Raw genomic sequence first — 72,089 nt, 5'->3', positions numbered from 1 at the left:
TTCTAGCTACTGTGAACAGAACGCTACGGAGCATGTCACGTGACTGTCTGGATCACGCGATTCGCGCATGGGCAGAACGGTGGCAGATGCGCATTAAAATCGGTAAGGACTACTTTAAAAACTAATAAACACCGAAACCTAATTTTATTACTTATATGGAAGTAATTCAATTAGTTCGCGAACTTAATTTTTGATCACCCTCGTATAGTGAAACATAATTTAAAATTTAAGATAGAATCAAAATACAAAATGAAGCAAAATTGTCAAAATAAAAAAAAATTGTTGGAAAATATAAATAAGAAGTTAGAATTAAAATAAGAAATAAAAAGATAAATAATCTATTTCATTTGGAAAACAAGAAGTTAGAACAAAAAAAAAAAAAAAGAAAAAGAAAGAAAATAAGAACACTTAAAAAGAATTACGTGTACACTTAACATTTGTAGACTTGTGAATTGTCTTTGAATGTTTTTTATTCAGATCTAGAGTATTCAGAGAGGCAATATATATTCCGAGGCAAAGTTTACAACATAAAAAATAAACACATTCATAGTAATAGATACATATAGGATCTCCCATGATTTGCGGTTGGATATGATTTTTATGCAACGATTTGTGTGTGTGTGTTTTATCCCCGAACCTTGGCGAGGGGATAAAAACACAACGAATTGGATAAAAATCATAATTATCCAACCACAAATCATGGGAGATTCTTTTAATCACGTTTTATACATTGATATCAATGTTTTACACTGTTTTTATATACGAATCCACATTATTTTCACGCAAAATCCAATTGTGACGTCACGGCAGTGGGATATGAAAAAAAATATCCGATGAGTGATATTCACGGGATAAAGGGGTAAACATGTGATAAACTCAAAGTGAACACAGTTGTATTTTTAAAACTACATGCTAGGATGTCGCAATTACCTACTTACATATGTAACATATATATGGAACTGATACGATTGCAAGTTTGGATTTACAAACTTAGAAGTCTGGATTTTTGAACACGATTACCCAGCATATATTTCTCATGAAAACAACTTCTTTTCATCAAACCGTCACGATAGCTCAGTCGGTAGAGCGCTCGCTCCGTGATCGGAAGGTCGTGTGTTCGAATCACGGCCGCGACTGACCTAAGTCTGTAAAAAATAGGTAGCAACTGTTCCTTCGCCAAGCGCTCGGCACTTTGAAGTGAAAGTTGCAGGTCCTTCGGATGAGACCTTAAAAACCGAGGTCCCGTGTCACGGTAGGCGTTGGCACGATAAAGATCCCTCACTGCTCAATGGCCCTGAGTGCCGAGTAAAGGTCTAAATTTGAAGCCCTTCACCGGTATATGGTGACGTCTCTATATGAGTGAAAAATTCTCGAACGGGACATAAAACAACATACAATCAATCAATCTTTTCATCAATCGGTATACAGGTTTTTCAAACTACCTGTATAAACCTTACGCAGTGTGCTCTCAAATCCCTTACGCGGGCTTTGTATTTTTCTGCAACAGCTGCAACATGAATTCCCGTACTAACAACCAAATAAAGCATTTTATTGTTTAAATGATATAATACGTACTTAAACCTACTTTATATGACTATTTATACAGACATAAATATTTAAAGAGAGATTTTGTATCCTAGAACAAAATTTCAAATTTTGAACAAAATTGAATTTGAGCATAGGGAGAAATGGTGTTCATTCTGCTGATTTGCATATCGGCCATTTTGGAACTATAATGGCGGCCGAATTTATAAAGGTTTATATAGAGAAAATACAAAAAATCGCGAATTTTTATATTCTAACTATTTCGGATAAAGTTCTTCCGCCGATGGTTTGATTCTTATTAATATCTTCTACCGGAAATGACAAGATTGTTGATACCAAAGTGAAAGTTGCGACCGCCTTTTTGATTTGAAAATTTGAAGCGAGAGTATATTGTTTTAATGAAGGAAAGAGCACAGAATTGGTGTTTTTATCATTTTTTATGAGGAAATGTAAGTGTTTATTACAAGTTGACAGAGTTCTTCCGCCGATTAAGAGGTGCAGGAGAGAGCCTATTTTTATAAAATACATATGTTTAACCATTCCATGAGGAGTTACGACCGCCTTTTTAATTTGAAAACGGCAATTTTTTGCATTAGTGTGACCTACTTTATATCGTGAAAACGGTGTCCTGAGTCGTCAGCTGTTATTCACAAAATTTTCTACCCAAATAACTATGACGGAGCCTTGAAGAAAAAACAAAACGAAACAGGCTTGCAGGTTTTAACATAAAAATTTAAAGAAATGGAATTTCGACTTTATTCAGTATGTTATGAATATTAATGAGAAATAAATTACGTGGAAGCAATCTCATGAATAAATTGCACACAATTTCTCCATTTGGGGAAAATTAGGCTTATCTATTGTGTACTACCTTAAACCAATCACCACTAATGTAACAATTGCGAATTGAATACATTCACTAGGAAGGAATATGACTAGTAGACCAATAAGAAAGGATTTTAAAGTCAAAGCAACGTCACTAAAATATTGATAAGATACACGTATGAAGACCTATTCAGATCTGATCTTAATCCCGCAGATCTATAGCCCGCTGGTTTAAAAAAATATAAACTTTTTACCTGCAAAAATAAGATGAAAATGTCTAATTCAAAATATGAAATTTGTATAAATTATATTTGTTTTTTTTTCTTTTGGGAGGGAGAATTTGTATCATAAATTATTACTTCTTTCTTTGCTTTTATTTTAAAAGACGTTTCCCTATGTCTTTTAGAAATAATCTAGAAATCTTTCAGAAATAATTAAAGGTAGGAATCTTATCAAACATGATCTTGTAAAACACGGTATATTACGACATTCAAAAATAATCTTAAGGAAAATTATTCCTTAAAGATTAAATAATCAAAATATAAATACTTCTGTCAGACTTAGTAAAAAAAATATTGTCCTGCTTTTGATAAACAAAATGGTCAACAGGGGATGCTTACTCCTCCAAGGCACCTGATCCCATCTGGGGACTGTGTTTTACCGTAGCGGGTTATTTTAGCGGGGTGCTAGTTTTGGCTTATTTTGGCATTTTGGTAGTAGCCCTCTAAAATTTTAATCGCTAATATATTCAGTACTCTTTTTAGTGTTCATCTGAATTCAAAAGAATTGAAACCCTGTGTCCGCTAAAATAAATTACGCCAATCGGAAAATTATTGGCATACGTTTGAGCAGGCAAAGCGCCAAATTTTACACCCGACAAGAAAACCCGCTATACGGTATGTCCTGTAAAGAGATTTTGTAAGTATTGTTTGTAGACTTAAATTGAGATCAATCACTGCTCGTTATCTTCACCTAAAACATCTTCCAGATCTAACTTAATAATTTATAAAGTATAATGATCACAGAAGATGTTTTGGTTTGTCACAAGTTTTGGTTTTATTCTCACTTCTAGGAACATAATGGTACTACTGTGTATCCGATACGTCTGTAAGAAAAGTTTTGTATCCTCAGTCCCATGTGGATCCAAATCGCTAAAATACGACAGAAGGTAGCAGACATTATGTTGAGCCATTCCGAAGGCATCCATTTTGTGTGCCGTTCGCAAGATATAGTTATACGTCGTGTTTTATTTTTGCTTCAGGAAGGTCGACCCTCTACTCACCAAAATGTTTTGTTTTTGTTTTTGTTTTTTTTTTTTGGTTTGGGTTTTTTTGGTTTTGTTTTGTTTTTTTTGTTTTTTTGTTCTTTTGTTTTTATTTTGTTTTGTTTTGTTAATTTTGAAATGATGACAATTTTATAGTAGGAGAAGATGAAAATGAAATTCAAGCAAATAAAGTTTTCACAAAAAAGGTTAGAAAAATCAGTATTGCAGATAAGATTTTTATTACAGAAACGTGACGATTTATCAGTATAGTCATGGTTCTAAACAGTTATTCTTCTTTAAACATAGATCACATTAAAGATGATACAGGTAAAACTAGTGCTATCCTGATGAGATACGAGATGATAAAGGTAAAACTAGGACTCTATGTTGATACAGGCAATACTAGTACTGTGCTGAAGTGGATTATTTTGTTAGATTGGAGATGATACAGATACATTGATGAAAATAATTTTATAACATTTGAGATGATACAGATACATTGATGAGAATAATTTTATTACATTTGAGATGATACAGGTAAATCTAGAACTATCCTGATGAGAATGTTTTAGGTGGATTACTTTGCCATGGTGTGTTGTCCTCAATGAACAATAACCTGGACACTTTCATCTCTTTTTCCTCACCACAGGCGGGACAATATGTAAGTGAGTTACCGAAAAACAAATAATAAATAAAGTTTAAAAAAGATAATATAAAAAAATAGATTGATGCATAATCAATTTTCTTATTTTCTTTCTCAAAATTTGTTTGTTCCATCTTAAAAACACAGTACCAGATCCATGGAAGAAATACATGTATATCGATTCTCTGAAACAAAAAGCCTACAGGTTAGTATAAAGAACTGTAGCATTTATGCTGAGATAAAAGTAAAACAATCCATCAGAAATTTTCTCTTTTTTTATTGATTTTACATATGTTGGTATATGTCTGTGAATTAAAAAAGCTTCGTTTACATACAGACTTCGTACTCGAAATTCTTACAAGAAAGACTCTCCATTGCAAAATACTGGAATGGTACGTATATTTCTATTATATGTACATGTATTTAGACACTTTAAAACGTTAATTTAAATCATTATACCAACTCTAAACAGAATATCTATAGATTGTAACATTTTAATTTTTAAGAATTTTTTTTAAGATCCACACCAATATCAGGATCTTTTCCGGAAATATTCCGTGTTTCTGGTACCTCTAGATGGTACGACACCAACAGCTAACTTAAAAGGTATCACATTCAGTATCAATATTTCTCAAGCTTTTATTGTGTTTTATATATAATTATACAAATGAATAATTAATCTGTTTTCCAAAAAAAAAAAAAGATTCCATCATGATTTTCTTTTCCCTTTGAAAGAATATAGAAATAATTTTCTGAAACTTCGGAAACTAGTTTTGATTTGCGGGCCACAGGATGACGTCATCAGACCTTGGCAATCCGGGTAATATTAAATAGATATTACAAATTGAATTCTGTCGACTTCTGTAAAAGACTCATGGAGATTTTTTTCAAACTAAGAATTTTAATTTAATGATGACAAAATGATGATGACTACTGGTTTCTTTTAATTTTAATTTAATTTAAATTTTAATTTAATGATGACAAAATGATGATGACTAACAAATACTGGTTTTCTTTCAGTCATTTTGGTTTTTATGACGACAAAGAAATTGTAGCAGAAATGAAAAAGCAGCAGGTGACACTCCCTTAATTGTTTTTTAATTTTTTTTATTTTGGATCGAAAACACTTTACATGAAGGGAAGGGTTAGGACCTTCACTTTCCCAGGAATTCGTCACTCACAATGGTACACTAATCGAACAGTATTCAACAATGCAATTATATTATACTGCCATTCTTAACATAGGATGAGGATCATATGCACCAAAAGTGTAAGTGGCCATGTGGCGAAAATATTTCTTTCATCAATGAAAAAATACAGCTTACTGTTTACTTATTGAAATTAAAGCTTTTACCGTCAGATTTTGTTTCCAGTGCGATGACCGTCACGGTAGCTCAGTCGGTAGAGCGCTAGCTCCGTGATCGGTAGGTCGTGGGTTCGAACCCCGGCCGTGACTGACCTAAGTCGATAAAAGATATGTAGCAACTGTTCCTTCGCCAAGCGCTCGGCACTTTGAAGTGAAAGTTGCGGGTCCTTTAGATGAGGCCCCCTGTCACGGCAGGCGTTGGCACGATAAAGATCCCTCACTGCTCAATGGTCCTGAGTGCCAGGTAAAGATCTTAATTTGAAGTCCTTCACCGGTATATGGTGATGTCTCTATATGAGTGAAAATTTTTTGAATGAGACGTAATACAACATACAATCAATCAATCAATCAATCAGTCAATCAATCTTTCCAGTGCTCACTCTAAGAATCTATACTAGATGGAAGTTCTTGGTGAGAATGAGTTACAAAACTGACGCGTCCAGATTTAACGCTAAGATGGGATCATTTATAAGTCTGATGAAATTAAACCCACCAACGTCAAGGGTCCTGTGTCAATCGATCACATTAATCCTTTGGTGATAAACAATGTGTAACACGTGCATTTTAGGTGTCAACTGATTCCTTTCTGTTTATAGTATCTGTCTACTTCACTTTGATTGGTGCTTCTTCATGAGAAAAGCAAGCCCAAAGATATCGAATGAAATTTGTCAGGGGTCCAACGGCAAGGAGTTGACACAGGACTTCTAACGTTGTGAGGATGTAAACCCACTTAATCAAAAATGTAAACCCACTTAATCAAAAAATTGTGTGTTTGTAACAGAAATTCAGATTAGGATTATTTAAGACGTTGTACGCCTCATAACAAAGAAAAACTTATCACTAATATAAAGTTTAAGAGCCGTTGCCGTAATGAGATAAATACTTCAGTAGTTCAAATCCCTTTTGCTCCAAGGGTCATAATAGAAATTCCAAAACTTTTTTGCACTTATTCCGTCTACTAACATGAAGAATTTTATTCATAAAAAATGGACACCTTCACAAATGTAAGAGAATTTGTGACATGCGACTGACGGACTGACAGGGAATGAGGGACAACAACAGAATGCCCACAATTCCTCAAGAAAAATAACTCAGTTCACATGAACCTGAATTGAAGCACACTTACAGCTCTGTTTCTGATGTTTGTAAATAATTGGAGTTTGTTTGTGAATAGGGTATTAAATGAATGAAAAATGTCATATTATGTATTTACTGTTTAAATAAAATTTCACTATGCAGCTGATTAAGGTGGGACCCAAAATTATCCCAAAACTTACACAACAGAAGACTATTACACAACAAAGAAAAAAGTGTTCACACAATTATTTCTAATAGTATGGAGGATTGAAAGGGTGTGTGTGAAAACAACACCTACCTTTTTGGAGCCAAAAGTCAAAGAAGATGGGAGAACAAGGCATGCAAAAAGCCTATAGCTTCAAATGTACATGTCATATTTAATTTATGAATTTAGTATTTGAAGTAAAGTTTTTATCATTGAAAGATGTGAAAATATGACAAAAACATAACTTTTTTACGGAAAATTCTTTCGGCCAAAGTCATTCTATGATTTTAAAAAAAAATAGTGGCATTCTTGGGTTCGAACCCAAGCAATAAATATTGTCAATTTTTCCTTCGAGACTAACGCGTTAACCACTACGCTATACTGCTCATACCAAACATCGGCATTTAAATCATGTTTGTGATATGACCCTTGACTAAATGGACTATTTCTCGAAAAGATACGAAAGTTGTGCCCTAAAAGTCTATTTTTAAGTTGTAGTGGGTATTTGCTCCACATATTTCTAATATGCATATTTTTACGCATACTTTGCGAATAATCTTTCAAAACAATGAAGCGAAGACCCTCTAATGGAAAAAATCTGTTTTAGTATGAAGAATTGATCATTTTTTACCTCTTTGGTGTATATGTATGCTATTCCATACATGAACAACTTCAATCTTTGTGAGATTGTTGCGATATGTGGAGATTTTATATAAAGTTTACCTTAATGTTAAATGAATAAAATATCAAAGAAAATTTGTCATAATTGAGATTTAATTTTTCACTTTTTTTATTTCTCACACAATAGGCATTTTGCTCCCCTCGTTCGCCCTTCTTCTTTGATCGGGGTTAGGCTAATACCCGCATTAGATGGTGCTCAGACAGTAAACCCCGGAAAAACCCCCTCATGAACCATACAATCTTATAAGATATATAATGAACACAAATATAAAACTCTATAGGTATTTATAACACAAAAAACATTCATATACATAAAAACACTTAAACTATTTAGTGAGTAAATAAAAGATTCCTTCTATCCATCCCACGCAGACCATTAACATTAAATCAAAATCGGTTAAAGGTGTTTTGAAATATCAAACAGGATATATTGTTGATTATAATGCGAGGATTGCTACATAATGATTTTAAATGTTAGGAAAAAAATACAATAAATTGAAACAGGTGTTAATAAAGTATTTATTCTCATTGATATTGGACAGTGTAACCTTTCCTAAGATTATTATAGTTATACATACATTAATTGTTAAGTAGAAGTATAATAAATTAGCAAAAGGATACTGTATGTGTCAATGTAAGAATTTATTAGTTTCATTCTAATGAATATGCATGCAACTGCAGACAAGTTATAGTTGTCTCCATGCAAACTGTAAAAGAAAAAGAATACATTTATATTAGAATTTGTTTATGTATGTATATTTAAAAAAAATATTTTATGCGTTACACATCATACCCAGTAAGTAAGTAAGTAAATTTTATTCATAGTCGGACTATATACATTTAACAAAAAAAAAAAAAACCCAAAACATGAGCTTTAAAGCTCTTTTATCGACTAGTAACATAGAAACACATTTAGCACAAATAAAATGTACATATACATATAAGAGAAAACATATTTAAATTTCACGTAGACAGAAGCACATAAAAACACAACAATGGAAGAAAACACATCGGTAAACACACATAAAAGAAGACATAAAAAAACACATATTGTACAACAAAGATCATGCACACATAAAAAGGGGGGGTTAAGACAGCACTTATATAGTAAAATCATAACTTAAAACAAGCAAACAGTTAGCAACAAAGAGGGAGACATTAGGTAGGAGGCATAAAAGTATGTAGTCTGCAGGAACTACATTAATTTACAATTTAGTTGAAATGTAGTTTGAAAATTGATTGTAAGAGAGAATTTCCTAACTTCATTTGGCAGAGAGTTCCAGAGCTTTGATGCCTCATACCTGAATGATTTCATTCCATACCTTGTTGTTCTTGGTCTTGGGACCTCTGCAGTATTTGTATATCTAAAGTTGTATGAATTTATTTAAAAAAAAAACAACTAGGTCTTGCAAAAAGACAGGACTTAAACCTTGGATAATTTTAAAAGTTTCTAGAACAATGGCACGCATTCTTCTAGTTTTCAGGGATGGTAGTTTAGATTTATATAATAGACTTTCATATGAGCTTTTATAATCTTCATAGATAAATCTTAAAGCCCTTTCTTGATTTTTTTCAATTTTACGAATGTTCTGCTCTGTACAGAAGTGTCATGTTAAAGGGCAACAACTGAAGTTTGTCATCATAAAAGAATGATATATTGTAAGTTTTCCTATCTTAGTTAAATGCTTTCCTATTCGTTTAAGAACATTTAATTGCCTTGCTGCCTTTTTTACACATATTTGTAATATGTGTATCGAACGGCAACCTGAAGTCAATGGTGATGCCTAGAAGCTTAACCTCATAGACAGAAAATTTTGATTCGATCTAAATCAAACACAATGTTTTTACTCTGTGTTTTGTTACCAATAGAAATTGCCTGAAAATTTTCAGGGTTGGCCTGTATTTTATTTGAAGAAATTCATCTAATGAGAGATCTGCTGTCATATTGTAGAGCTGCTCCCACCTGTTTTATCTTAGTAGATGTTGCCAAAAAATATCTTAAAAATTCTCTAGGTTAATTTTCAAAATACAATTTTAAAAACTCTTTAATTAAATCCACCTGGTTAATGAATTTTTCATGCAAATAATATACATTTTCCCTTAAGAGCACAATATTTTAGTGATCCCAATATTTTTATTTAATTTTAGCTCTTAATTAATTCATTTTGGCGTGAGAAGAGATACCATACAGATAAAAAAAAAAAAAAAGAATCCAGTCATGTGAGATATTACATTTATTTTAATCGACACTTTCAACCTAATGAAATACACAGGTATCTTTGTGGAGAATGTGTCTCCATTGTAAGCCATTGATTGTCTACGAATCGTGACAATACGCTGGCAGATTCGATAGAATTAAAGTCTTTCATTTTTAATATATAATCCTCCGTCTAAATAACTCCCGCTCTTCTGACAAAATCTATTGATAGTACTGCTTAAATATTTAACTGACATTTAGATAAATTTCAAACAAACTGCACTACTTCTTGAAAGTATATGTGCAAATCACTTGTGAAGCAAAAAAGAATTTTTTTTTAATGTTTCAAGATGGTGACACTAAATATTCTTTTCACATTGTTAAGTGCTGGACTATTCTGTGGTAAGTACATTTTACTGGTTGTTCGTCCCAGTAGGGTTATTCTTATAAACAACATTCTTCCGATAAATTTTAAGACAAATTAAAATTTCGTAGATGTCGTTCAATTGTAGCCCAAGAAGAAGTTGGTATTACGACGGTTCATGGACTTTAATTATCTTAATTTGTTTAATTTGTTTTGTTTTCAAATGTTCAAATGTTTGATTCCAAACCAATGTCTTATTCAGGCTAGAAGTCAAGAACAAAACAGGAGAGATATTGTTTTGATGTCTGTTATTTAAAATACTTTTTTTTAATTACTAACAAGTTAAAGGCACTTTAAACATGTATATTCTGATGATAAAAACAGAAAATGCTTGATTTAGGAGAGAGAGGGGGGAATCGCATGTGAACTATTTCACAAGGCTTGTTTATAAATTGATGGATTTGAATTTACAATTCGAATCTTTATTTTCACACTTATAATGATAGAATTTCATTGATATAATGTTTCCGCATCGGTATCTGTGGCGCGCTGTAAAATGTAAGAAAATGTCAGTAAAATGTAAGCTACAAATTTTTTTTATAGCGCTCAGAAAATATTACTTTAATCATGGCAAGCATGTGTGTGTATTTTATATGCTGTGTTATAAATTTCTAGTTTTAAATCATTGTCTTGTAAGATAAGTTTTTTTCCTAGATCAAAGTTTTGCTGCTTTTTCGACCACACACGCTACCAACATCCACAGTGCAATTTTCACCTCTTCCTACAATTATCTAGTAAGGCCCTCCGATCTCACCAGTGTAAACATGGAATTCGTCATCTTTGCCATTAACCAAGTGGTCTGTATTTTTGAAATTAATGTTACTTTTATGTACATGTACCTATATGTTCCTACCCTTTTTAAGCTCTACTGGTTAAGACAAGAAGTGAGACAAGAAGTGATCAGTCTGTCTGTCTGTTTGACACTATTTTTCTGTAAACTATTTTCCAAAATGCAGTTTTGAACCAACTTTAATAAGACTTGGTACACAGGTAGAATACACTATAATTATACATTGTTCCATTGACCGTTGCCGTGGTCAGTAAAACTATAAATTTCTCCTTGAGATTTGTTCAGATTTCAATCATCTTGGTACACAATAAAATTTTGATGAACAATGCTGCAGTAATTAATGAAAACAGAATTTTGAGCAAAATCCTTTGAAATGCTACACATCGTAGATTTTTTTGTTAAATTTCTATTAAACCTTTTAAACACGTACAATACATGTAGCTTAACGGTGTTGCCATAGTTACTAAAAATGTTTTAAAATCTCTCTAAACGCTACTTCTTGTATGATTGAATTGCAACAAAATTTGTTACAAGTTTAGAAAACATCAGGATCCATAATTTCGTAAAATGTAAAGCTAAAAAAAGTATTTTAAGTCTAGGTAGGTACCATATGTTCTTTTCCTTTCCGTTCATATAACAAGTAAAACAAAATGCAGTGGAGGTACCTTCTCATCAAAAACTCTTGGCTTGTTAACTGTCTCTTCAGCATATAGTTCATTATTTAATTGTTGGTAACCTTTTTGTATAGTGTAAATTTCACGGTCTTGACCTACCATACATGTAAATCTTATGATAAAAGTAAAACAGACCACTGCATTTTATAAATTTAATATTGGATTATTTAGCTTTAAAACCCGTCAACAAAAAAATAAAATTGATGTAAAATAAGAAATATTATTATTTTTAAAACAGGATCTGAAAAACCAAGTAATCTCCATGTCCGGATGGCTTACAGTCGTACGTATAATTATACATAATTTATATATTACATGTTTTTAAAATATATATTTTTTGTGGACAAAAGTTTATATAGATGTATAAATAATGCCAGAATTTCATTTTTTCTTTTCACCAGAAATGGCAGGATGACCGACTTACGTGGACTCCCTCATCATATGGAGACATCGACCTGATCTACACTAAGCCGTCCAAAATCTGGAAGCCTGAACTTATCATCGATAATTCGTAAGTATATAATCAAGCTTTTATCATCGATTTCGGAAGAACACAATCAATTTTTTTTTATCACCGATAATTCTTAAGTATTTATTCCAGGGATGGCAATCGAATACAGAATTGCCAATCGGTTACTAGTAACCGCAAGACGTTTCGACCGATTAATCGGTTAATCGTATAAAAATTTCTCGACCTATTACATCGTTGTAAGCTCTACTCAGATAAACAAGGCGATAAAGATGATACAAGTCAAAATATTTTCGGTATTTTATTTCAATTTTAAAAGGGGAAAAACATGTACAGAGAAAAATTAAGAAACTAATGAAACATTCCAGAAGTCTCATATACATTTAAAAATAAATTCAGTGATGTAACGGAAGCTTAATTTGCATTGTCACTATACTCGAAACTCAAGTCTGAACTATCGCGTAATTTACAATGTTTGTTTAAAAATATAATTTGAAAGGTAACTGCAAAGGATGAAAGAGGTAAGGTACACAATATAAACAGTTCACGGTACTTAACTTACTTATCTAATAAATTCATTAATGAAACACAGGACAGGCTAGGTAACGACATGGTGTTTAAACAGCAATTTACATCTCGAAAACTGACCAATTATTCCCATGATGTCAATCCAGAGAGCCTTAATTAACTCTAAATCAGCTTAAAGAGATAGGAGAATGTGCTATAATTTCATATATATATATATATATATATATATATATATATATATATATATATATATATATATATATATATATATATATATATATATATTAATTTTTTGATTGAATTTTTAGGAAATTTTGTAATTTACACAAATTTTTTTTCCCGACTAACCGATTACAGATTTTCTAACCGATTACTATCGTTCCGACCGAGTAACCGGTTAATCGATTAGAAATTGCCATCCCTAATTTATTCGTAAATACACGGCACAGACATACGGTGGTACATTTAGAACACGTAATTATTTTTTTTTGAAGATACCAGGAAAAATTTCTCTCGTGAAAACGAGATATTATCTAGTGAAAACGACAAAATATCTCGTGAAAACTACATATAATATCTCGCGAAAACGACTTATTTTCTCGTGAAAACGACATATTATCTCGTGAAAACGACATATTTTTTTCGACTTTAATTTTTTTTTTTTACATACATTAAACAACCTGATTTAGTATTTTGCTATTCGTTGTCAAATATGGATGAAGAGTATACAAGAGAGGATGTCATTAAGGAATGCTTTCATCTTGGTTTTAAACAGACAGGAATAGTAAATATTCTTCGCACACAATACGGCATTATAATTTCTATTCGTCATTTGAGAAGATTACTACGTAGATACAATCTTAGGAAAAAAGGACAAGTCTGGTATTGTTGATGTTGTCTCAGCAGCTTGAGTCTTCGGGACAACAACAAGGATACAGACTGATGCATTTTATATGTACATTAAGTAGTCTGTCGGTAAGTATACATGATGTCAGGGAATTGTTGAAAATTCTTGATCCAGAAGGAGTATAGATTTACGGAGTAGAAGGAGACATATTCGCCGAAGATATTACTCCAAAGGACCTAATTATATGTGGCATATGGACTCATGATAAACTTCACCCGAACGGGATAGCCATCAACGGATGTATAGATCATGGATTTTCGCGATATATCATATGGTTAGAGGCCAATTACACAGCAAGTGACCCAAAAGTAATACCGTAGGGGGTTATTTCATGTTTTCTGTAGAAGAGCTTGGAGGATTTCCCGAATTTATTAGGGCGGACAGGGGCACAGAAAATGTCGTCGTAGAGCAACTTCAAATCTTTTTCCACGAGAGTAAAAATGCCGAGAGGCCACCCGATCACTTCAGATATGGGCGTAGTACTGCAAATCAGAGAATAGAAAACTGGTGGTATTTTCTTCGACGGTAATGTACGGAGTTTTGAATATCATCTTTCAGGAGTTTAGACAGTCTGGTTTATTCAATGGAGACATAATAGAACAAGAACTTATTTGTTTCGTCTTTACAAATATAATTCAGGTTAGTGTGAAGTTTAAAGACAATTGTATATTTATCAAATTTGTCCTACCTCTATAACTTTGACAATGTACTGAAATTATTACTACATTTACAATGTGTATTCTACTGTATTTTTATCAGAAGGAATTGAACGATATGAAGCTTCTTTGGAATTTGCATCCAATTTGAAGGTCAAGAAACAGAACATGTACTCCATGGACGTCCAGTTATATTGTACACATCACCGGAAGAACACGGCACGAGGGATTATTTGTGCCGTTTTAATGATCAGTATTTAAACGCATGCAGAAATGAATGTACTTTTAAACACCCTAATTTAAACTCGAGTGATCCGGATGTCGATAGTGTTTGTCGCACTCTAATGGAAGAAATTGGCTGGCAAATGCCAGTCTGTGCTACATCTGGTCGAGAATTGTATGGAAAACTAAGAGAAAAACTTTTGAGAATGCTGTATTGATAGAGGAAACATCACCAAACATTTGATAAACAATAAAATCGTTTTAGTGATCAATAGTGCATTATAAATAATTGTACTCTGACTTATACAAATATACATCTGACATTTGTAACCGATAAAATGTGAATGTACAATTATAATTATTTTGTTTGTTTTTTTTTAAACTGAACTGAATGGAAAAATAATGTTTAAATTTAAAAAAGAAAATCTAATCATTATTACTAATTATATATGGCTTCAAGACAAGGAAACGCTAATAAAGATGTGAAATCTTTGAAACTTTATAAATGTATTTTTTTTTTTTTATAGAAAAGTAGCGACATGCATTTACAGGGGCAGGGTTACGATTTTGGTCAAATTTAATGTTTTTATTTTTATTGTTTACAATTTAATAATGCATTTCTAATGAACAAACAAAATTTGAGTGTCGGTCGTAGAGTTTTCACGAGATAATAAATCGTTTTCACGGGATATTTTATCGTTTTCACGCGATAATAAGTCGTTTTCACAAGAAAATATCTCGTTTTCACTAGATAATATGTCGTTTTCACGAGATAGTATGTCGTTTTCACGAGATAATTTTTCGTTTTCACGAGATAAATTTTCGTTTTCACGAGATAAATTTTTCCTGGTATCTTAAAAAAAATAATTACGTGTCCTAAATGTACAACCGCACAGACACTTGTTTTGGTAATAAATCTTTCAACCCATGGTATAATAATTATTACACTATGGGTTAAAAAGTCTGTTACCACGATAAGTAAACTTGTTGAAGAAGAAAGAACTAAGTTTGTTAAAAACTTATCAGTAAGAGATTGTGATATACATGTGATACACATGCAAGTTTGAAATAACTAATTTTAAACTTTTGAAGTACAGTTACTTAGTGGCAATGTATATATGTAATTAGTTCACAAAAGTACATGTACGTAATATGACAGAGTAAAAACATGAAAAACTAAAGGTCAATTACAATTAAATCGTGATAACAAGACTTAAGAAAAGACAATGTTGTAGAAAATAAATATTGAGTATGTGAAGTGTTTTTACTTCCTGATAGAGAATCAGTAGCTTTATTTCGACCGCTAAAAATATATTATACTATAATTGTTTCCTTTTTATCAGTGTTAGTGGTATGGACCCCATCGGTCATGATGATCTTCTTTTTCGGGTCAAGAACACTGGCGAAATTCGCTGGGATCCTCCTGGCCTCTACGACGTCCACTGTGAAATAGACATCACTTACTTCCCTTTTGATTACCAGACCTGCTACATAGAGGTCGCCAGCTGGGTGTACAGTATGGACAAGGTCAATTTAACAAAGATCCACGATCACATATTGACAGAAGATTATCATGTGAATGGCGAATGGGACCTAGACTCCACCTTTGTCAAGGAATCCTTCCTTACAGAAGAAGGAGAGATGTTTTCTTCGCTGAAATTCGCCGTTGTTTTGAAGAGGCGGCCGGGGTATTACATGTCACACATCATATTTCCCGTTCTCATTATCTCTCTGCTAACCAATATCACGTTCCTGTTGCCGGCAGACTCTGGGGAGAAGATCTCCTTTATTTTGACTGTCCTTCTGTCCCTGGCTGTTTTACTGACTCTGATTGGAGACAGTATGCCGACTACGTCACTACACACATCTATTTTGGGTAAGTGAACAGAACACCGCTTTCTGTATGCGAAAATAAAAGTACAATATGGTTAATATTTACGAAATACAGTAATTCAAACTTCTTTTACAGCCGTGTATCTATCAATGGTATTAACAGTGTCTTCTTCTTTTACAGCCGTATATCTATCAATGGTATTAGCCGTGTCAGGCATTGTGATTCTGCTTACAGTCCTCAATCTGCGACTTTACCTCAGAGTCGACCAGAAAGACATACCCAACTGGCTCAAAAGATTCACAAACTCGGTTCTACTTCCTTTTTCTTGTCAGTGCTCAAAGGTCAAGGAGAGCTCGAAGGTCGAGGTCATCAGACAGAATACAAACATGGTTCACGTTACAGATCTAGACGACGCGGATATTGTCACGGTGGAGAACGGCCAGAAGAAGAAAAAGACATTGAAACGAATGAGTCAGAAGAAGGCAGAAATTCAGGAACAAAATTTTCAAACCTCGGAAAAAGACAGTGACTTTCCTTACCTCTGTCGAGATATTTCGGGTTTTCTCGATTGTTTCTTTTTTCATCTCTTCAACCTGATTATTATCATCCTTACCGGAATTTTCTTATCCATACTTGTATTTGGTTCCAAACCACACACATCACATTAGTTAAAAGTATAGACACAAATTTGAAGCTAATTTGAAGATTATATCCTTCAAAATTTTCTATTCATGACTTACATGCTGAAAGAGCATTTCAGACTGATCTATCATAAAAGCATGCTTAAATATCATTTTTTTAATCTCCAAATTATCAAAACTATGAATTTTGAGTGTATTTGATTGTAATACATCTGAGCACATTCACGAAATACGAGGGGTGATCAAAAAGTTCGCGAACTATCTCTATATTTACAAAACCACAATTCAGATCAGAATGAAATTTGGCACACATATAGTCATACACATGTTCTATAAATAGCAGGTGTTATGCAATGTTTTGCTCCATGTTTGTGACGTCACAATGTGAAAATGACGTCAATATGTAGGTGACTTGTTACAAAAAATGATTCAGTTGTACTCGCGCAACGAACGGCTGTAAAGTTTAACGTGTATCTTGGAAATTCCTTTGCAGTAGCATAAAATAATTTGTACAAGGTTTATAAAGACAAAGGACTTGCTAGAATTCAATCATTAACTGGATTGATTGTTTTAGTGAAGGAAGAGAGATGCATGGTTAAAAATTAAATTTGTTCTGTTGCCCAATGAAAGCATGTGTCCTTAGTTGAGCAATTTGTTATAAAAGATTGCCAAGTTACAGTTAGAAAAGTAGTTGAATATCTAGTTAACAATAATATAATTATTAAATCCCTAAAATGTCTTTTAATTTTGACTTTAAACATATCATATATGATAAAAAGAAGGCGCCCATACTTTATCCACAATGGATAAACGACGCTTTTAAGACAGAGGACTCGGGTTGTGATGGTCACCATGCTTATTCTGGGAAAGGATATCCTTATCCATCCATCCTATTGCCGAGATTTGGCCATTCCTGACAAATGAACTGTTCTTGTTATAAAAAAAATACTTGCATGGTAAGAAATATAAAACTCGGAAAAATCTTTTAGCTTCTGTGAACAGAACGCTACGGAGCATGTCACGTGACCGCCTATATCACGTGATTCGCGCATGGGCAGAACGGTGGCAGATGTGCATTTAAATCGGAGAGGACAACGTTAAAAAATAATGAACTCTGAAACCTAATTTCATTTCTTTTATAGAAGTAATTCAATTAGTTTGCGAACTTTTTGATCACCCCTCGTATATATTGAAAAAAAAACAAACATCTTTTATATTTAACAAAAGTGGGAAATTTGTGGCGTAGTACTAAAAGATTTTAAAACTATAATCAAGAAAGTAAGGAAGCAAAACCCCAACACAGTTCAGTGATATGTGCAGTGTTAGCAAATCGAACACTCCCGGTAAAACGTAAACATAAACGATAACGGAACTCGAGTCCATAAAATAAATAAATGTACAGATGTTTGTTGTAAGGTTAAAAAGAATGATATTATCACTGATCATTGAATATTAAGAATTTTCAAGTAATTTCAATTCATTTGACTGATTTTTTTAAAATAAGTAATTTAAATATTGTAAATAAATGCAATGCACCTTAGATATTAACTTCTTTACATCATATTTCAATTAGGAATTCCGAAATTTGAGAAATATGCACAATTATAGGTCTTTGAATATTTGAAGGGATAAATCGCATTACTTAGTTGTCCTGGAGACCCCCCCCCCGCAAAAACCACCTATTCTGACAATAGAAAAAAGACTAATACAACGACAGATGTGCAAACTTCGTTGAAATTCTGGAGCTCGAATTTACGTAATCATACTTAACTTTAATATGTACATGTTGTGTACTTGTTTTGTTGTTTGGCATTAAAGTTAAAAATATCTAAGTTTTGTTGTACAAACGTGTTACCCCTGATTATGTAATACACAATCAAATTGAGTCTATTACTTCTTTTATAGGTGAATTAAAATAAGCATTAAAGCTTCAAACACAATTTTATGCCAAGTCGTATAAAGTTTGGTTTTGTTGTAAAGGAGAAGGGCAAACAAGATGTGCGAAATGCCTATAGTTTCAAAATCTAGACAGTATTTAGAGTAAAGGTGTTATTATTGAAAGGTATGAAATTATGACAAACAAAACTTTTCTGAGAAAAAATTCTTGAGGCAAAAATTATTTTGGGATTTTTTTTTTTTTTTTAAAAAGTGTGATATTCTTGGGGTTTGAACCCAAGCAATAAAAATCCTGAATTTGATCTTTTCTTTGAGACTAACAAGCTACATGTAACGTACCACTGCGCTACATATCTCATGACAAATCATGCTTGTGATAGGGCCCTTGACTAAATGGACTTCAAATATTTCTCGGAAAGATACGAATGTTGTTTCATAATAGTGTATTTTTAAGTTGTAGTGGGTCTTTCCATGTTTTTGTTGACAAAACTTTTCTGAGAAAAATTCTTTTGGCAAAAATTATTCTAGGATTTTCAGTTATCAAAAAACATGGAGCAAAGACCTGCGTGTACTCTTACGTCTATACCTTAAAGATGATTCATGGTTGAATTCGACTTTTCCACTCGGCGAGCAATGCTTGACGCTGTTTACGGAGATAAAAGAAAATAGAGACAAACATGCCATATTTGGTTGTGTAGAAGACACAGGTATAAACAGTTTGCCAGTGCATGTCCTCTGAAATTGTAAATGAGTGCGATTCTGAGGGAGGGGGTACTCCGTGTAATTCGGAGTTGGATGCCTTGTGTTATTATTATACTATGGGTCAAAATTCTGTCAGAAACAAGTGCCTGTGCAACAGGTACCCTGACCCAGGGGCCATGAAATTCACAATTTTGGATGGGGCAGTCTTCATCATCATAACTATGCATTCAAATTGTTTGTTTAATACCGCCATGAATTTCACAACTTTGGTAGAGGGCTCAATGCTTATTACAATCATGCCAACAGTTTGACTTGATGTCCAGGAGATAAGAAGAAGATTTTAAAGATTGCATCAATTGTAGTGGTTTTGGCCCCACCCCTCAGGCCCCATGGAGTCAGGGAATTCACAATTTTTGTTCCCCTTCACCCATAGATGCTCTATGCCAAAATTGCACTACTGTAATGATTTTCCCCATAGATCCCCCCCCCAACCCCTGACGTTCCCCTGCCAGTCCCTGACATTTACCTGTCTCCCCCTGACTTTCTCCTATGATCCCTTGTCGTTGTCCCTGACGTCCCCTGACTTTGCCCTAACCCCTGATGACTCCTGACATTCTGTGACGTCCCTGTCAACTCTCTGATGTCCCCTGCCTAAGTCCCTGACCATCCTGTCAACTCTCTGTCGTCTCCTGACATTCATTATGACCCAGAAAAGGGATAAAATATGTTTTTGTTGCTACTTACTTGTGAGAAAATTGATACCTTACTCTTAGCAATTTTCAAGTTTTGTGAAAATATAGATTTAATCATTACGTTTGCTGTTTGATATATCTTTAGTAATTTTTTTCAAAATATGATTGTATTGATTGTTTAGTAACTTTTCAGATAAATCTTAATAAGAATAAATGCCAGTTACTTTAAAAAGAATAAATTACGAATTTATTGCGTCTTGTGTAGCATGAATGGCATGTAAATATATTTTTATTTATTTATTTATTTTTCATTTATTTATTTGTTTCTTTATTTACTTAATTTATCCATGTATCTGTTTATTTATTAATTTGTCTTCTTATTGATCTATTCATTTTTTTTTCCATTTATTTATTTATTTCATTTATTTAATCTATCTATTGAATTTATTTTTACATATTTGTTTTTTTTAATTATCAATAAAACAAAATAATTTATTTCATTTTTTTTTTTATTCATTTTTATTTTATTTATTTTAATTTATTGATAAATTTACTTTAATTAATTCAATGTGTGTCGTTCTTCATAAACAGTCTCTGGGTAAAACAAATTATGCTTCAAACTATTTTTAAGCATATTCAAATTACTTTTAATTCTTTTAATTTCATGATGGTATCAAAATCATCGTCTCATTACGCACAATATGAATCTGGAATTTGTTTTATTGCTCCCTTTTACTTTGGTTAATAAAAATGTCCTCAAAAACTTGTCACGGCTGTGAAAGAAATAACAGCTGCAGAGTGGATACGGTCGTGCTGCCACAGAATAAACAGTGTGGCCAGTCAAAAGAACAATAGGCGTCTGGTCTGTGTACACAGAGTCACTGGTCAACTATCAACTGTTACAGATAACTTTCATAAACGTGCAGTTTTTTAGGAACAAGTTTTTTTTTCTCAACAGATCAGAATTACTTTCACAACCGTGCAGTTTTAGAGGAACATTTCTATTTTTTTTTATACCAAAGTAAAAGCAGCAATAAAACTCGAATAACAAAATAAATCCAGAATTCAGATTGTGCGACGATTATTTTGATACCCATTTTGAAATTAAAGAAATTAAAAGAAATGTAAATATGCTTAAAAATAGTTTGAGGCATTGTTTGTTTTTCTTTAAACTGTTTATGTGGAACTACACAAATTAATTAAATTGAATAAGATTAATTAATTAATTAAAATAAAATGCATTAACAAAATGAATAAATAAAGAAATAGCATTAACTAATTAATTAATTAATAATTGAATAAAACAAATGTCTAAAAAAAAAAATGAATACATTAAATAAATAAATAAATAAATAAATAAATAAATAAATAAAGATATAGATTTTGACACTAATTATTTGTTTGAAGTATCTTTAATAAATTCTTCAATATGATTTATATGTTGATTATTTGGTAGCTTTTCAGATAAATCTTAAGAAGAATAAATGCAAGTTACTTTGAAAAGAATAAATTATCAATTTATTGCGACTTGTGTTGTATGAATGGAATGTAAGTCTAGTTTTTATTTATTTATTTTTTTTAATGTATCTGTTTATATATTAATTTGTCTGTTTATTTATCTATTAATTTTTTTTTATTTATTTGTAAATTCCAATTATTTTATCTGTTTATTTGATTTATTTTTACACACTTCTTTTATTTCATTATTAATAAATAAATTTATTTATTTAAAATATTTATTTATTTTATTTCATTTATTTTAATTAATCAATTAATTTGATTTAATTCAATTCAATATTGTGTAGTTCTTCATAAGCACATACATATTCCTGTATATGTCAGAAATCAGCCTACAATTCTTGCAGTCTCTCTGACACCGAGTTACAGTCCGTTAGGGCTGCCTCCGTCCCGTGAAGCCTCTGTTGCAGTATGGGAAGACTCCTCTCCAGCAATACTTTGTCCTGTTCCTTCACTCTCTCACACAGTTCTGAAACGTATAATATTGGGGGTTTCCATTTTGACTCAAGTCTGAATATAAGCAAGTTATGGTCCACACTACACACACCCCTACTTATGTAGTCGAAACCTTTTATTTTCGGTGTTTTGCAAAGTGTTATACCTGAGGAGTTCGCAGTAGCTCTGGAGAGATTTAGCGAGACTACAGCGAGATAAGGTAAATTATTCAGGGAAATGTGGCGAGGAAGTGACTATAGCACGTGGAGACATGGTAAACAGAAAAGTTATGTTCAGTTTTCACCACTGTATAATATCAGTTAAGTACTTCAATCTCTCAAGAATTCATTCAAATTTCAATAAGTAACGTTATTCAAAATGACATTATTTTCTGCAGTTATGTATTAAAATTTCTTTTTGGACAAACATACTTGCATGGGAACTGAGACTATATTTTTGGCGTCAGATTAGCAAATTTAAACTGACAAATCAGCGGAATGAGTTGAATTGCATTATGGGTTACTTCGAATACTACAGGAATTTTACGCTTGAAAAAAAAACAAAAAAACTGCAGGCGATCGGAAAGGAACAATGAACATTTTTTCCATGCATTTCGTAGGTGAAAACAAAATGTCCATTTTTATTCTATTATTTCCATGCTCACAAATACAAACAATTCATTTGTTAAATGAACGTAGAATTCTATATTATGTTTCTCTAAGCCATACTGAAGGAGATTTGCGTCTGTATTTATTTTTCGTACTATCGGTGAATATAATTGCCAGGTGGATTCCCTGGCCAAAGACACATGTGTTCACGGGTATTGTATATAAAAAAAACCCCTTTGTTTTCCATTTAAATACCTAAGAGGTGCTGCCCATTCTCCTTATCCTTGAAGCGCTGGTGTTCTGAACGTCGATATATTCCTTCGCCAAGCGCTCGGCACTTTGAAGTGAAGTTGCGGGTCTTTCGGATGAGACCTTAAAAACCGAGGTCCCGTGTCACAGTAGGCGTTGGCACAATAAAGAACCTTCACTGCTCAATGGTCCTGAGTGCCGAATAAAATTCTAAATTTGAAGCCCTTCATCGATATTTTGTGACGTCTCTATGAATAAAAAATTCTCGAACGGAACGTAAAACAACATACAATCAATCAATCAATCAAATTAACAATGTTACAACAAATTATAAATACCCGTGACAATTTTCTTTGTTTCTAATCTTTGTATTTTTTAAGAATAAGAACAATATTTTTTCAATTGGTTTTTTGCAGTCCATTTAATTTCGGATTATAGACTGACCTGAACCACGTGTTCGAATTAAATGGAAATATGTAATTGGCCAGTAAACGTTGCTATTCATTCAATGATTGGACAATTGTTCGTGGTAAGATTCGCTACGAGCATTAATAATAATTATATAGCCATATAATGTAAAACAAAAGTTTGTCATTGTAGAAGATATTGCACATTTTTTCTACCAGAGTATTGGGCGATTTTGGAAAAAAAAAATGTCGCTACTTGGCTCTAATCTTCGCCGTAAATTATCACAAAAGAGAAGATTGGGTAGATTGTGATTTTGAAGGTCAGACGATAGTATTACGTTCCTCAAATATCTGTTTTGTATATCTTCGTAATGTATGAAAAATACTCAAAATTTTAATTACCTTCTGATTTCTTTTTTTTTTTTGTATGTTGTTTAACGTCCCTCTCGAGAAGTTTTCACTCATATGGAGACGCCACCACTTGCCGGTGGAGAGCTGCAAATTTTGTCCTATACTCGGCACTTACGGCCATTGAGCAGTGAAGAATCTTTTTCGTGCCAGCACCTACTGCGACACGGGACCTCGGTTTATACGGTCTCATCCGAAGGACCGGTCTCCACGTCCCACAGTGGGATTCGAACCCGCGACGTAAGAATAAACTCCTTACGCCGCGACTCTAGAGCGAACGCTCTAACCACTGCGCCACGCGGGCGACCCTTCTGATTTCTAAACCAGTTTCTAATCGTCTATAAAAACTTCGAACACTAAAAAAAATTGATATTGGCAAATTAAATTTTTTCCCAAAAGGATTATATAAGAAAAATTACCCTCTGGTATCTTGCACAAATGCCTGGTAAGGTACCTCAATTTTTTTTAGTAAACATGTTAATGTAGCAATACTTCAATGACAAAATCTTGGAAAAAATTATATATTATTGAGAAACGTATCGTCAGTACTCAACCCCCTTTCTTTTTTAATATCATGAAAATCTTTCAGAAAGGTCTGAAAACACATTTTTCATAGGACGTGTACTAGTATTTAAAAGAAATAGATTATAGCAATTTTCTGTTTACTGCCAATTTTATTTATAAAACCGGTTCTACCCTATAACTTTTGAATGGGTTGTCTTGAATTTAAATCACAATAACATTAGTAGGGGTGATATGGCAAAAGGTATCTGAACATTTTACATACAATATTAAATTTTGACTTGGGAGAGAAGAATTGTATTTTAAATCATGATTTCTATAGATGTAACATTATAAGGAATCCAAATTGTTCTTGAGGATATAAGGATAGTCATCATTATTTCTTTTGTGTATAGAAAATATCTTGAAGCTAGACGTTTAATGTTGAATGCATTACTTGTAATTAATAATGTAAAAATGTTAAATGTGCATAAACTGTTATGGGGAGATGAATCATTGAAAAAAAATCAATGAAAAATTTTTTTTTGGTATTGTTCAAAAATTTATTCAGGATACTGGTCGTTTTAATTAACACTTATTTGTATTTACTATCTCTCTTGAAACTATTTAATATGGTTATTGTCGTCATTATAATCATCACTTTATCAATTGATATTCCTGAGCAATAATAACTGTTTTTGTTCTTTTATGTTCATGTATATTATTGTAGAATTGTAAATCTTTGCAAATGTTGTATGGCTATTTAGATTTTATGTATGGGAGAGAACTATCTTAGTTTTTAGAACTTGTGTCCAATCCCTTTGACATACTGTCAATAAAATATGTTCAAAACATTTATGATTATATGTGAATAAAGCATCAATGTAAAATCATTCTTTTATAATAACTGGTATATGTACATATCAGATAATTATAGAATAATGTGTCATTAAGACGTGTCAGCCAAAACCAATATTATGCCGGACACAATTATGGGTTGTAGGCCTATTTGCAAACAAGAACATTATAATTAAGCTACCAGTATTTGCGAAATGCTAACTTTTAAAAAGAGATTGTTGGAAGCCCTGTAACATAAACTTTGTCAATACCCTGCAATTGATCGTACTCAGAACATGCTTTTGTTGAATCATTTGGGAGACATAAACACCATATGTATGTGGAATAATTATGATATAAATAGGGGAAATTGACCATGGGAAAGCTAAAACCAGCGATCGATCCCGATTGTCAGCGATTACATATACGTTGGTCATTAATTTCTATAGTCAGTAAAACATCAATATAAAAGATTATTCGTTTCTAGTTCATGAACAATGTGATTATCGTGTCGCATGTGAATGAAAATATAACTATTATCAATTGATTCAATTCATAAAACTTTGCCCATAGTGATATATATACATATAAAGTTAAAACCACTATTCTACATGTAAATGTATACAATTTTAATTCTGACGTTTTTTTCCATTAAAATCTGGGCTCTTCCACCCTCTGATGCTGCACCCTTGTAATGTGCCATTGTTCTTAACAGAATCCTCACTATTAAATATTCTTTCCCGATTCAGAAACTTGCATCTATTAGAAATTTTAGTATAACATATTGTAGGATATACATGTACCTTGCCATATATCTTTTTTCCCTTTCTCAATTCCGTTGATGGCATTTTCACAAAGGATATGTGTCTGATTACGTACTGTTAAAGGTCGGGCTCAATGTAGTGTGAATCGGGCTCAAAATTCAATACTGTTAAAGGTATGTACCAACATGGCGGCATTTTTGAGAAGTTCTCGTTTTGATCTTTAGCCTTTCATTAGTATTCATTTTGTAAGCATCTTAGTTTGTTCTTTTATGCCGTAAATTTAGCATTATGTAAAGTTATTTATATGGATAAACAGGTGAGTTCTTAATAAAATCGGCGACTCGAGTAAATAGCAATTCACTATTCATGTAGAGTGTTGAATTGTCAAAACGATCATACCACGGCCACTGGATATTATTTTCAATACTGAGTATGTGCATATATAAAATATACATGCACATACTCAATATTTACACTAATTTCCATTGTTTGTGGATCATCCGATGAAACAACAGATAAAGGCATAAAAAGAAAAGAAACGTATGTAAAAGACAAAAAAAAAAAAAAAAAAAAAAAAATCAAGTTAATCCTTTTTGTTAATGTTCAAAGCATCAATGTTTGTGTATATAGGGTTATAAATGTGTAACAGGAAAGGAGAAAATGTATGGCTGGACTTGGAATCAAACCTGGGACCTCTGCATCACTGGTCAGGTGCTCTCCCAACAGAGCTATCCAGGCCAATATCCACTGCCCAAATTATTACATTCCTCCCTCCTTCAATTATCTTCGCTCGCTTAAACACAATTCAAGTTCTTTTTGCCCTGGCAGGACTTTCACTGGCAATTCCAACGGTGGTCAGTGGCATCAAATCTGTAACAGGTAGGGAGAAAATGATTGGCTGGACCGGTAATTGAACCCAGGACCCCTGCATTACTAGTTAGGTGTTCTAACAACTGAGCTAATGAGCAATCCAGGCCAATATCCACAGCCCAAACCATTACAAATGTATCTAAACTAAAGAATTCTTTCCTAACATCTTAGAAATGGAGAAGGGAATCTTCGGATTGCATCCCATTACAGTTTAGTGCAGAGAACAGAGTGATTATCCAAGTCGGTAAACTATTTACCTGATTATGAGAAGAAATCATTTTAGATTATTATTCAAATCCAATCCAGAACTATTTACATTTTTTTTTTTTATAATCTCACATTTTAAGCACTAAGAAAAGACCAGTCACAGTACATAAAACATGAACCAGACAAGACGCACAAATGTATCAAAAATATGTGAAAAGAATTTTTTTAAAAATTGAAAAAAAAACTGCTTTTTTCCTGTCAAAAGCTATTTCATGGACTAATGAATATTTTATAATTGTCATGATTGTAGGGAAAATGTGTATTATTACCCTAAATGAGTAGTCCATGAACCAAAATTCGATGTTGCAAGTGCGAATTAAAAAAAAATATGCAATTGTATATTAGAACCGTTTGTTTGAATGAGACAATGTTCAGATGATTTAAATGGCTTCTGTATTAATGAAATGTAGTTGGTTAAGTCAAGAATACCATTGACTTGCTGAAAACATTTCTTCTGTTTTCTCTGACAACAAACATGCAAATCTGAAACATTGGATATATTCCTTATTAGGTCTGCACAATAATATCGATATTCCGGTATATTGTGATTTGTTAACAAGAAATGTCTTATTGCGATATGTTTTTCCAGTAATGGTATATCGGTAAAATGCTTAGGCTTGGAATTTCTAAAGTAAAATATGAAATTTAAGATGCCAGAAATGCTTTCAATCATGCCAAACAGTAAGGTTGCTGTTGTGTGGTTGTATTTCATTGCAAAACTGAAGTGAAATCAACAAGAACTTTTTTTGCTATAATGTATTTATAATACACATGTAAATTTTTCACACTGATAATAAATGGAGGTTAATAAAATAAGAAAAGAGTATTTTAACTCTTATTTAAAATATTGCAATACCTATCACAATACAGTTTAAAATATCACAATATATCGCAATACAAAATTCCCAGCCGATACGAAGCCCTATTCCTTATAGGATAGGGCAAATTTTTTTTTTTTATAAGTCAAAGTAATCCTTTGCATTCAAGGTTTGGAGGATAGCCACTTGGGTACCTGGCATGTCAAAGAAACATTTTTTGAAGTTCTTCATATTTGTTGATATATGGATCCATTGAATAAAGTATTTTTCTCTTAAAATCCAAATCTGATCAATTAAGAATGTTAAGCATTTTTGTGAATTTTGAAAATTAGCTGACTATTCATTTATCATTTTCAGTTTTTAAAATTATTTTCAATTTGCAGTTGGTCATTGAAATCTGAAAGGAATGCATCATGTCAGGCAAACAAGAGGAAGATATTGCCAAAAAACTTCATACATGGTCTGTTCAAGAGATGTTATTCAGTCCCCAAGGAGTCCATGCCAACACCCCCATTCCTACAGTGGAAAACTTCAAAGAGTAAGTTAGCATTATAGAGTATTATCCTTCAGAATAATACAGTAAATCTCATTGGTCTAGAGCTTGTCACATGCAGGGAGACAATTTGTGATGTCTCCCTTGCGTGCAAGTTGACACCTGTGTTGTCTCCCTTTCGATGAAAATAAAATGCCATAAGCGAGATAACTCTGATACATAATTAATGTTTATATATGCGGAATAGGTAAACAATAAATTCGACTGATGTTGATGTCAAAGTTGTCTGTTGACCATATTTTGAAAATTGGGGGTAGGAAACAAAAGAGGTTTTCCTGATACATGTATTTTACACTTTTTTTTTTTTTTAAAATAAGTTTATATTCTTCAGGATAATAAAACTATTATGACTGTTTAGAAAGGAGACATCATAAATTATCAAGTCTGAGTAGGGCTGTCATCTTTGAGAAAGCAACCCATCTCAGGCCTGTTCATTATTGATGTCTCCCTTCTAAACAGTTCATAATTGTATATTATATTAAATCTGTGATATCATGTGGTCCTCCTTGTATATAATGGTAACAGTACCTAGCAATAATAAGGCTGCATTCTGAAAGAGAATGGATTCGGCTGTTGATAATACATAACATGTATGGAGATTGTGTTAGAAAATATTGACAGCAGCCCTGAGTTGAAAATGTTGAAATTCAATAAATCTGTATATAATGTATAAAATTAAATAAAAGGTAGTGTTTTTAGTTGGAATACTATGAGTATAGAGATATTCAAATCAGTGATATAACATGATTCTGATTTCTATCTAGGATATGTAAAGGACCGCAAAAAGACATCTGGAAGTTTATTATAGAAAATGTCCACTCTGCACAGTAAGTTACAGTGTATCAGTTGTAAATAGAAAATGTCCACTCTGCACAGTAAGTTATCAGTTGTCTTAATGAATAACCATTACAAAATGCTCAAAGAAACAAAATACTTTATACTTCATAGAAAATTAACCACAGCAGATATATCATAATGATATTATAAATAATTATTTTATCCCTTGACATTTTGAAGGAAAATAAACAGTTTATAATACTGCACATAATATATCAATGATGTTTGTTTTACAGAACTGTTAGAAAAGTGAAAGGCAATATTGCATTGTATCCTCTTCTGTGTTTAAATCATTATTACCATACTGCATTTATTGGAAGTAGAAGTCTTTATTTAAAAATATTGTATGATTTTTGAAACATTGAAATTAGGAAAGACCTCTACTGTATTTATTTGAAATAGAAGTATTTTTTAACATACATGTACTGTATGATTTTCTGAAATATTGAAATTAGGAAAGACCTTTATATAACATGGTATTTCATGTCATGTAGCTTTGTATAAATGTAATAAAAGTGTTAAACACAGAACTGTTAGACATCCTTAATGAAGAAAAAGAAAGGGGGCTAAACCAAAACAATACAGAGTCAAGTACAAGTCAGAGGAAAAACTGGATGAGCCAAGACAAAGTCTTCTAGACAGAAGAGTTCAACTTACAGGGGAGATCACTGCAGCACTGAAAGACATTTCTCACCTGGAGAATGACCTCTGTAGAATGGAGCATGAAATTCTGGACACCGGTCAGTATTTGTTTGGAGTCACACATAAATGTAAATTTATTTTCTAATCAGATGTTGAACTTCTGGTCTCGTCCCTTAATGACTCAGTCAGTCTTATTGAATGAAAATGTATGGGAAAAATTGAATTGAATCCTTCATTTCAACAGATAAGGATTGCCAAATGAAAACAGACTGGATTTCAAACACTAGGAGGAAGTGTGCTCTACTGAAGACATACTCCTGCCAGTGTGATAGGATGGCAAGGGAATTTGAAGAATACACAAATCAAATGACAAAAAAGATGAACACTATTACTAAAAGAGCCAAGTATGTTAAATGAATAACATTTTCCTATTTTGGTCTTGATTGGGTTAAGTTTTTCTTGTTCAAAAGTACTTGAAAATAGAACTTTCAAGATGAAAGATGCAATTATCCTCCCTCATTGCTTCAGTTTACAATATACTTGATAAATGAGAGGTGGAGAAAGATAAAATTTAAAAAAATGCCTTAATTTTACAGCTGCATATGACATGTCAGATGAACTTAATCTTTATATGCTAGGAAAACCACAGAAAATGAGGAATACTACTCCCGTAAGAAGAGCTCTACAGATGAGGATCAGAGTGGGGTATCCTCAGGTTTGGAAAGTAAATGTAGCGTGAGTATGAGGGTCAATGGATTAAACAATAAGTTACATGTGAATTCCTTTTATTAAACAATCTTCAATAGCACTACTGTTTAGCTGACTGGGACAAATTGAAACCTTATGTTATTCCCTCCTCCTTAACACTGTAAGGTAAAGTTTTTGGAGCAAGTCAATTTCCCAGGTGACTATGAACCCTACTTAGACCATAGTGCATCTCGAGATGCACACAGCCAGAACTGCTTCAAGTGCTGAAGATGCAAACTGCCAGAATTGCTTTAAATGCTGCATCTGACCTATATTTTCTGCATGATTTGCCAAGTTGTTGGAGCAGGTCTATGCCCAAGTTACTATGAGAACTTAATGGACCAAACTTGCGGTGAAATGTCTCTTGAGATACATACATATATACATGTACTAACCACCTTGCTTGAGATGCTGTATTGATGGGCAATAAGTTGTTTAATGTTAGTAAATAACTTTTGTGGAGGTGAGTTTTGTAATCTTTGACTGTCGTTGTGAATGAAGAAAAGATGCACACATGTACAGAAAAAAATCTTGGTTCTCAATACTGTATTTAGGGCAGGGCAATGTAAGAATTTTTTGTCTTCATTTACTTTTACAAAGGCATTAAATATATTTTTAGCATTGTTCTGAAAAGGATTAATAATCTTGCAAAACGGAGCATTGATATGAATGTTTCTAATGATTTATTAACATATTCAAATTAATTTTCTTAGAGAGATGTAAGAAAGACATGTGAATATGTTGGGAAATTCCTTCTTGGTGCTTTGCAAGGAGAATTTGGAACAGATAAAAATGTTTTGTAAGTATCAACATATACATACGTGTATATGAATCATAATAACAACAACTAATGACTTAAAATCTCTGCCTTTTATACATGTATTGAGAAAGAAAATTATTTCACTAATTGTGCTCTAAACATGATATCAGCAGTAAAATTGTATATAACAATAACCAGTAAAAATGGAGAACTGGGCCCCGTTTTCAAAAGAACTTACGACTAAGATAAAAATGTTATTACGCAAATTACTTTCCTTTCACATTACCGGTACTTTGAAAATGGTTTTAATCTTTTTGAAAAGAATTTAGAAAGATATTTTTATGCAAACATTTTTTAACAGAAACATAAGTTTTTAAGATATTACAATTAACTAAACTTTTTGGGCTTATTCGTAAGTTCTTTTGTAAAATGGGCCCCTGATATCTTTGGTAATTATTTTTACATGTATTTAGTCATCAGAAGAAGCAATTACTGTGGAAATACATGGAGGAAACATTTTCTGACCACTCTGTGCAGCAGATTTATAATGCCTTGGTTACCAATACCCAGAATGCAGCATTCAACATGAGAGACCAGGCTTCAAAAGTAGACATTAGAAAAGATGCTGAAAAACTAAGGTAGATTATGATGGTTGGAAATAATCAATATTAAAAAAAAAACAGAATATTTTTCTGCCAAAGAACCTGTATATTTTGAAAAAAGTACATGTAAATTCAATGTACCAATGCAAAGATCAGAGTGAAGTTGGTTAAAAAGGAGGAATAAATACATGTATGTATGGTGGATTAAGAGTATCAACTGTGTGATTTAATATTACATAAATTTCATGTTGCAGATTTAAGTATGAAAATTCTGGGGAGTTGACAGACCTTTCTAAATCCCCCTCATTGCTACAAAGTGTTCATCAGCTGCTGGAGGTATGGTGTCACAAGCTTCAATAATCATATTGTAGCTGGGTTGTTCACATAGCTAAGTAAATAATTATAAACTTCTGATGAGTGAAAAGGATACAGATGCAAAAAAATTCTATTAAAATAGGAAAATATATACAGATTGTAAAAAGAAAAGCATGATTTACGGATGGAAATTGAGTGCTTTAGATTCGTCATGAAAATGAAGCCAAATTCAGAAAACTGAATAAAGTGAAACATATGGATGAAATGATATTGAAATAAAGTTTTATAGTAACAGTGACACCTCAATCTAAATTGTGTACATGAATGTTCTTTATTTCTTCACAGGAAAACCGAATGTCTCAAGTTAAAAGATTCATAGAAACAGAAAAATATTTAAATAGTGCATGGAGAAATAATCACCAGCTAGAGGAAATGAACACAAAAATAGACAGCCATCTCAAGAAAATGTTCCGAAATTCACGAGATCTTAATCTTGCAAGGTTTGTTTAAGTTAAGATGTCAGAGCATATACAGTAGGCAGTGTTTCAGTATTTTTAATCTAAAGGTATCAACATATATAAATATATTGCACTGACACTTGATTTAAATATTTAACATTTTTTGTGTAATACATGTATAATTGTTTTTTCAAATGATCATGAAGTTATGAAGTTTAAAAAAAAATCTTATGAGCAGCATTATGCAATGTAAATAATATAAACGTATTTGATGTAATGGTAATCATATTTTAGCTCCCTGAACATTGATTCTTGCCTGCTACTTAAGTATAAGCTGCCATATGATTTAAACAAATACATATAAAAGCTTTGATGCAAATGTGCTAATTTATGATTATATTAATCAGTTGATGAGGAAGATTGTGCTAATTTTTGAGTGAGCTGATTTACGTGTACAGTATTTATTTACAGTAGGTTCAATTTTTAGCTCTTCTGAGCCAAAGGCTCAAAGAACTAATGCTATGGCCATTTGTGCGGTGTGCGTAAACTTTTTAGAATATGGGCCATAACTCAGAAACCCCTTGGCCAATTATTGTCAAATTTGTCACAGGGTATCCTTGGCCCAAGGGCACCCGTTTATACTTAAACTAGGGTTGTAACCCTAAAACAAGGGGAGATAATTAGGAAAATAGAAACAAAAGTACGGGTTGCTAAAAAATCTTCTCAAGAACCACGGGGCAGATTATCACCAAACTTACACGAAAGGATGAGGATAAGTTGTAGATTAAAATTTGCACGAGGATTTACCCTGAGGCAAAGGGCGTGGTCTCAAGGTCACTTCAAAGTTGACCAAAAATTACATTTTATTAAAATATTGATATTTTGCTTACTATAAGGACTAGGATCATCAAATCTTGTCAGTTGAAGCATCTAAGGACCTCATATCATGTTGACTCAAAAGTAGGTCACAGTGACCTACTTTTTAAATTTTGCGGCCATTCTTTTTCAAAATGATTTAGAGGCATATTTTGAACAATTTAAGGCCTATGATCATCAAACTTTGTCAGTTGATGTATCTTGGGTCCTTGGAGAACGTCCACTAAAAAGTAGGTCACCTTGACCTACTTTTTGAATTTTATGGCTAATCTTTTTCAAAACAATTAAGGTCAGTAATTTGAATACTGAGAGGTTTAGAATCATTGAATCTTGTAAGATGATGCATCTTGGGGCCATAAAACATATTTATTGAAAGTAGGTCACAGTGACCTACTTTTTGAACTTTGCAGGCATTCGATTTCAAAGCGTTTTAGAGGCATAATTTGGACATTTTAAGGCCTATGATTATAAAACTTTGTAAGTTGATGCATCTTGGATCTTTAAAAAAACATCAACTGAAAAGTAGGTCACCATGACCTACTTTTCAATTTATATGACTATAATTAAGTATTTCAGTTACTAATTGGTTTAGAATCATCAAACTTTGTCAGTTGATGCATCTTGGGTCTTTGAAGAAGGTCAACTGATAAGTAGGTCACCATGACCTACTTTTGAAAATTTATGGCTTTAATTAAATATTTCGGGTACTAATTGGCTTAGAGTCATCAAACTTTGTCAGTTGATGCATCTTGGGTCCTTGGAGTACAACAACTGAAAAGTAGGTCACCATGACCTACTTTTGAAAATGTATGGCTGTATTTAATATTTTCTGGTACTATTTGGCCTAGAATCATCAAAATTTGTCAGTTGATGCATCTTGGGTAATGGGAGTATGTTGACTGAAAAGAAGGTCACCGTGACCTTTTTTTCAATTTATATGACGAGAATCAAATATTTCAGGTACTAATTGGCTTAGAATCATCAAACTTTGTCAGTTGATGCATCTTGGGTCTTCGGAGAACGTCGACTGAAAAGTAGGTCACCCTGACCTACTTTTGAAATTTTATGGCTATATTTGATATTTTTGGGTTCTATTTGGCTTAGAATCATCAAAAATTTGTCAGTATATATATCTTGCGTCCTTGGAGTAGGTTGACTGAAAAGTAGGTCACCGTGACCTCCTTTTCAATTTATATGACTATTATTAAATATTTCAGGTACTTATTGGCTTAGAATCCTCAAACTTTGTCAGTTGATGCATCTTGGGTCCGCAGAGTTAGTCAACTGAAAAGGAGGTCACTGTGACCTTTTTTTTTTTAAAATTTTATGGCTTTATTTAAATATATCAGGTACTTATCTGTCAGTTGACGCATCTTGGGTCCTCAAAGTATGTCATCTGAAAAGTAGGTCACTGTGACCTACTTTTTAAATTTTATGGTTATGATTTCAAAAATATTTTAGGTACTTATTGGCTTAGAATCATCTTGGGTTCTCAGACTGTTTCATCTAATATGTAGTTCATGATGACCTACCTTTGGAATTTCAAGGCTTTATCTAAATATACAGGATACTTACAGGCTTCAAATAGAAGTGATAGGTTGTACAGTTTATCGGAAGAGCGATTCAAGGCCCTTGGGCCTCTTGTTAAAATATATGAATAAAAATGATACTATGTGAGCAAAGTTGCTTATAATTAAAGAGTCTTTTTTTTTCATGATTAAAGTTATCTTTAATTCTATGTTGACAGAAGTCTGGTAGATTTAGAGGTGGATCTAGCTGCAAACAGAGCGAAACTTCAATGTTTATCACAAGAGGCAACTCTTTTACGTGAAAATATTGCAGATGCATTGCGGGAAAAGGAAATTTTGTTTGTGAAATATCACAAAATACAAGATTTTAAAGAAATAGCGGTAAGAAAACTGATATAGATAATGGATTTCATTTCACAAATATTGTGCAGTTTTTGTCCACCCAGAGTCATAGCTGCTTGAGTGCTTGGTTTAATGTGCAATTCTACATCCAGACTAGACAGTCAAAGCAGATTCATTGATATGTAGTTGCAGTAATACTGGAATTAAGCTTTTTGTTACAGAACAAGAAGCAAGAATTGATCCAAGTCATTGTTAGACAAAACATGCATGCAAAATCTCGCCTAGAATCTCAAAGAGAAGAGGTAGGATATTCTAGTCCAAAAACTTGCAAACTTTTTGTCAAATAATGAAGTAAATAAAATTCAGAGGATATGATTAAGGTCACCTGAGCCAAAGGCTTATGTGAGGTTTCTGATCAAAGTTTATGTACTGTAAATAATTTTAAAAACCTTAGCTTTAAAGTTTGGGCATCAAACAGGGTTTTTTTTCATTCCTTCTTTGATCAGAATGATTGTGATGTAGCCCTTAGGCCTTCTGTAACTGTGATTTCATCAAATAACTTTTCTTAAAATTGGTTTTACATGATAACATTGTTAGCAATTGGCCACATTCTGTAAGCACAGGTTTTAGTATTGTTAAATTCTTTTTCAGAAACTGTTTAAGATTTACAAAAATGAGCATTTATCAATATAAAATGACTTCATTAAGATACTGAAGTACATAGAAAAGTCATCAGAAAGTCACCATATGGAGACAAAGCTTCTAAGAGATGATCTTCATGGATTTGTCAACAAAGAGGTGGAAACGTTTGCTACCCTGGACATTCCTCAGCTGCTGTTCTGTGATTCTTCAGACAGGTCAGTCAGAACAAGGACCCTGATTGGTTATCTTTATTTCCTTCCAGACCTCCATTGATTTTAAATTTTAATGAATCAAGCACTGTTTTAGATGTCAGTAATCTTGTAGATCTTTATAAATACTGTATATGTAGTGTATAGAATTGATGATGAAATGGAAATTAAGTTATTAATCATGCTTTTCAAAAAATTTATATTATTTTTCTCGCAAGGTAATGTAAAACTTGCAGTCAGTAGTCATGTAAGCTGGTATAATGTACAAGTACCTGTAGCTCTTTATTTTAAATTACTGTTGCCCTTTTCACAAAAAATCTTAAGTTTTTGCATAAGATTTTAACTTAAGAATCTCTTATGACAAATCTTAAGTGCGTTTCACGAACGCATTCGTAGCAGATTGAACTTAAGATTTTACTTACGACAGACTTCATCCCTAGCAACGACTTCAATATGCTATATAATCCTTAAATAAGTGGGTAAAAATAAAATTAAAACTTAGTTTTCAACATTTGTCAGCATAACAAACATTATTGACAACAAACATCGAATGCAATCGTTTGTGAAGCAGGGAAGTTAAAATCTGACGTCACAATCACAAGTCTGACGTAAAAGTAGGTCATATGAAAATCTTAAGTGAAACTTACATCGTAAATATTTTGTAGTGTATTTCATTTAATTTTTCAACAATGATTGTGAAAAAAATATAAAATATTATTGGAAGTTGCTTTTAAAAGTTCAATTAAAGGTGTATTTTGATTTTTGCGGTTTTATTTTTACAATAAAATCGGTTTTAAAATACTTAAGAGAGGGTTGGGGCTCTCGTAAAGTTACGACAGATTTAGCACTTACGACTTTCTTAATAATTTTTGTGAAAATGATTTTTATCATAAGTTTTAACTTAAGATAAAAATATGTCGTAAGATTTTTTGTGAAAAGATCCACTGAATTTTAATGAAGCTGAGTCTAATTTGAGTGTCTTTGTGCAGCTTTTTAATTTCATCCAGTCGTATGTGCGATGTAACACCTTTCCTGAGTATTGTGATTTTAATACAAAATTAACATTATCTGTAACATGTATGGGTCTGAAAATATGCTTTTACGACAATAAGAAGAAAAAAAAATGCTGAAATGGCTCCAACAACATCACTGTTTTCCGTTTCTGAAAGCAATGCATGATGCTGAAGAATGACACATGACTTGTTTGTGTATTCAAGACGTCCATGGACATTTTACTAAAAAATTTTGACAGAACATCAAAAGAAACATTCTAACAATCTAAACATTGTTATTTTTTACCAAAATAATTCATCTGCACCGATAATTCATCTGCACTGATATATATATATACTGCAATATGGCAATTTAGAGGTATTGGGCATAGAAAAAATAAACTTTGTAATAATTCCTAGACCAACCTAGAAGGTCAATTTTTTTTTTTGAAATTTCTTAATTTGGTGACATTTTACAATAACTTTCATGTACTTGACTGAAAAAGAAATCTCTTGGGTAGAAATACAAAAAATACGGAAAAAATTTGGTAATTTGGCGTTTTTCCTACAAATTCCCATAGGGTCCAATAGTAATACATGTATCTGACAGCTTTTGAGATGGCCCCCTAAGAAATCGGGATGGTAAACATTCAATTATTTAATCTTAAAACAATAAATATAATAGTTAAAATTAATTCAAGAAAGTTTATAAAAATATCTAGAGTAGAAATAATTAGACTCTGCCTCGTTAAAAAATTATTTAAACATTTTGCTTCTTTTATTGACTGAATACTGAATTTTTGATAATTGATCTTTACAGGGCATTAAAAATAGCAGTCAGTGATATGTCTATATACCAGACCAGTCCACTAACAGCCAGGGAATCTATTCATCACATTCTCCAGCATCTGGGATTTAGGCCTTATCAGGTTATTTTGTCAGTTAACATGAATTGCCTTTTTATGTGCATGAGATCACACCTCAGAAGACATTATTTTTGTTCTGTATGTGGCTCTGTTTCTTTGTTGACAAATTTAATCTCACTCATGACTCCAACAGTAAAAACACTGCATATCTAGCCTGATGCTAGCTTATGACCAGAGGATATGTTATGACCTTAAAGCAACAATTTTCAAACAAGGTCAAGGTTTGGATTTGAAGTGTGCAATACATGTTTAGTTTGTAACTTTGTTATATAGAAGAAATATTATAAGGTAACACTTGGCACAAAGTAGTCTTTGCTTGGGGGATTTGATAGGGCTGACCTAAAGTCATTTGAACAAGGTCATGGTCACAGGAATTGGATTTGTGAAATTTGTGTCAGGTCCATGACTCTGTGATAAAAAAAAATTTGAACCTAAAATTTGACAATGCTGCGTATGACCATAAAGTGTGACCAAACTGGACAAATTTGTCCCATTACCCTTGAGCCCCACTTATGGGCATTAGTGTTGCTCAAACACATCTTGTAGTTTCTATTTTATTCTTGTGCAAAATTCCTGTAAGAAAAGCTAAGGAACTAGAATCTCCTTCTCTATGGTAAATTTAGTAATCACTTATGATTAAATAGTACTCAATCTGAGTGATAAGGTTTACTTCTGAGTCTTCCAAAGCTGTTATCTGTTGTAATAATGAACTTTCTTACACTGATAATTCTCACTTTAACTGTACAGGCCCCTGAACTGTTGATATTGAGGTGCATTGAACTTAAAAGAAAGATTAATCAACTAGAACTGCAGTCCTCACCACTGAATGTGAAAGGACAGGATGGAGACAAAGTAAAGCAGATAGCAGGTACAGAGTCTATTTCAATCTTACAGATTTAGTGCTGATAGTAATGTAATATATAGTGGTAATGAGCCAATCTGATAAAAATCCTAGGATCTGCTTACATAGATCACTACACAAGGGATCTACATTTGTAACAACATTCATTTGAGTTTATCTCAATCCATTTGAGTTTATCTGAAATTAACATTATATGTACAGATCAACTTCGGTATATCTCGAACACTGATATCTCAAATACCATGGATATGTCAAAGCGAATCGGAAGTCCCAACCTCTTATTCTTCAAGTATTTAAACCCTTGATATCTCGAATACTGCAGTGGCAGCTGTTGGTTGACCAAATGCATTCAAAGAGTCACACCAATTATATAAAAAACAATGCACTTATTGGCTAAATGAATTGGATAAAGTCAATTGGGATGTTGTTAGATCCTCTGTGTTGTGTTCTGGAGTGGATCAAAGGATCTAATTTTTAATCAACTGGGTATATTTTAGTTTTATTCTTATTGCTTGATCATGCTGATTTCACCACATAACAACTCAAGAACATCATATATATTGTAAAATCTTTATTTTCTATGCAAAAAATTACTTAATTGTACATGAGAGTGAAAGATTTTTGTTAAAATGATACTCTGAATAGATGCAGCTGTCATGTTGACTTTGCTCCTTTGGCTATTGTAAATTAGTAACCTGTCCTAAATTTGAATTTGTTCATGTTTTATTTTTTCGTTAAAATACAGATAAATTAGTATTTTATAAATGTTAGTAGTTTCTAATTTATCTACATGTGTATGTGTAGTGTGGACCATAACTTACTAATATACAGCTTTGAGTCAAAATGGAAACCCCCAATATAATACGTTTCAGAACTGTGTGAGAGAGTGAAGGAACAGGACAAAGCATTGCTGGAGAGGAGTCTTCCCATACTGCAACAGAGGCTTCACAGGACGGGGGCAGCCCTAACAGACTGTAACTCAGTGTCAGAAAGACTGCAAGAATGGTAGGCTGATTTCTGACATATACAGGAATATGTATGTGTAGAAACAATTTGGGATCATAATACTGTATACAGGGATATTTTTGCCCCATGTTATTTTCACCCTTTCACACTTGCAAACAGTTTTTTTTAACTCGCCTACAGTTCTGTTTGAGAAATTATACTGTGTTCTTTGAATTCACCCCATTTTAAATTCGCCCACCTGTGAGTAGGGCAAAAGGGGCAAAAATAAAACTGGGCCAAAAATTTTCCTGTATACAGTATACATTTATTGACTGGGTTCAAGGCAACTTGCATTTTGGTGGACCCTAGAACCAAACTGTTTGCCTGAGGCTGTTGGGCCGAAGCCAAACAGGTTCGAGGGGTCACCAAAATGCATTTTGACTGAGAACTCAGTCATAGCTTTTGTTATACCCTTTATTTTCTGACATACATGTATACTGTGCAGACTTCCATGGGGCAATCTTTAAGAAAATGTTTGTTTGCCCTCTCCCAACAAACTGGCAACTTAAAACTTAGTAACACTCATTAAATTCATTTAACAAATTAGGTGTATGACAGAATGTTGCCTTTTTTTGCTTTATTTGATGATTATTTGATAATTTATAATACTGATGACGGCCGAACTCCAGAAATTCATTTAACAAATCTCCTAATTTAAATTAGGTGGGAACAGCCAGCTCAATACACAGTGCCTTGGGTAAAGGTGGACCAGAATACACTCCAACAGTGGCAAAATAGGTGGACTGTTCTCTCTACCAAGTACAGACAACTGCTGCTGCAAAAAGCTTAATCAGCTGTGAATTATCTGCAATAGAACTTCCAGATTTCTCGTTGGTGACTAACTTTTGAATGCTAGACATCTCTTCATACAGGAAAAGTTTTCATGTCATTTGTTGCTTTTCAGAAAATAAAGAAACAAAAACTGATTTCACTCAGATTTCTTAACAGAATATATTTTTTTTTTATGATGCTTTATTGTCGGGGATATTAATTTCGGTCTGTTTGTCCATCTGTATTTCTGTCTGTCTATATCACTTTCATTTCCATGCGATATCTCGAGAAGCCTTTGAGCTTTCGCAATGAAATTTTACATAACTACTCCCTATGGCCTAAAGGAAAACCCTATTGATTTTGAGGTCAAAGGTCAATGTAATAAATATAATCTTTTAACACTTTTCGTTTCCGTGCGATATCTCGAGAAGCCTTTGAGCTTTTGCAATGAAATTTTACATAACTCCCTGTGGCCCAAGGAAGACCCCTTTTGATTTTGAGGTCAAAAGGTCAAAGGTCAAGGTTGTAAATCCATACATTCCTCCTGTGTGTAACACTTTCGTTTCTGGGCGATATCTCAAGAGGCTTTTGGGCTTTTGTAATGAAATTTTATACCATAACTCCCTATGGCCTCTCTCGCCCCTCCCAAAGTGTTCCGCACCGTTTTTTTTTATTGTATTAAAAGTCGCCTGGCACTATTTTTAGCACAGGAGTATGTGGAGAGTTATTAGATATAATACAGGTTGTCGGCAGACTTTATATTCTAATTACATTTATTAGAACTGTTTAGTAAAGGCTAAATTAGACACCATATGTGTTGTAATATTTTGACAATATCGAACCTGAATATAAACAAGTATATGTGACCTAATGTTTGCATTTAATTTGCATTACAAGCTAATTCAGAGAATTTGTGTCCCACGCTTCTATACTTATATAAATTAATAAATTTTGCAAATAAACTCCGAAACGGGAGCACCAGAGTTCTTACTTACTCCTCTAACAATACACTATATACAAGCTGATGTCCGTAAACTATATTGAGATTTCACTCCCATAGTAAGTATCGTACATAAAATTAAAAGTCTACTTTCATTTTCTATAAACAGCCATGAAATAGCAAAAACGTGAGTACGGTGGCGTTTCCGGTTGGCGGATCTAAGTTACTGGCAATTTTTAATGAAACTGATAACAAGCAATAGTTTATTCATTTCATAAAACGTCATCACTGAATTATTCAATCAAAACTTGATTTAAATGATGTAAAAGAAATAAGTTGTGATAACCGAGTAAAAAGGGAAATGTGCGAATTATTTTCGTCATTCACCGATCTTAATATTGACGGAAGCTTCTAGAACATCAGATATAGCATCGAGCCCGATGTTAAAAAGAAAAAACGAGGCGATAATAGCTGTATGAACATAAAAAAATGCTTTGTGTGAATGGTCATTGAAGAAAATGGTAAACCATTGATAACATTATAAGTTGTTATATATCGAAAGGCTATTACATATACATGTATGTAATAGGTTTTCCTAATAAATTTATTGGTAAAATTAGTATATTTCCTTGCTGACTGAGAGCATCGTGGCAACGAACCCGAAGAACAATTTGTACTGCGTAATAAAGTTGCTTACATGAAAAGAGAAAATTAATGAATAAGGTATTGTTCAAATACAATTAAAGCTGTAAAATTCTGTGCTTTAATACATTTCAGTTTTTTTCTGAATACAGTATCAAATACTTGGCCTATTCACAGGGCGTTAAAAGCTCATTTTTACACATGTACTAGGGTCTTAGTTTATAAATATGTATGTACCTTATTGATTTGTAAAAAGAAAGTAAAGTACATTTTTTACATATCAATAAGGTACACACATATTTATAAACCAAGACCCAAGTGCCAGTGAATTTTTACTCCCTCCTCCCAAAAACAAAAATCATTTTATCAGTAAAATGTGCATATTCGCTGCTTTTATCCTTGACGGAAATGAAATAAAAAGCATCTGAAAAGTTTTTACAAAAAGGGGGGAGGGGGAGGGTGGAGACTGACGTACATCTACTTCATGCGGGATTTTGTACAAAGTATTTCTTCCTGCTATAAGCCTGTAGGCCGTCAGTAGAAACTATACAATATATTTTCTGTTGGTAGTGGTGTAAATTCAATTCCCCGCGCTTGCACGGGATTTCATCTAGTAGGGAAAAAAAGAAGAGCATGCGCAGATCTTGGGGGGGGGGGGGATCGGATCCCCCTGGATTTGCAGAATTATTAAATGTATACGTGTATATTGAAGCAAATTAAAAAGCCAATATGGATATAAAGATTTGATTGCTCATTCTTTAATATGTGTATAGAAGATTCTTTTTATGTGATATAGAATATTTATCACACTGTAATAATGATTTTATGAGATGTTTGTACACGCCAGACGTCGTAACTTTTCATTTCGTATGTTGAATACTATCATTTAGTAAATCAAAAAAAAAAACAAAAAAAAAACAACAAAAAAAACCAAAAAAAAAAAAAAAAAACGGGATCGTCTGGGATTTGAACCCGGGACTTCTAATTGTCAAGCAAGAATCATACCCTTAGACCAAAGACGCACTTGATTATACATCAAATTAAATGCAAACATTAGCTCACATATAATGTTTATATACACGTTCGATTTTGTCAAAATTTTACACAATACATGGTGTCTAATTTAACCTTTACTAAACAGTTCTTAGATGTAATTAGAATATAAGGTCCGCGGACAACCTGTATTATATGTATTAACTCTCCACATGCTCCTGTGCTAAATATAGTGCCAAGCGACTTTTAATACAATAAAAAAAAAAACGGGGCAGGACACTTTGAGAGGGGTGAGAGAGGCCATAGGGAGTTATGGCATAAAATTTCATTGCAAAGCTCAAAAGCTTCTTGAGATATCGCCCGGAAACGAAAGTGTTACGCACAGACAGAATGTATGATTTTACGACCTTGAACTTTGACCTTTTGACCTCAAAATCAATTATAGGGGTCTTCCTTAGGCCACAGGGAGTTGTTGTGTAAAATTTCATTGCAAAAGCTCAAAGGGTTCTCGAGATATCGCGCAGAAACGAAAGTGTTGCAGACAGACAGAAATACAGACGGACGGACAGACAGACCGAAATGAATATTCCCCCCCCCCCCACGTGGCGGACAATAAGCAATCGCCTCATTGGTCCAGGGGCACAAGTCTTGCTTAGCATATGGGAAGTCCCGGGTTCAAATCCCAGACTATCCGGTTTTTTTTTTTTTGAAATTTTTTTTGATTAAATGATAATATTCAACATATGAAATGAAGAAGTTATGACGTCTGGCGTGTACAAACTTCTCAAAAATCATTATTACAGTGTGATAAATATTTAATATAAAAAGAATCTTCTGTACACATATTAAAGAATAAGCAATCAAATCTATAATTATATCCATATTGGCATTTTTGCTTCACTGTACATTTAATAATTCTGCAAATCCAAGGGGGGGGGGTCTGACCCCCCCCCCCCTTAGATCTGAACATGCTCTTCCTTTTTCCTTAAGCAGGGGACACAAATTCTCTGAATTAGCTGTCTTTTTTTTTAAAGTACAAAATACACTACAGAAAAGAAAATGAACAGTGAATAAAAAGTGGGAAAAAAGTGAACAATTTCACAAAAGAAAAAAAATGTTGATTTGTCCTCAGACTGGAGGAACATCACATACAGCTATGATTATTATCAATACCACTGTTACTATTAAATTTATGATATTGAACAAATAAAAGAAGAAAGTGTCCAGAAAAGCAGAAACTTCTTTACACTGGAATGGAAAATGCACTTCTGTGTGAACTGCTGGAGTTTGTGAGCGATGTCTCATCATACGCTTCAGTGATTTTCTTCCTTCATTGGTTTCTTGTAATTCTGTTTTGTCATCTACGGAATCAAGTTGGTGTAACTTTGTGTCTTCCACCTTCTTGCTTTTGCAATTAATTTTGAGAAGCACAGTGAATGTGAAACATTGAAGCCATTTTGGTACGTCTGTTTGATCTGTGTTGAGATAGAGGCGAAGGTTTAACACTGTGATGAATATACCCAGGGCGGCCATCATCAGTATTATGGATTTGTAAATTCCTGTTCAAAGAAGAACAAAATTTGCACATTATATTCAAAGAGTAAATTTATAAAGTACAATGCAGTTATGTGAATGATTTGCAATTTTTAGATCACCTGAGGTGATGTACTTCTATCGGTTTTTGTCCGTTGTCATAATTTATGTGTTGCCAATCATGCCTCAATTAAGATTTTAACAATTTCAGCTTCCTGCAATGTCTGAGCAAATTTTGATAGCATCTTTGGAGAAATGGGAACAGAACTTGCAAATATAATGATCTCTACCTCCCTGGGACCTGAGGTTTAAGGCCAAAACCATCAAAATTAATCATTGTTAATGTGATCTTCAAAATTTTATTTCTTGACATCAAACACTTGAACTGTGCCATAATTATAATCAGCAATGAGTCCTTTACCAAAACTTTGAAATTTACATCTCCTGGGTTCAGGAGTTCAGACTCAAGTGTGGGGACTAGGTGGTAAATACTATAGTATTGAAAATGTAGAATATATTATAAAGTCTACTTTGTTTTCATGGACAGCATACGAACTCTTTGTACGATTTTAACAAGTACTCGGTTCCTTTTACCAAAATTGTGAAATTCATGGCATTCTAGGCGTTGTTCAGGCTCTATGGTGGGGCTTAGTTGATCATGTATTAAAACGAGACCCAAGGGCCTTAATGATCACCTGAGTATAATGTAATGATCTATAGATTAAAACAAAATAAGCTGATAAAGCTATGTTGCCCAAAAGCAAGAGAAACAGGATGATCAGGGATCAGCAAAATTTTAATTTAGTACTCAGCAACAAATCTTAAAGTTGATCTGTTTATTTGCCTTACTTCCCCCATTTGTCAATATCCTCATGCAGACAAAACAATAGTTCTAGAGCACTGTTAACTAACACATATCATTCCCCCTCACACTGGCCTCTCTTAGTCTATAAAGATTATTTATTGTACAAAGATATAGTATTTTTGTCCCATTTTCATTAATCTATTATTTAAAAGTTTACCTGACCATTAAAAAACTATGAAAGTACTTTTGTATTACAATATGTAAATATCATAAAATTTCTTGTACAATTCTGTTATTCAATTGACCTTACAAATTACATTATTTACAGTGATTAGCTATATTATAGGTGAATAGCAAAGGGAATAACTTCTTTCAGTAGAAATTAATAAATTGAGTAAAGGGTACAGAATTTCAAAACCTGGTAAAAACACCCCTTCTTATTACTACTTTATGTACACTATTTGCCTCCTAGATGCCCAGGAGCAGAGATGCCCGGGAGCAGAGAAGAAGATTTTCAAGGAAATAATCATTTTCACTATAGATTCAATATAGCTTTACCCTAATACCAAAGCCCCTGACCCAGGGGCCAAGATATTCACAATTTAGGATGAAGCACTCTTGCTCAACATAACCATGCATTTAGTACGTTTCCTTATTATCAATGGCCAAAGAAGAAGATTTTCAAAGAAATAATGCATTTCTACTACATATTCAAACAAAAGGCCCAAATGCCTTAACGGTCACCTGAGTATAACAATTTAGAGGATCCATAAGCTGATAAATGAAGCTTTGTTGCCCCAAACCAAAAAAAAGTATGATAAGAATCAACAAAATAATTGGTCTAGTATCTATCTGTCCCCCATTTATCACTATTACCATGCAGACTAACAAAACATCTATTTTTTAACCCCATATTATCACCTTCCACATTGGCCTCTCTTGGCCTTTGAAGAACATTTAAAAAGATAAGTTATTTTTGTCTCATTTTTATTCATCTATTATTTCCATGTCTACCTGATCATTAAAACTAGGAAAGTAAATGTTATAATTGCATAATTCTCTTATTCTATTAACCTTTCAAATACATTATTTACAGTGATTAATTATCAAAGGTGAATGGCAAAGAGGAATAACTTTGCTCCCTAGAAAAAAGAAATAATAGAGCCCTGGCCAGGACCAGAACACTTGACTAAATGGTCCAGATGTTCAAAATTCTGGTAAAAATACCCTAAAAAACTTTTAATCTGGCTGCCTCCAATTTGCCCAGGAGCAGAGAAGATTTTCAAAGAAATAATGCATTTTCACTACAGATTTAACACAGCCCTACCCTAACACCAGAACCCATTACCCAGGGTCATGAAATTTACAAATTTGGAAGAGATACCCTCATCATCATAACTATGCAATTAGTTGAAGATTTTCAAAGAATTCACACATTTTCACTATGTTATCAATAGACCCCCCCTTTCGGAGAAACACCCTGGGACCACAAGTTTTAAAATTTTTGTAAAAGCAACCCTGCTCATCATAACTATACACTTGTTTCTTTGCTTTATAACCAGGAATAGAAAAAAAATATTTTGAGAGTAATTATGCATTTTCATTATATAATCAATAGAGCCCCCCCTCCCCCTTCACCAAAACCCCTGACCCTGGGGTCATAAATTTCACAATTTTGGAAGAGGCATTCTTGCTAATCATAACCATGCACTTCCTTTGTTTAAATAATACCCAGGAGCAGAGAAGATTTTTCAAAGAATTTATGCATTTTCATTATATAATCAATAGAGCCCCGCCCTAACACCAGAACCCCTCACCCTGGGGCCATGAGATTTACAGTTTTGGAAGAGGCACTCTTGCTCATCATAACAATGTACTTAGTTAGTTTGTTTCATACCAAGTAGCAGGGAAGAAGATTTTTCAATGAACTAATATATTTTCACTATATAATTAACAGAGGCCCGCCCTAACACCAGAACCACAGACCCTGGGGCCATGAAATTCACAGTTTTGAAAAAGACTCTCTTGGTCATCAGAACATTGTACTTAGTTAATCTGTTTCGTACCCAGGAGCAGAGAAAAAGATTTTCAAAGATTAATATATTTTCACTATATAATCAGTAGAGCCTCACCCTAACACCAGAACCACTGACCCTGGGTCCATGAAATTCACAATTTTGGAAGAGACCCTATCACTTATCATAACAGTGTACTTAGTTTGTTTCATACCCAGGAGCAGAGTAGAAGATTTTCAAAGAATAACTATATTTTCGCTATTAATCAATAGAGCCCCATCCTAACATCAGAACCCCTAACGCAGGGGCCATGAAAATTATAATTTTGGAAGAGGCAGCCTTGTTCAAAATAACTATGTACATTGTTAGTTTTGTTACTCTGCTCCGGGGTCATGAAGTACACAATTTTGGAAGAGGCACCCTTCCTCATCATAACTATGCATTTAGTTTGTTTGCTTAGTACCCAGGAGCAGAGGGGAAGATTTTCAAAGAATACATACATTTCTACTACTATATATCAGGTATTTTCTGAGGTTGTCCAATTTTTGCGGAATTGTGGGACAAATCCAAACAAATTACAATCGCAAAATATTTCTTCCATTTTAATTCAGATATTTCATATACAAGTCTGATAAGTAGTGCGTATGTCAGTCAACCTGGTTTAATGTTATTTCATAACTTCTTACTCTGTATTCTGAAAATAAGAATTAAGCTTATGAATGTATGAAATAGAAAGGTTTTGAAAAATAGTTTACTAAGACTAAATACAAGATAGTACAGCTTAGTAACAGTTCTCATGCACCTTTGATCAATATGCCTTTAAATGAATTTATAAAACGTAAACATGGCAGTTTACACTTGTTCCTTAGAATTTGGCGTTCATATCCCGTAGAACGCAGAAAATAATTTGCTACCTTTCATGGATCAAATCGCAGAAATTCCCAACTGCAGAAAGTACCTGTTATTGGTATACTGAGTATATAACCTTACACTCATTAGAGGTTATTACAGCCCTAACACCAGAACCCCTGACCCTGGGGCCATGAAATTCACAATTTTGGAAGAGATACCCTTCCTCATGATAACTATGCATTTAGTTTGTTTGCTTAGTACCCACGAGCAGATGAGAAGATTTTTAATGAATTAAGGTTTGACGACACGTCTCCAGAAGCAGAGAAGAAGATTTTTCATGAACTAATGCATTTTTACTTTATAATCATTTGAGCCCTGCCGTTACACCAGAACCCCTGACCCAGGGGCCATGAAATTCACAATTTTAGTAGAGGGCTCAATGCTTATTACAATCATGCCAACAGTTAGACTGCTTGATGTTGAGGAGTAAAGAATATTTTAAAAGATTGCATTAATTTTAGTGGTTTTGGCACCGCCCTTATGCCCCAGGGAGGCAGGGACCATGAAATTCACATTTTTTTAAATTCCCATTCACCCATAGATGCTTTTTGTCAAATTCGTTGAATTGGTTGAGTGGTTTCATAGAAGAAGTTGAAAATGTTCAAATGTTAAAGCATGACGGACGAAAACAGATAGCAATAGGTCACCTGAGTTTATTCAGGTGACCTTAAAAAAAGTACATCTTTGAAAGTTTCCTTCACTCTTGAACATTATTCAGTCAACCTATTTCCATTATTATGATAAACACTAAGCCCTCTACCAAATTGAGAAATTCATGGTCGACTGATCTGTGGTTCAGGCTTCAGAGTGGGTCTCAATTAATGATTATATATTGGAAAATCCATTACATTTCTTTACTTATGGACATCTAGTTGACAAATTGTTTTACATGATAATGATTACTAGTAACTCTTATCCCTTTCCAAATTTTGTGGCCTCTGGCCCATGGTTCATGTCCAGGATGGTGTGAAGTTGGTCATATCTTGAAATTATTTCAAAGTAGCATCATTGAAAATCTTAATTTATTCATGGACATCCAATTGGCAATTTGTTTGCGTGATTATTATGAGCAGCTAGCCTTCTACAAAGAGTATGAAATTCATGTCCACTGGGACCAGGAGTTTGGCCTCAGAGTGGGCGTAAGTTGGTCATATATTTAAATTCATTATTCAGTTGGTCATATATTTAAATTCGTTATTCACTGTACATTATCTTCTTTAATACTCCTGAACATCTATAAGACAAGCTACAATTAATATGCTAATGATTATAGTGTCCTCATCAAAATGTAAAACCAGAGTTCCAGTTCCGGATAGGGCCCAAAAGTGGGGTAAAAGATAGGGTCCGGAGTCCGCATACTAGTATAGCTCTCTCCTACAGAATGGGAGAGGATCGTAGATTTTGACCGTGGTTTGCGACGATGAAAAGTGACCAAAGCTTGAGAAATTAATGATACTCAGGGGGCCTTTAAGGCCAAGAGGCCTGTGTTTTAAATTGCAAGCAGTCCAAGTCTGAAAAAAATGAATTCTAGAGAATATTTTAAACTCATTTTAAAAAGATATATAAAGATCTGAAGATTTTGTTACGATATAGGATGAAATGAAAGGAATTTAAAGAATTTACCTATGATAGGAGTATGTTTTGAAGCAGCGGGCATGCTTTCTCCTACGAGCATTAGTAACACTACCAGAGCTAGAAGGACTGTCAGAGTATAGGAAATCTTTTCTCCAGAATCCACTGGCAAGAGGAAACTTAGGTTTGTGAGCAAAGAAATAAGTATTACTGGGTATACAATGTTCGCCAGGTAATACCCTGGGCGCCGCTTGAAAATGATCTGGAACTCCAGCTGGGAAAATTTTTCCTCATTTTCTTCCAAAATCCGCTCCTCAACTTGCGATGAGTATAAGATCCACTCTCCGTTTTCGTTGAAATCCTGCGAATTGACCGTGTTTCTAGATTTGTTTAGGATCATTACCTCTGTTGTGAAGGCAAAGCTAGTGACTTCAATCTTGCACATTTGGTAGTCGAATGGATAATAGGCGATATCAATATCGCAATGGGTGACAAAAAGTCCTGGAGGGTCCCAACGAACCTCGTCTGTATTCTTTACTTTAAAAAATAAATGATCGTGACCAATTGGGTCCATCCCTCCAACTCTGAAAAATACATTGTTCAATACAGATAAAACTGGGTTTTATGTATTAAGCACATTATATCAAATTGTTGGCAGAGTCTGATGAGTTTCCTCGTCGAATATGCCATTAAATTGTGCTTGGGCAGTTCAAGCATTAATTAAGACAGCCTTTAATACAATAGAAAAAATAGAAAAAATTATATATATATATATATATATATATATATATATATATATATATATATATATATATATATATATATATATATATATATATATATATATATAGTTGTTATATATATTATAGTTACGAGTTGTCAATGATAAGTTCTGGTCGCCATATTTTGTCCTGTTTAGTGTAGATGTATTCTATGTCGCCGTATGACGCCTTTGTCCATACCAGGCGAGGATCTTTCCATTTCTACAAGTAACAGATCTCATTAAAATTCATCATCATTTGCACAGTCTCGTGAATTCAGAGACAAAGATTTAGAAAAAGCAAGTCACTCAGGTGACCTATTACTATCTGTCGTCGTGCCTCGTCCGTTAAGTTACGAGCTTTTTAGCATCTTCTTTGGAAATACCTGAGCCAGTTTTAGTTATAATTAATATTTTAAAAGGTGAATTTCATAATGTCTTCGTTCCTCGGGTCTGAGGGGTGTGACCAAAATCAATCTTTAGCCCTGGATATCAAACCAAACAGTCAGTCAGTTGGCATGATTTTGATAAAGCAAGGAGCACTTTATCAAATGACAAAGGTGATATAACAAACGGTGATCGATCTAAAAAAATCCCACAAACAATTCAAATCTGTAAACAGTGCATAAATTCCAGAATTGGAATCAGGTGCCCCGGAGGAGTAAGCATACCCTGTTGACTGGTCACACCCTCCGTGAGCCCTATTTAATGATCAGTTTGACGGAATATTTTGTAGTATTAATGACCTAACAATTGGTATGAAAAACATGTATGTCAGGCAACATTCGACCCAATGCTAGGCTATATTTGCTAACAACGTCATTATTACGACAATCGAATTCACGAAATGCTGATTTTAAACGTGTTTGTTGAAATCACTGTAACATCAACTTATTTGTTAGTAGCCAACCTGGTTTAAAAATTGATCATACTCAGAGCAAGCTCTTGAGTATTGAATAAATTGGAATAAAATATTCAATTCAATATATGTAAAATCAATTATATAATCAATAGAGCCCTCCTTCCCGCAGAACCCCTGCCACAAATTTCACAATTTTGGAAGAGGCACCCTAATCATCATAACCATACACTTCGTCTATCTGCTTTAGATACAAAGTGAAAAAAGAATTTTTTTAAAAAAGATTCATGCATTTTCACAATATGTACTCCAGAATCTCTTACCCTGGGGCCACGAATTTCACAAAATTGGTAAAGGGCTCAATGCTTATTAAAATCATGCAAACAGATTGACTGCTTGATGTCCTGGAGTAAGAAAGTAGATTTTTAAAAATTGCACTCATTTTAATGGTTTTGGGCCCATCTCTAAGGCCCCAGGAGGCATGGACCATGAAATTCACACTTCACTCATAGATGTTCTATGTAAAAATTGGTTGAAATTGGTTCAGCGGTTTAAGAGAAGCTGAAAATAAATATTAACGCACGACGCACGTCGCACGACGACGGACGAAAACGGATAGCAATAGAGTGTCTAAGGTCTCAAACATTTCCTATCTGTGTGGATCAATTAAGGTTTTTAGCACTGAGACCTGAACAAAGGCTCAAGAAGCTTTTAAGCTCAAATTAAGTGTACCTGGCATCCATCTGTCTATCCGTCTGTTGTGTGTCATCTGTAAACTTACACATATTTTCAACTTTTTCTCCTAAACCACAAGGCCAATTTCAACCAAACTTGCAACAAAGCATCCTTGATCGAGTGGAGGGAAGTCAAGTTTATACAACTGAAGAACCACGCCCTTCTTATACAAGAAAATATTATATAAAAGATAATTTGGTACGGTACCGGTCATCTAAATATTCTCAGGAATGATTGGGCCAGAAAAATGTGCAAACATCCTCAGTAGTGCGGATTCAACTTTGTTTAAAACCCCAAGGATGATAGGACCAAAAAAAGGAATCCTCTTCTGAATAGCAGAAGGGCCAAGTCGAGTCAGGTGAGTGATGTGGCCCATGACCTCTTGTCTTACCTCGGGAGACCCTCTCTTCCAAGGAGTAGTCCTTTTCCATAACTCACAAGACCAAAGTTTTATCACTGAAATCGTGGCAATCAGCTGAATGTTGTCAATTTAAAAACAATACCATAATAATCATATGTTTACTTAATATATTCATGTATTTAGTAGTCAATAATGCCCCCCCCCCTTTCTTCATTCCTTTCAGATTATTATATATGTTTCGTACGAGAGGATTTAGATAGATTGGTAGACATGTAATATACGTACGACCGTCATCCATCCAGAAGTTGACATGGTCTGACTTTTCATGTCCTATAAAATGAACATGAAATTGCATTCGGATAATTCTATATATTATCATAATGAGCATACAAATATCATTATGATACATTGTAGCTTGTATTTTTAGAATGTGAAAAAGATATGAAAATTAACTCGATAAAAATGTTTGATGAAGTTACCAGATCATTAAGAGAAAAGAGGACAAATTCGATACTGATATTAGTGACGTCAGAGGGTCTCACGTGATTGTTGTAAGAGATACCAAGAACATCAGCGTGAATGCTTGTGGCAAGTGTTGTTGTAAACGCGCCTGACGAACCTACAAACATTTTCAAAGATATAACATTGCATAACGTGAAATTAAAGTAATTTTACAAAGGAAAATATATATTTTTATTTACAATCAATTTGAATTAAATTGATTGGCATCATGATAAATAATTTTAAGGACCTCTCATATGCATTTATGAGTTTGAGCATACCTACCTTCGAAAGCGCAGTGAATGATGATCGACAGAAATACACCCTTCATCCTGAACAAGATCTACAAAATTGTCAAATTCAAGTCAACGATTTACGCGGAGAAACAATCCCACCGGACAAACCAAGGGATTTACCCCAAGATTTCAACAATGATGTTTTCTACATAACTCACTGACAATATGTCAATCTGGGAGACACAGGTTCTAAATAAGAATTCATGCATATGATTAGGTAGACCTTTTGACTAGACTGAAGCTAGCAGCCAATAACAGCAGCCACTAAGCCCGTAGAAGTTTTTGCAAGCTTAAGGATGTTCATATTACAAGAAGAAAGGACATACATGTACATGTATTCATGAAGTGTACTCAACTGAAACTGAAAAAAAATCTATACAACTAATATAGCCAGGTATAGTTGTCATTAATTTCATTATGCATTTTAAAGATTATTCATAAAGAAAAAACTGTCAGATTTGGTTAAACTTTTAAATCTCTGGATCAGAGAATAAAAGGAGCTTTATTAAAGGCATTTTAAAGATTACATAAAGAAAAACTCTGTCAGATTGGTTATGCTTTTAAATCTCGATCAGTGAATTAAAGGAACCATCCCTCAAAGTCACTTATTAAAATATCGCATATACATTGAATGAATAGATCCATGTGCATTTTTTACACGGTGTTATTAAAATTTTTTAAACATATTTTTTTAAGAATACTAATTATCTAAATGTACGAGAGCTGTTCGGAAAGTTAGCAGACTTCTGTCATAATTGTTTTTACTTGGAGTCATATGATACCCGGTATCCAAATTTGGAAGAAAATTTTTAACAATAAATCCGAATGGTTTGAGTTTACATATCAAATATATCATGATTTATTTCAAACTTATTCAAAATCTAAAACTGCCAAAATGGGATCAGGGATCATGGTACTGTCATGTAGTAAATTTTGAATTTACCGGGTGGCAGTAAAACCCGGTAAATTCAAAATTTACAACATGACAGTACAGGTCAAAATTTATTAATTAACAAATTGTGTATTCGATAATATCTTTATTCATATCTCTGTAAATTGAAGCAAAAAGTGAAAAACATGCATCTAGACTTCAAACTTGATTTGTCCTAATAAAAAAAACAAAAACAAAAAAAACAGCGTGAATGTATGGATTTTAGTTTCTCTATTTACACGTATGTTGAATTTTTAGAGAAAAAAATCTGAAATAAATTATTCTGTACATTTATCAACATAGATAATATATATAGCTAATTCTCCGAATTCAAATTCCAAGAGAGCTTAAACTGATGCTGCATTTGGACTTAAGTTTTAGAGCCATTTTCATATATAGCATACGAGGGGTGACTAAAAAGTTCGCGAACTAATTGAATTACATTTGTACTTCCATAAAAGAAATGAAATTAGGTTTCAGTGTTCATTATTTTTTAAAGTAGTCCTCTCTTATTTTAATGCACATCTGCCACCGTTCTGCCCATTCGCGAATCACGTGATTCACTCGGTCACGTGACATGCTCCGTGACGTTCTATCACAGAAGCTAAGAGATTTTTCCGAGTCATATTTCTTACCATGCAAGTTTCAGAAATGGCCAAATCTCGGAAATAGGATGGGTAGATAAGGATATCCTTTCTCAGAATGAGCATGGTGACCATTATAACCCGAGTCTTATGTCTTAGAAACATCGTTTATCCAATATGGATATATATAGTATGGGTGCCTTCTTTTTATCATATCTGATATGTTAAAAGACTAAAGTAAACGATATTTTAGTGAATTAATGATTACATTATTGTTAAGATATTCAACTATTTTTCTAACTGCTACTCGGCGATCTCTCATAACAAATTGCTCAACTAAAGGCACATCTCTTTCCCAACTTGCTTTCACTGGGCAACAGAACAAACATCATTTTTAACCATCCCCCTTCCTTCACTAAAACAATCAATCCCTTAAATGATTGAAATTCTGTCAAGTCTTTTGTTTTCATAAATCTTGTACAAATTATTATATGCTACTGCAAAGGAATTTCCAAGATATATATTAAACTTTACAGCCGTTCGTTGCTGGAGTACGACTGAGTGAACCATTTTTTGTCACAAAGCACCTACCTATTGACGTCATTTTCACATCGTGACGTCACAGTCATGGAGTAACAAATTAAATATCATCTGCTATTTAAAGAACATGTGTACGACTATATGTGTGTCAAATTTCGTTCTGAATTGTGGTTTTCTAAATATATAGATAGTTCGAGAACTTTTTGATCACCCCTCGTATTTCACCTTAATATCGCTAAGTATTTATATACATTTCCTGAAAATATATAAACGAAATTCAAACCGGACATTACTTTTCAAGCAAGACAACAATCAAAATGTTTTATTGCAATGATTTAAAAATACTTGATTGTTAAAAATACCAGCACACACGTTTACCGATTGTGTCATTTTCTGCAACATGTTTTAAAATAATGTTCTCCATCTGCGACAAATAAAACAAGAGGCCCAGGGGCCACAACGCTCACCTGAGCACTGTGGCTAGGAAAAAAGCAAAAATCAGTTTAGTATTGAAAAGCTTTTTCCTATGTATTCCTATGTAAAACTTTGATCGTCCACTGTGGCCCCACCCTACCCCTAGGGGGTCATGATTTGAACAAACTTGAATCTACACCACCTGAGGATGCTTTCACATAAATATGACCAATCATGGCTTTCCTGTTCTTGAGAAAATTTTTGAGATTTTTCTTATATACTCCTATGTTAAACTTTGATCATCAATTGTGGCCCCACCCTACCCCCGGGGGTCATGATTTGAACAAACTTGAATCTACACTACCTGAGGATGCTTCCATATAAATATGACCAATCATGGCTTTGCAGGTCTTGAGAAGAATAATTTTTTAAGATTTTTCCTATATACTGCTATGTTAAACTTTGATCGTCCACTGTGGCCCCACCCTACCCCCGGGGGGTCATGATTTGGACAAACTTGAATCTACATCACTGACAATGATTCTACATGAGTTTCATCTTTCTTGGCCCATAGGTTCTTGAGAAGAAGATTTTTTCAATGATGCCATTAATTTTTCACTATTTCGTAATTATCTCCCCTTGGAGGTGGGCGTGACCCTTCATTTGAACAAACTTGAATCCCCTTCACCCAAGGATACTTTGTGCCAAGTTTGATTGAAATTGTCCCAGTAGTTCTGGAGAAGAAGACTGAAATGTGAAAAGTTTACAACAACAACGACGACAGACAACGGACAAATTTTGATCAGAAAAGCTCACTTGAGCCTTCGGCTCAGGTGAGCTAAAAAAAAGTTATAAACCTAATGAACCAGACTAAAAAAGTAAAAGTTTACTAAACCTGTGGGCGAGATATTAGCCAGGCGCAAAGTTGTTAACAACGTCCTTATCAGTTTACATATTTCCCAGGTAAGACTGCACATCATATAAGTAGTGCAATCTATTATAACCTCCAACTCAAATTGCCCACATTATTAAATAATGAATATTTTATATGGGAACTAACAAAGTACTGGCATACGATTTATACATGTATATGGGAAGTATACAATTGTATAATTCTTACCCAATACCAACAAATATATTTATTCCTGAATTATAAATATAACCTGTTTGTATTTGAAAATGTTTGTTTGTTTGTTGTTTAACGTCCCTCTCGAGAATTTTTCACTCATATGGAGACGCCCCCACTTTCCGGTGAAGGGCTGCAAATTTTGACCTATACTTGGCACTTAGGGCCATTGAGCAGTGAGGGATCGTTTTAGTGCCAGCACCTACTGCGACACGGGACCTCTGTTTATACAGTCTCATCCGAAGGACCGGTCTCAACGTCCCGCAGTGAATTTGAACCCACGACGCAAGGATCAACTCTTTACACCGCGACTCTAGAGCAGAAGCTCTAACCACTGCGCCACGCGGGTGACAATGAAACGCTATAAAGATAAATTATATTTCCCAAATCTTACTATTAAAAATATTCATACAGTTGAATAACGGTGAATCAACAATGTAGCATCGTATAAATTAAGTCAAATACATTTTAGACCAAACACAATGGAACCAGAATTTCTCCCTTTAATTTCGCACGTTTTTGCACGTGTGGATCCTGTCGAATTCCATGGGAAGTGTTTTCGAGGAAGTGTTATAAGACTCTCTCCATACTATATTTTTTCGGGGAGAAAAGACACTGCAGTTTTTTTTTAATTCACAAATCAAGAAAAACTTAATAAGAATGCAAAACTTGTCTTCACTCACCCTCCTTAAAATCTTATATTTTCGAATAAATATTGCAAAAAGAAATAATTATATATGAAATAATTTATTTTATATAAGTATCAAGATAGCATTCGGACTTTACAAGACGTGGACACAAAGAAGATGGACGTACTTGACGTGCGATCTGCAGGAATCATGTGTACGAAACATTTATGGTTTAAATGTCCATGATTTGGTCGGCTTACCAGAAGTGGACAGACTTACCAAGTTACGCACATAGGAAAATGTTTAGATTTACATTGAAATAGCTTTCAAATTTGAAATATTTTAGTCCACTTATCTTCATAGTTACGATAACACAGTAGTACTTCACATAAATAAAAAACACCTAACAAGATAATAGGGTATGATATATGAATTGAAGTTTCAGTAAGTTTGAAAAATTGCTTTCGCTCCCCGTGCACTGAACCAAAATTTTTCTCTTTTAAAACTTACAAATCAGTAAATAAAATTCACTTGATTGTTTGTAAAAAAAAGAAAAATTAATTGCTCCATGCGAGGATCGAATCAAAAACTTCTCGAGTCCTAAGTGCGCTGGACTGGTAACGCATACTACTGAGCTATCAACGCTACACAAACACTCAGGAATTTTTTAAAAAAATGACAAAGACGCAACGCATTTACACATTGGTCTTTTTTTTTTTTTTTTGGAAAAAGTTCATTTTTAATAGTCTCTGGGTCTTCTCTCCATTTTTTACAAATGTTTGTTCGTTTCTTTGAATACAAATGCACACAAACGTCTTTTTAAAATCGTGGAAAGATGACCCAGAGATAACAAATTTTTAGAAAAACGTGTTTAAAAATGTAACATTTTGTACCAAATGACGCATCTAGCCATGTTTCTAGTTATTTTTAAGGAAATCAAAACACACTATTGGGAAAAGGTTTTCCTATCCTATTTCATAGGAACATGATACATGTACATCAAAAGAATGTTAAAATTTAATTTTACAGTTCAATAAAGTTTTCACTTTTCAAGTGCGCCCCGATTCCTGCCTAATGTCAATCAAAAGCGCCCATGTTCTTTTCCTAAAAACCGTTGTGCGAGAAGTTGCATCCTCCACAAAGTAAGCCTTCTCTGTGAGTTTTACTTTTCCTCCGTGATAAATTATTTCCTATAAATACTTTCACAATCATAATAAAGCACTTCTATTTTTATTATCCTTCTTACATCAAATTGACTGGTCGCCCGCGTGGCGCAGTGGTTAGAGCGTCTGCTCTAGAGTCGCGAAGTAAGGAGTTGATCCTTACGTCGCGGGTTCGAATCCCACTGTGGGACGTGGAGACCGGTCCTCCGGATGAGACCGTATAAACCAGGTCCCGTGTCGCAGTAGGTGCTGGCACGAAAAAGACCCCTCACTGCTCAATGGCCGTAAGTGCCGAGTATAGGACAAAATTTGCAGCTCTCCACCGGCAAGTGGTGGCGTCTCCGTGTGAGTGAAAGATTCTCGAGAGGGACGTTAAACAACAATCAATCAATCAAATTGACTGTGTCCCGGCAAAACAGCTGGTACACCTATTTCATCAATTACTGCTGGAGAAAGCTTAATCAGGTGTAAAAGAGGATTTTCTGCAGGAGCCTCTAGATTTAACTTATTTGACTTTGGAGTAACTACGTCTGAATTACAAATCTTTATAAGGTACAATTTTTCTTGTATTTTATTCCTTTTTCAGATTTCTCATTTATTCTTTTTTTGACTCAGCATTCATCTTAAATTAACTGAAGATACCATAATCTTGTTTTACAATATACAAAATAGAATAGAATTTCAACAGTGAGTATAGAAAATTAATAGCGATTCTCTGTAACCACTTACTCTTCTTTGCCACGCATGATCACCGATTTTGATGAAACTTTGCCCATTATTAAAACTTGACACCAGAAACATATATCAAATAAAATTTCGTTCCTATGTGTCTTGGTTGCCATGGTAACAGCCATAAAAGTTGGGAAAATTGAGATTTTTAGCTACTTTGAATCTTTATTAAGCCTTAATAAAGACTAAGAAAAACAAACAAACCATTCTCACAAAAGACATGACACCTTGTTGCCGCTCATTCTATAAAGAAACTTTTAAGAATTTATCTCTAAGTAAGTGGTAACCATAGGTACATTTGGAGTACATTTTAGATGCTGAAAAACGGTCAGTATTCACTAATGATAGGTGTTACATGATCAAACTCAATCAACAACCTAAGAAAAACAATAAAAATATTTGACCTTAAGTAATTAGGTATTGGAAATATTATTCTAGAAATAACTTTCATGGTTGCCATGGTAACACAGTGTAACCATGAAAAATCTGTTGCTAAGATTGGGTTAATGATTCTATCTTGAGAAAAAACAATAAAATTCATGACTCGCAAAAATACATCCTTAGGACCTTGCAACACCCACAACATAAGAAAAATTGGGATAAATTGTTACTTTGCAGTGTAACCATGGAAGCAACGTACCAGTCATTGAAAGTGATTTTTTTTTGCTGCCTTAGGAATTTATTTACCTTTCAATCAAGGAACATATTATTTGACTCACCTTGAATAGTACTTATCTGGTAGAACTAAAGTTGAATATCATACATTGATAAAGTTTGTTGAAGATTACAACACTGTTACTATGGTTACCAAGAAGGGAAAATGTTCGATTTTGTTAATTTTATATCAATATTAAACCCCATGTGTCAGCTTTTTGCATCCACTTAGAGATTGGGTGGTAGTCAAAATTGAAAGTCAGATTAGTTGTTCATAAATATCAATCATAAAAGTTTTGGGAATCTACATACAAGGGTACGTATCCAAGGAAACAGAATATTTTTCAGATTTTTATGCATATTTTTTCGGCTAATTTCCATAGCAACGCTCTATTTAAAGAATTGAATTTGAATTTTTTGAAATGTGAAAATTAGGTTCACACCAACGCCTTTAAAAATTGATTATCAGTTATATAGAAATATGCTTTTTGAAAAGATAGGATAAGATTAAAACACCAAGAGAGTAAATTTAAAATCTCTTCGTGGTATTAAAACACTGGCAACCATTGCCAACCTATAAGAAATATCATATTTCGTCCTTGATATATGTTACAAGGATCTTTTGTCTATTATTTGCTTGTATTTCAACCTATAATTGTTTTTATTCCTAAGTGTATGACTTTATAAAATTAAATGAACAAAATTATTACTTTTGAATACTTTGTTTCCATAGTAACGTATGTAATAGTTGATTTACCAAACATGTTTATCATGCATTGAAGACATCAGGCCTTCACCTTTCCGAAACAGTCATTGACACTTGTTTGCTTTGCTGCAAACGTTAACTGTGGGACTCTAAACATGTTCAAAAATGCCATTTTTCAAACTTTAGGACATGTTGCTATGGTAACCATGACACGTAGCAACCAATTTTTGCCTGATTTGAGTTTAAGGTATCAAAGACTTTTATCATAGAGAGTTTGGAGAAATTCTGAGACTATGCGTGCCACAGCTCCTATATAAAAGTTCAAGTCATTACAGAGAATGGCTCTTAACTACTAAAAGGCAAGATTTTGCAATATAAAAATTTGACAATTTTTCTTATTTATATCGGAGGGACATCACATACAGCTATGATTATAAATAAAACCACAGTTGCTATAAAGGTCACAACATTGAATAAATAAAAGAAGAAATAGTCCAGAAAAACAGAAACCTCCTTGCACTCGAACGGAAAGTCTTCCTCAGTCGGGACTGCTGGAGTATTCGAGCGGTGGTTCATCATACGCTTTAATGATTTCCTTCCATCGTTTATTTCTTGTAGCTCCATTTCGTCGTCTACAGAGACAAGTTGGTGTAACTTTGTGTCTTCCACCTTCTTGCTTTTGCAATTAATTTTTAGAAGCACAGTGAATGTGAAACATTGAAGCCATTTTGGTACATCTGTTTGGTCTGTGTTGAGATAGAGGCGGAGGTTTAACACAGTGATGAATATACCCAGGGCGGCCATCATCAGTATTATGGATATGTAAATTCCTGTACAAAAAATTGCATAATTATTATGTTCAAAGTGTATAACATGTACGTTAACAATGTTGCTTTCCCTTTGTTAATCTCGGATTGTCTCCTGCTAAAAGGGTATTTGTTTCACGTCTTTTTGTAGAAAATACATTGAAAACATATTGAATTATTGTATAGTTATCAGGTGATTTTTAAACTTGGAGTAATCTAAAGAATTTACCTATGACAGCAGTGTGCTTTGATGTAGAGGGCATGCTGTCTCCCACAAGCGTCAATAACACTGCTAGGGCTAGAAGGACTGTCAGAATGTAGGAAATCTTTTCTCCGGAATCCGTTGGTAAGAGGAAACTAAGATTTGTTAGCAAAGAAATCAGTATTACAGGGTATACAATGTTCGTCAGGTAATACCCTGGGCGCCGCTGGAAAACAATCTGGAACTCCATCTGTGAAAATTTCTCACCATTTTCTTCCAATACCCGCTCCTCTACTCGCGATGAGTATAAGATCCACTCCCCGTTTTCGTTGAAATCCTCCGTATTGACTGTGTCCCGGGTTCTGTTTAAGGTAAGTACCTCTGTTGTGAAGGCAAAGCTGGTGACTTCAATCTTACACATTTGGTAGTCGAATGGATAGTAAGTGACGTCAATATCGCAGTGGGTGACGTAAAGTCCAGGGGGGTCCCAACGTACCTCGCCCGTATTCTTTACTTTGAAGAATATATCGTCATTCCCGATTGGGTCCATCCCTTCCACTCTCAAAATTTGAGAAACAAATTAGAATCAATTTTATGTATTCTGACATTACTGAAAACATTCTATGAAATCGATCTGCAGGCAAAGTTTCCTTCTCGGGTATCAGTAAATTGTGCTGGATCATTTCAAGCATTTGAACAAGTTGTAAGACAAGCGTAATAAGATACATGTATTGTTTGTTTAGGTTTCATGAAAAATTAAACTTACGAGTTGTCGATGATGAGTTCTGGACGCCATATTTTATTCTGTTTAGTGTAGATGTATTCTATATCCCCATATGTAGACTTTGTCCACACCAGGCGAGGATCCTCCCATTTCTACAATTGATAGATTTCTTTGAGGATAAATAACACAAACATATTGAACTTCTTTGTTTTCATATATTGCTGTGAAATATGTGAATAAATAAAATAAGAACAAAACAGACTGTTATGTCAAGTGAAGCAAATAATTGGTGTTTGCTGGGGATTCGTTTTCAGTGCCTTTCTGAGGAAAGACTCTCCGTAATCATACATCAATTTAAAAAAAATACTATTGGATTCTCTACTCTTTGTAATTTAAAAAAAATCCATTTTTTCAATATATATATATATATATATATATATATATATATATATATATATATATATATATATATATATATATATATATATATATATATATATATATATATATATTGTATAAATTAGAACTCTCCAAAAGGAGGGGCAAATTGTGTTACTTATAATTTAAGTTCATTATCATTCACACAGACTCCTCAGTTTTGACAGTTCAACATATTTAGGACTAGGCTGAAATGATGGCCAAAGATTACATTGGAATATATAGGGAAAGATCTTACAAATACTTCTCAGGAACCACTAAACCAGAAGACAAAATTTATATGAAAGCTTTCTTATATTATGAGCCGTCACGGTAGCTCAGTCGGTAGAGCGTTCTCTTCGTGATCGGAATTTAAGGTCGTTGGTTCAAATCTCGGTGGCGACTCACCTAAGTTGATAAAAAATAGGTAGCAACTGTTCCTTTGCCAGGCGCTCGTCACTTTGAAGTGAAAGTTGCGGGTCCTTCGGATGAGACCTTATAAACCGAGGCCCCGTGTCACGGTAGGCATTGGCACGATAAAGATCTCTCACTGCTCAATGGCCCTGAGTGCAGAGTAAAAGTCTAAATTTGAAGCCCTTCACTGGTACATGTTTATGGTGACGTCTCTATATGAGTGAAAAATTCTCGAATGGAACGTAAAACTATAAACAATCAATCAATTAATCTTATATTAAGAATGTTTTCATTATTTCTGAACAAGGTCTCCAAGGCTACAGTGTAGGATGGGTCTAAAGGAAGAAGTATTTTTTTTACAAGGGAATATGCACGAAAAAAAATATTTCAAATTCTTCTTCTTAAGTAAATTAGGGTTACAATTAGTCAATTTGTAAACAATGAAGATTGTACATGTAGTTGGTAAGGCCAATGCTCCTTTGCGGCTATAGGGTGTGGTCACGTAATTGGAGATCGAATTTCTACATCGATGACAAAAGGGAAAAATCTTTTTAATACATCGTCTCTCTGATTCCTCGTATAAAAATTTGCTTCTATGATGATTTCCCGCAAGAAATTCATAATTAAAATGTAAATTCTTTAGGCATGCCTGTTGTGCAAAATTTGACAGAAATGTTCCAATAAATTGACAATTTTTAATGGAATAAAAGTCATTAATCCTAATGAGAGTTTACTGTTATCTCTTTTATCAGGGGGACAATGAACCTTGAGCACAACAGGACCAAGGTTACCCTGGTGAGTATTGTGGCCTTTGGGCCTCTTGTCACGTCAGTATAGGGTATATTGCTTATTCACTATAGAGGCCTCAAATTGATCTTAAAACTTGAGATGCCAACTGGCCAAACAAAATTAAAAGTTTGCTTTTTATGGAAATGATTTTACATAATACGAGGGGTGATCAAAAAGTTCGCGAACTAATTGAATTACTTCTTAAAAGAAATAAAATGAGGTTTCAGTGTTCATTATTTTTTAAAGTAGTCCTTTCTAATTTTAATACACATCTGCCATTGTTCTGCCCATGCGCGAATCACGTGATCCAGGTGGTCACGTGACATGCTCCGTAGCGGTCTGTTCACAGAGGCTGAGAGATTTTCCCGAGTCTTATATTTCTTACCATGCAAGTTTTTTTTTATAACAAGAACAGACCATCTGCCTGAAATGGCCAATTCTCGACAATTGGATGGGTGGATAAAGATATCCCTTCCCAGAATTAGCATGGTGACCATCACAACCCGAGTCCTCTGTCTCGGGAGCGTCGTTTATCCAATGTAGAAAAAAGTATGGGCGCCTTCTTTTTTCATATCTCATATGTTTAAAGTCTAGCGTAAACGATATTTTAGGAATTTAATAATTATATTATTGTTCAGATATTCAACTATTTTTCTAATTTTAACTTGGCGATCTTTCAAAACAAATTGCTCAACTAAGGACACATCTTATTACCGGCTTGCTTTCGATGGGCAACAGAACAAACATCATTTTTAACCAACTCCCTGCCTTCACTAAAACAATCAATCCAATTAATGAATAAACTTCTGATAAGTCATTTGTCTTCATAAACCTTGTAGAAATAATTATATTCTACTGCAAAGGAATTTCCGAGATACAGGTTAAACTTTACAGCCGTTCGTTGCTTGAGTACGACTGAGTCAACCATTTTTATCACAAGTCACCTACATATTGACGTCATTTTCACATTGTGACGTCACAAACACTGAGCAAAACATTATATTGAACATATGCTATTTATAACACATGTGCATGACTATATATGTGCCAAATTATATTCTGATCTGAATTGTGGTTTTGTAAATATAGAGATAGTTTGCGAACTTTCTGATCACCCGTCGTACATGCATGAGAAAAGACCTCTTTTGGATAATGAAATGAAGAGATTTAAAAAGTTTTAAAATACGTACGACTGTCATCCATCCGGAGGTTGACATGATCTGACTTTTCATATCCTATAAAATGAACATAAAGTTCGCATTCAGATACTGTATAATCACTTATTTTCGTGAGGTCAAATTTTCGACGTTTGTGGAAAAAAGTGCTGATTCAAGGGGATTTAATTGCGTGGTTGGTAGACAAACATGATGCTATACTTTGAAAGTTTTAGGATATAAATTTGGGGGTCTTTTCTTACCTCGAAAACAACGAAAATTAAAACCATACAAAATAAGCGATTTTACAGTAATCCTCCATTTTTATCTTGATAAGCTTCAAATGTCAAAACTCTGTTTAAAAGCACATTTGAAAAAGTATCAAAATTAACTCGGTAAGAATATTTCTTTAAGTTACCAGTTCATTAAGAGAAAAGAGGACAAATTCGATACTGATGTTAGTGACGTCAGAGGGTCTCACGTGACTGTTGTAAGAGGCACCGAGCACAGCAGTATGAATGTTCGTGGCATGTGTAGTGGTAAACGCTCCTAAAGAACCTACAAACCGCATTTTCACAAACATGACGTCTGACAAATAAGAAAATAGTCTAAGAGTAATATGAAGAAGAATATGCATTATATTTTTTACTACTTATCATTTCGAAAAAAAACTTACTTTACTGTAGCAATCCCATAATAATTAATGCTAAAGGACCCCATACATGTATTTTTAACTTTGAGGAATACCTTACCTTTGAGAGTAAAAAGTATGCTTATCAAAAATATTATAAAATCCATCGTAATGTTGGTCACATCAAGTTCTACAAAATGTCATATTGATAAGTCTAGAAACAAGTTGGAGGTACCCAAGGAAACACTGCCACAATGATTATCAAACAAAGGAAAGGACCTCATGATTTATCATGGTTGTATATCACAAGAATAAAAGTCTTATTCATAAACTGTCATTGGACTGAATCTAAAAACTACACTGTCTCTATAGAAGAGATTTTAAACCGTTATAATTGCCATTTAATTTCAGTAGGCTTTGTAAATATTACATATCAAGTTTCTGACGATACAAAAACACCTGATTTAGTTATAGTTTTAAATCTCTGGATCAGTAATTTAAAGGAACAACACTTTAAAGACACGTATACAAATATGTGTACTTTGAATGAATTGTACATTATTTATTAAGTTGCATTTTTTTTAAAACGAAGGTTTTGTTTTCAAGTATGATAATAATAAGTATATGATAATAATTTTATGAAAAATTATTTACCTGGACATTGGCAATTTGTTTGCGAGAGGGGGGTCCTTATGTCAGAAAAAAATCTATCGTGCAAGTACTTCAATGTTTTTATTTTACACAAACAAAGCTGACCTACAACATGCTGTGTCAGCGCTGCAATCCCATGTTCAAATTTCAGAGAAAGTGGACCTAGCTTGCCAAAATAATTATCCCCTTGCACAACTAGTTGCGGAGGGGATATAGCATCGCTACTGTGCGTATGTGTGTGTGTTAGAGTGTCCGTTACAGCTTGTGGGCAAGATTTAAAGAGAACCTTGGCACTATCAATTTTCAGCCTCCATATTCTTATGTGGCATTGTAAAAGGGTGAAACCTATTCATTTTCAAGTTAATCGGTGAAATATTTCTTAAAATATCGAGTTTTTACTACTTCAAACCCTGAAATTTTATGTACGAGTTGACAATACTCACTTCCGGTCAACTAACTTAAACTGGTTCCCTGTTGACCGGGTAAATTCGGGTCGCTTCGATAGAGTCGCTTCGGTAAATTGGTGTACTAACTTTGTATTTGCGTATTGTCATATTATTGTGCGTATCTTGAGACAGTCTGAATGAAGTTAAAGTGTCATCTCTGACACTGAGTTATTGAAATGATTTGATGAACATTGCGGTTTCATTATCAAATTACCACAGGTGTCTGTTTACAATATGGAATTTATTCTTGAGGCTATGAACATGATGAAGACATTTCACAAGTTTCATCGACCTCTCTACAACGGTATATTGTCATTTTTCATTATGAAAAAAAATATTGCTTTCGTGGGTATTCTCAGATTTGATGCATATTGCATGCAACTGCGAGGTATACTCAGAAAGGTAAATTATTGAGATTTAGAGCATACGTAATAAATAAGGGAAACTGCCCAATCACGTATGCCTGTTTTGCCCCCACCAAGATGATATGCACCTTGAGTTTTGTTAAAAATGGACACCCCTCCTCAAGATATCCACATTGACTTTTGTTAAAAATTTAATTAGTGTTGCAATACATTTTAATTTTTTTTACCTTATTTTATACTTTATATAATAATACTGGATCCCTTGATTACTAGATGATTGTATCTTGTTTAACGACCCTCTTGAGAATTTTTCTCTCGTATGGAGACATTGCCATTACCGGTGAAGTTTCTGCCGCAAGGGGATGCTCCGCTTAGCGGTGCTCTTGTTTAACTTAGAAGTCATGTTCGGATGCTGCATCCGATCCTTTATCATAATTTTCTAGATTAATGATCATCTTTTTATTTTGGAGCAGGCCTCTTTTCTAGTAAGCCTTACGTTGATCAAGCTTTCGTGCATGCTAACTATATAAGTCATGATTCAGTTTCGACTGCATCTGATGCATATGAGTGGGCAGGTATTGTTTTGAGCATATCTATTTCTGAATAAGTATATATTTATGTCGACCAAATTTGTACTTACAGTTGCACATTTGGAGCGTTTCCAGTAGTGGATAACTATAAGTCCTAAATGTGCAAAATTCGCAATTACTATATACACCTAGGGATGAACACTACTGCAGTCTTGCCTCATTTGTTTTACTTATCAGATATGTAGCTAAAACACATAGCGATAATATCAGCAACATTTGTAACATTCATTAAATCTTAGATTTTTTTATTCATTTAATTATGATTGTCGAGGTGAGTTTTTGTATGTTTGTATGTTTGATGACCTATGGTTGTTGTCATAAGCGCGCTGAGGGAGCTTTTTTCTGTAATACAGTGTACTAGTATTTGTGGGTCTCTTCGTATATCGAAAACAACGAAAATAAAACCCCATAGAAAATTAGTGCACGTTTAGTACACGTTTCTTAACAAAGAAGACGCGGAGGAGTACTATTGCATATGTAGATCAGAGTTCAAGGCAAAGGTCATTTCAATAGACATTATACAATATATTGCTAAAAATAAAATTATTTAGCGTTGTAAAATTTGTGGAGTTCATTATTATAAATTTCCCCAAACTGAGAGGAGAATCTTGATTTTGGATTGTCGAGCTGTCTGCATGTCACAATATCATGTTCTTAAAATACTCCGAAAAGGCTTGACTGGAATAGATTCAATCTAACTGTGTTGTTACCCATGATCTAACGATGTTTCATGATTTGAATTATAGGTCGTATCTGTTGGATCATGATCGACGGGCAATGAGATAACGGTACATAGCTTTTTTTGCCAGTAACTTTGAATTTCGATGAAAATATTTTCGGTCATATATAGGTTGCTAACCATTGCAGGATGAATGTTTTATCCTAGTATATTAAATTGATCAAGTACGTCTTCTATAACTTATTAAGTGAACATGGTAACCACGGAGAAAAAATTTGCCTGGGAAGACATTCGCTTTTGTAAACAAAAATCTAGTTTGAAAATAAATTGATTAGTAATAATAACACACCCTTAATCATTGACTATTCCATACCCAAAACAATAAATGAAATGTATTGAAATGGCACATGCAAAGAACTTTAGATTTTGCTTAAAAAGCGTTGGTAGAAAAAAAATTCTGTTCATGATTTTAAAATGAACTGACCAAACAAGTTTCAAATACTTTGATACATGTATAATGTGATCCAGCATCCCTGAGCACTTCATATTATCCATGATTTTGTTTTACATGATATAAAAGTCATCCTCTATAAATTGTTTTGTACATGAGTTCTCATAAAATGTTTTGAGTATTATCTTCTGACGTTATGTTATATTATGATTTTAATGCCATTTTCTCCTACAGGCGCTGATCTAGGATTTTTTTTAAGGGGGTGGGGTGTCTATATCAACTCTAACAAATGTCAGACTCGGAAATTTTTTGCCCCCCCCCCCCCAATTTGGAGACAAATTGCCTAAATCTGAAAAACGTATTTCGTGGCGAGGAAGTTAAAAATGTAGACACTTTCCATAGTCAATTTTCTTCAGAAACACGACTCTCCTTTCCATTTTAAAAGGGTCCATGTTTCCTAGGTGGGGTCCAAGGTAATTTTTCGTCATTTTTAATAACTCATGAATTCCAGGGGGGTACAGACCCCCCCCCCTCACCTAGATCCGCGCATGTCCTACATTGTATTGATAAACATATTGTTTTTCATAAACAAATTTTCTGAATTTTGACCCCTATGATATCAAATAAATTAACTCCATTTCCAAAAAATCACCGACACTTTAATTCGGTAAAAAAACCCTCTTATTTATTACGTTTTATCAGAAACAATTTTTTCTTTCAAATTGCTCTCATTCCCTCAAGCTCTAGACTTGCTGCTTTTTTCATCACCGTGGAAGAAAACAGATGCAAAAAGAATTAAAAACAAAAGAATGGAATAATAAAATCATTAATTCAACACAATTAGAAAGATAAAAGAAAGGTATTTAAGGTAGAAACATAAATTTTACCTTGAAATAATCTACTCCAATAAAGAACAGTTTCCGTGGTCCAAACAAGCTATCATCATTATCATCGACTTCATCGTCATTTTCATCGGCTTTGTTGGCATTCATAAGCTAAGGAAAAATGTAAAGTTGTCATATACATGTAATTATATGAAATTATATTCTACTAGTACTATATTTCATACAAAAATAATTTTTACACATTTTCATAAAGATAGCAAAACAATATTTTTAATATTAGAATATGCAAGTTCTTTCACGAGTTGCCTGACGTTTACTAGTTTGCCTTTACCTTACTTGCTATAGCTGATAATTATGTAAGGTGTGTTATTGTAATTCTTATATTATAGTTACCTTTCTCCTGTCTGGAGCCTGTTGTTTCCTTGCTACCTCACCACTCTCTGCGTCTGCAACCATTCCTTTCTCTGTTACTTCCTGTTTAATTGCCTTCTCATTCTGTGGGTGACCTTGTTTTTCTGTGGAAACATACTTTTCTTTCCTTGGATTTAGTACATTCTCTTCGACTGAATGAGTCTGTTTCTCAGCAGTTTCTATATCTGTAACATTCCTTTCCTCTTCGTTAACTTGTTTCTGTGCATTCCTCGGATATGCCTCATACTTTACTTCTGGGGGAGCTTGGTTCTTTGTAATCCCCAGATCTGCTGCATAATTTACTTCAGGGGATACCTGATTCTTTGTATTCCAAGGATCGGCTTCATACGTTACTTCTTGGGGAGCTTGGTTCTTTACATTCCCCATATCTTCTTCATACTTTACTTTTTGGGGAGTGTGATTATTTGACATCCCTGGCTCTGCTTCATACTTTACTTTTTGGGGAGTTTGATTCTTTGTATTCCCTGGATCTGCTCCATACTTTACTTCTGGGGGTGTCTGATTCTTTGTATTCCCAGGATATGCTCCATACTTTACTTTTGGGGGTGGCTTGTTCTTTGCATTCCCTGGATCTGCTGTATAATCTTTTTCTTGGGAAACTTGGTTTTTTGCATTCCAAGGATCTGCTGCATAATTTATTTCTTGGAAAAGTTGGTTCTTTTCATTCCCTGGATCTGTTTCATACATTTCTTCTGAGGGAATTTGGTTCTTTGTTTTTCCCGGATCTGTTTCATACTTTACTTCTAGAGGAGCTTGATTCTTTGCATCCCCCTGATCTGCTGCATAATTTAATTCTTGGGGAGCTTGGTTCTTTGCATTCCCTGGATCTGCTTTATACAATGCTTCAAGGAGAATTTGGGTTCATTGTATTCCTCGGATCTGCTTCATACTTTACTTCTGGGCGAGTTTGGTTTTTTGCATTCCCCAGATCTGCTACTTGCTTTACTTCTGGGTGCTTCACCTCTGGGCGAACTGGTTTCTGTGCATTCCCCTGATCTGCTGCCTGCTTAACCTCTAGGTGAGCTTGTTTCTGTGCATTCCCCCGATCTGCTACCTGCTTTTCTAGGCAAGCTTGTTTCTGTGCATTCCCCTGATCTGCTACTTG

General features: G+C 33.7%; 4 protein-coding genes across 4 annotated transcripts; 2 read left to right on the top strand and 2 right to left on the bottom strand.

Moving 5' to 3' along the window:
• Nucleotides 1–10,153: 10,153 nt before the first annotated feature.
• Nucleotides 10,154–17,082, top strand: LOC133178925 (neuronal acetylcholine receptor subunit alpha-3-like). The gene is made up of 6 exons (XM_061313579.1): nucleotides 10,154–10,205; nucleotides 10,882–11,024; nucleotides 11,930–11,974; nucleotides 12,093–12,202; nucleotides 15,817–16,349; nucleotides 16,488–17,082. Exons 1-6 carry the CDS (start codon nucleotides 10,154–10,156, stop codon nucleotides 16,973–16,975), a joined length of 1,371 nt encoding a protein of 456 aa, XP_061169563.1. The 3' UTR covers nucleotides 16,976–17,082.
• An 11,204-nt stretch (nucleotides 17,083–28,286) lies between these two features.
• On the top strand, nucleotides 28,287–41,143 carry LOC133179168 (uncharacterized). Its single transcript, XM_061313952.1, has 17 exons — nucleotides 28,287–28,458; nucleotides 29,238–29,300; nucleotides 29,547–29,579; nucleotides 29,869–30,050; nucleotides 30,197–30,356; nucleotides 30,591–30,687; nucleotides 31,413–31,498; nucleotides 31,933–32,097; nucleotides 32,316–32,397; nucleotides 32,722–32,876; nucleotides 35,458–35,620; nucleotides 35,803–35,883; nucleotides 36,290–36,438; nucleotides 38,245–38,353; nucleotides 39,098–39,218; nucleotides 40,085–40,217; nucleotides 40,881–41,143. Exons 1-17 carry the CDS (start codon nucleotides 28,334–28,336, stop codon nucleotides 41,005–41,007), a joined length of 2,031 nt encoding a protein of 676 aa, XP_061169936.1. The 5' UTR covers nucleotides 28,287–28,333; the 3' UTR covers nucleotides 41,008–41,143.
• Nucleotides 41,144–44,635: 3,492 nt separating this feature from the next.
• Nucleotides 44,636–53,947, bottom strand: LOC133178924 (neuronal acetylcholine receptor subunit alpha-3-like). The gene is made up of 6 exons (XM_061313578.1): nucleotides 53,902–53,947; nucleotides 53,595–53,734; nucleotides 53,401–53,445; nucleotides 51,274–51,383; nucleotides 50,452–50,984; nucleotides 44,636–45,122 (listed from the first exon to the last, which is right to left on the bottom strand). Exons 1-6 carry the CDS (start codon nucleotides 53,945–53,947, stop codon nucleotides 44,692–44,694), a joined length of 1,305 nt encoding a protein of 434 aa, XP_061169562.1. The 3' UTR covers nucleotides 44,636–44,691.
• A 7,840-nt stretch (nucleotides 53,948–61,787) lies between these two features.
• On the bottom strand, nucleotides 61,788–65,970 carry LOC133178923 (neuronal acetylcholine receptor subunit alpha-3-like). Its single transcript, XM_061313577.1, has 4 exons — nucleotides 65,931–65,970; nucleotides 63,163–63,272; nucleotides 62,424–62,956; nucleotides 61,788–62,218 (listed from the first exon to the last, which is right to left on the bottom strand). Exons 1-4 carry the CDS (start codon nucleotides 65,955–65,957, stop codon nucleotides 61,788–61,790), a joined length of 1,101 nt encoding a protein of 366 aa, XP_061169561.1. The 5' UTR covers nucleotides 65,958–65,970.
• Nucleotides 65,971–72,089: the final 6,119 nt, after the last annotated feature.

Source organism: Saccostrea echinata, unplaced genomic scaffold (genome assembly GCF_033153115.1).
Source record: "Saccostrea echinata isolate AGI-Se365-2 ecotype Australia unplaced genomic scaffold, CSIRO_AGI_Sech_v1 ptg000004l, whole genome shotgun sequence".
Classification (NCBI taxonomy): Eukaryota; Metazoa; Mollusca; class Bivalvia; order Ostreida; family Ostreidae; genus Saccostrea; species Saccostrea echinata.
Note: the sequence above shows the minus strand (reverse complement) of the source record. Positions and strands in the feature narration are given on the sequence as shown.

Bases quoted from the DNA above. Each gene is read 5' to 3' on its own strand.
- LOC133178923 (XM_061313577.1), bottom strand. From the start codon at position 65,957: ATGTCAACCTCCGGATGGATGACAGTC. The intron at 63,273-65,930 runs GTACGTATTTTA...TATCAATTGTAG, and splicing joins CCTCCGGATGGATGACAGTC to AAATGGGAGGATCCTCGCCT. The intron at 62,957-63,162 runs GTAAGTTTAATT...TCAAATTTTGAG, and splicing joins GAACTCATCATCGACAACTC to AGTGGAAGGGATGGACCCAA.
- LOC133178924 (XM_061313578.1), bottom strand. From the start codon at position 53,947: ATGAAGGGTGTATTTCTGTCGATCATCATTCACTGCGCTTTCGAAG. The intron at 50,985-51,273 runs GTAACTATAATA...TGTATTTTTCAG, and splicing joins GAACTTATCATTGACAACTC to AGTTGGAGGGATGGACCCAA. The intron at 45,123-50,451 runs GTAAATTCTTTA...TTCTTTGAACAG, and splicing joins AAAACATACTCCTATCATAG to GAATTTACAAATCCATAATA.
- LOC133179168 (XM_061313952.1), top strand. From the start codon at position 28,334: ATGTCAGGCAAACAAGAGGAAGATATTGCCAAAAAACTTCATACATGG. The intron at 30,688-31,412 runs GTGAGTATGAGG...TAATTTTCTTAG, and splicing joins GTTTGGAAAGTAAATGTAGC to AGAGATGTAAGAAAGACATG. The intron at 32,877-35,457 runs GTTTGTTTAAGT...CTATGTTGACAG, and splicing joins CGAGATCTTAATCTTGCAAG to AAGTCTGGTAGATTTAGAGG.
- LOC133178925 (XM_061313579.1), top strand. From the start codon at position 10,154: ATGGTGACACTAAATATTCTTTTCACATTGTTAAGTGCTGGACTATTC. The intron at 10,206-10,881 runs GTAAGTACATTT...TTTTTTTCCTAG, and splicing joins AAGTGCTGGACTATTCTGTG to ATCAAAGTTTTGCTGCTTTT. The intron at 12,203-15,816 runs GTAAGTATATAA...CCTTTTTATCAG, and splicing joins GAACTTATCATCGATAATTC to TGTTAGTGGTATGGACCCCA.